Raw genomic sequence first — 72,089 nt, forward strand, 5'->3', positions numbered from 1 at the left:
CTCGGACCAGATGGTACGCTCCTCGAAGGTCTAATTTGGTATAAATCTGGGCATCTTTAACTTGGTCTAGCATCTCAGGGATAAGTGGCAAGGGGTAGAAGTTCTTCACGGTGATCTGGTTCAATGCGCAGTAGTCAATACAGGTTCTCAAGTCTCCTTCCTTTTTCGGTACGAAGAACAAAGGACTGGCTGCGGGGCACTTCGAAGGATGGAAAAATCTGTTTGCAAGGGACTGGTCTAAATAGGACTTCAAATGAAGGTTTTCTGGTTCTGTGAGAGCGTAGATCCTGCCGCAAGGGATTTGTGCACCAGGAACAAGGTCGATCTGACAGTCATAGGGACTGTGCGGCAGCAATGTATTGGCTTGGCCCTTTCGGAACACATCCTGGAAATCATGGTATTCACTTAGCAAGGTATTAGTTGCTCCCAGGGTTGATACTGTCACTCCGGGAGTCATGGGGATACAGACGTCGGGTTTCTCCTCTAGTAAATAGCAGGCAGGGGAGCAGTCACCGGGGAAGGTTCATTTTCGTACCCGCCAGTCTATCAAAGGGTTGTGAGCAACCAACCATGGCATCCCTAGTATTAGCCTGAAATGAGGTGCCTTGATGAGATCGAATGAAATAGACTCCCGATGTCCGTCCTGGTACAGCAAGGTTACCCTGTGCATTGGGTTACTGGTCCGGAAGCGATTTCTGTCCCATCCACGGTGGTTACCTTGTCCATAGTTGGCTTAGAACACAAAGGAAGCCCCATCTCTGCTGCCAGTTCTTGATCAATATAATTTCCAACTGCTCCGCTATCAATGTATGCTTCAACGGCATGCATTCTTGCCGACTGTTAGTGGTTAATTAAGATCACTGGTATTGCAAAGTGCGAGGTCAGCAACTCTTTATTCTCAGTTGACAAACTGACCTCTACGTTTGTCGAGCTTGGTAGTTTCCCGATTCCTTAGCTTCATCCTTCTCTGTGGCCCTGACTGTTCTTCTTGGGGGTTTTACTGGACAGTCCTTCAGGAAATGTCCTGGTTTCCCACAATACAAACAAAGCTGTTGTCTTCTTTTGTCCCGCTCTTGTTTTGTTAATGGAGGCCGTATCCCTCCAATCTGCATGGGTTCTACTGCATTTTCAGGTACATGGGGTGTGTTTTCCCTTGGTCGAACATACACGGTCCAAGGGTCCGTCTTAGACCGGTCTGCCTTTCGGCCTGCAACCGGTGGTCTAGCTGCACTACCAGATTTATGAATTCTGCACAGTGTCTGGGTGGATCAACCACCTGGGCTAAGACGTCCTTTAATTCACCTCGTAAGCATCGATGGAACAACGTGGTTCTTTTGTTTTCTGGCCACCTAGCTTCGGCAACCAGTCTGTTGAAGGTAGCAATGTACGTTAACAAGTCCTGATTCCCCTGTCGGAGGGACAAGAGTTCATTGTCTACTGCTTGTTCCTGGGTATGGCGAGCAAAAGGTTTTTCCATTTCTCTCTGGAACCCCCAAAGTCATGTAATGGAGGATCGTCATGGGTTACCAACAGCACCGACCAATCTGCTACACTACCACTCAGGTATGATAAAACAAAAGCTACCCGAGCTTGGTTGCTTGGAAATGCTCCAGGCCTACAAAGAAAATGAAGGCGGCACTGACTGATGAATGCTGCATACTTCCGTGGGTCGCCTGAGAACCTTTCTGGTGGTGCCAGGGACACTGTTCCAGGTAACGTGATCTGTACCGGAGTGGGTGGTATGGCGGGGTTTTGCATCGTTGGATTGCTTCCAGATAGAGGCGTCTGTCCTGCCTGTGATTGCAAGTATTGCCTGCTAATTTCTTTTGTGCGTTCTTTGGTCACTATTAAGTCTCTCCGGAGGGCATTAGTCTCTTATCAGGCAGAATGAACCTCAGCACAAAACTCGCCTAGTGATTGGGCCAATTGGTCCATTTCTAATCTCTCCATGGCTCCCAGGTGGATTTGGTATGGTAGGCTTTGTGTTCTGTTACGCTCACCTGGTATTCACAGGGACGCCACCCAGCCGGGTTACTCGCTGGTATGCTTCTCAGCTTTGCCCTGATGTGGTCTGCGGCTAAGGTTCTGCCTGAAAATACCAGAGGACTGTGTTCAAGACTGACCGACTGGGGTAAGTATCCTCCCTCCACCCCCGTATGCTTTCAGTCCCTCTGGAGCCCTCTCCTCACCTTGTGGTAGAATTAGGCGTGCTCTCCGTCCTGCCTTCTTTGCAGGGGCGCGTTGTCTTTCATGGGCGAGTGCGGTCCAGTTACTTCACTGACGCCGGCCCGTTTGATATTGTTCAGGTAGGTCTTATTGCTGTTCTTTAGTTTGTTGCTATCCTGCATGACTTTCTTTGTTTAAAATGTCTCCTTTTTCTCCCTTAGGTATGCAGAGCTTCAGCGCGGCGAACTGGCTTGGTTGAGCCCCGCTGGTAAATGATGGCGCAGTAAGAGCGCTATGATGCAGTAAGTAAGCGCTATGCGCAGCGCTGCGAAGTCTTGCCTTTACTAACCTGTGTTTTCCTTCCTTGTAGGTCGCGGTGTTCTTCAGCGCAAGTGGAATGTCCGGAGTGGTGCCAGCTGAGAGGCGACCAGCCAGGTAAGCCTTTTGAGCAGTTCTTAATTTGTAAATGTCTCTACAGCTTTCTTTAATGTTGCCTCTATCTTCCTCTTTCAGGTCGTTCTGTCCGGGAGGTGTGCAGATTCGAGGAAGCTGTTCTCAGTAGCTGCAAGTGTTTAAAGATGAAGACTGCAGGTAAGATGCTGCTGCTAATGATGTTCTTTTTGTCTCCTTGCAGGTTCTGCTTCTCCGAGGTTCGAGGGAATAGCTGGACACGGTGAGCGTCACGTTGCAAGTTGCAAAGGAACGCGAAGCATGTTCTGCAGTCAGGGTGTGGTTTATATAGCCCAGGTAAAGTACTACCAGGGAAAGTAGTTCCAGGCCTGCCACACCCAAAACACTAGACTGCATAGCTTGGTTCTTAGGGAACCAAGCTATGTGGATGCCTCCATGTTGGCTGACAATACAATAAAGTAGTTCCCAAGCAGATTGTTGTTCATAGTGTGTGAGCCTGGCACCATAGGCACCAGGACTAGCCCCAAGAGGGCTTTTGAAGAGGATGCCAGGCTCTAGAGGCCCGAGTCCTGACTCGACCTGGCCAATGGGTTTTCCAGAGGGGGTTTTGGGCGAGGGTCATGACAGTTAACCTCATACCCCGAAACTGTTTGGATCGTCAAAGTCGACTGGGATTGTTCCAAGATCGCAAAGACTGCATGCTCCACGTACAATGTCACTGGCCAACCCATAGTAATGTGTGAAGATTTTTGAATTGCAAAAGTCGCTCACAAGGGAACTGTCCCTGCATCACTGGGTCTAAGAGTCCACTATAGTATGCTAATGGGTTATGGACTAGTGATGTTTTCTGGGCCAGGACCACTGTCATTACCTGCCCATTTCAGTGAGAAAACAGATAGAATGCTTTCTTGTAGTTCAGAGTCGCCATGACCGGAGCATTGCTGATCGCAGACTTGAGCTCCCAAAAGCAAGTCACTATTTCTTCAGACCATTCTATTGGACTCTTTACCTTCTGTGCTTCCTTAAGTCTCTTCAGTAAGGGGCTCTTCATGAATAGGGTAGTGAAAGATCCAAGATCTACAATACTTACAGGGTTCCAGAAACTGCTGCATTTGTCTCACTGTGACTGGTTGAGGCATATTTTGAACTGCGGCGGCTATTTCTGGCAATACCTTCATTCCTGTCGGCATTATCGCTTGCCCCAAATATTCTCCCCCTGTCTGGTAGTACTGCAATCTTTCTTTGTCCACTTTGTACTCCTCCACAAACAAGGTGAGGAGCATTATAGAATCTCCTTGAGACTGTTCGCCTGAAATCATCCACATACTATACTGGACACATGTAAATTCCCCAAATCCATTTGAACCACCCGGTTGAAAACACTCAGAGATTAACAGCACTTCTGCGTCAACCTTGTGTGCTTGAATCTCTGACCACGATACGTAAACACTGTTAGGAACAGAGAATCGGGGTGTAAGGGGACCGATAAAATGCATTTTTTAAATCAATCACTTTGAAGTGGGTGTACCCAGTAGGGATACTACAGCGAATAGGAGCAGGATTTGGTACCACCAGAAACTCTGCCTCAACAATGTTAATCAGAGGCTGCAAATCCTGAATCATCCTCCAACTGGACCCCTTCTCTTTCTTCACAGAGTAGATGGCCGTGTTACATGTGGACACAGAGGGTTGTATTATGCCTTGCTTCAACAACACAATAATAGTCTCACAAATCCATTTGTCCGCCTCTCTAGACATGGGGTACTGCTTTACCCTTGGTAATATCACACCAGGTTTCAGTTTCATCTGCACTGCTCCAACACTCTTCAACAGCCCCAGATCACAAGGATTGCTGGTCCTTAAATGGTCTGCCACTTTTTGAAATCCTCCTTCCAATGTAGCAATGTATTTCTAGTGATATTTCCCTTTGCTCTATCGCTCTCTACTGTCTGCGTCTTCAGTGTCTTCAAACAATTGCTCATCTGACATGTCCTTTACCGATAACATTGGATGGATGCACACAGCTGTGTGCCACTCCCAGCCTTCCTCATTGGTGCCTGAGAGAACCAACCTCCTCTCTGTCGAACTGGGGCTTCTCATAAAGCCCTTGATAATAGGATGGGGCTGCACTGTAGCATGCAGTTGCTACGGGTGGCAGCGGGGTGGTTCAGCTCAAATATGCAATAGTTGGGGTAAATACACCACCCATCCAGTGCGATTACTCCTGTTGAAAAAGTAAAGGTATGCACTGCAGCAGGCGGTTGCTCTGGGTGGCAGTGGGGTGGATCAGGTTGCTTATTTGCTTGAATTTACCGATTTAATTGGTTCAGAATTTAGGCAATAGATGTAGAAGTGCTGCCAGAATGCCAGTGGCACCATTGCCTCCTAGAATATATGGCACCTTTGCCACCACACAATAAGGAACAAAGCACCATAGACATTCCAGACTCCACAATGGCACCCAGCATGTAAAGCCTTAATAGCCATCGTGCTCCCCACAATTCCCTCCAAGCATGGGAAGTGTGCGAGGCAGTCAAGTAACCAGAATGGCACCCAGCATGCAATCCACACCAGTCATCCTGCTCACCACACCTGCCTCCAAGCATGGGAAGCATGCAAGGCAGTCAAGTAACCAGAATGGCACCCAGCATGCAATGCACCCCAGTCATCCTGCTTACCACACCTGCCTCCAAGCATGGGAACCATGCAAGGCAGTCAAGTAACCAGAATGGTACCCAGCATGTAATGCACATATCATCCTGATCTCTACAACTCCCTCCAAGCATAGGAAGCACGAGAGGCGGTCAAGTAACCACAATTGCACCCAGCATGCAATGTACCAAAGTCATCCTGCTCACCACACTTGCCTCCAAGCATGGGAAGCATGCGAGGCAGTCAAGTAACCACAATGGCACCCAGAAGGTAAGGCACCCTAGCCACCCCCCTCACCACAACTGCCTCCAAGCATGTGACGCTAGGTAGTCGGTTGAGTAAGCACAAAGGATCCCATTAGGTAAGCAACCCTATCACTCAAATTCGCCACAAGTGCCTACAAGCATGGGAAGCATGGTAAGCAGTCAAGCTACCAGAATGGCACCCAGCATGTAATGCACCCCAGTCATCCGGCTCACCACACCTGCATCCATGCATGGGAAGCATGTGAGGCAGTCAAATAACCAGAATGGCACCCAGCATGCAATGCACCCCAGTCATCCGGCTCACCACAACTCCCTCCAAGCGTGGGAAGCATGTGAGGCAGTCAAGTAACCACAATGGCACCCAGCATGTAATGCACCCATCATCCTGCTCACCACTCCTGCCTCCAAGCATGGGAAGCATGCGAGGCAGTCAAGTAACCACAATGGCACCCAGCATGTAATTCACCCATCATCCTGCTCACCACTCCTGCCTCCAAGCGTGGGAAGCATGTGAGGCAGTCAAGTAACCACAATGGCACCCAGCATGTAATGCACCCATCATCCTGCTCACCACTCCTGCCTCCAAGCATGGGAAGCATGCGAGGCAGTCAAGTAACCACAAGTAACCACAAGTAACCACAATTAGCACCCAGCATGTAATGCAGACCAGTCATTCTGTGCACCACACCTGCCTCCAAGCATGGGAAGTGTTAGGGAGAATTCTCTGCTTAGGCTGAATTTCCTAACCTAGTGAGTCCCCCAGCAGCTTTACTGGATTTCTGGAGTTTGTCTTTTCCTCCCACTCTTGGACATGATTTATGGTGTTCCTTTGAATGTTAATGTGTTTCATGGGCTATGGGGTCTTTTACTCCATAGGGTCTCATGTGTTTTTTTATATGTGTTACACAGCACCCTCCGTGTAGTAACACAGGGGTGTCATAGTGACCCCCCACCATAGACTCCATACCCTGGGACTGACTACTGTCTCCCAGGGCATGTAAAGTCACCATTGGCTTTACTAGTCCCAAATTACTAACAGAACCAGTACAAACCATCATATTGTGGACGTACTGGTAGGGGCAATTCGATTGCCCCTGTGTCTGTTATTCGAGGCGGCACTGCCCCATCCCCCCTTGTCGAGTTTTGGCTGGTGGCAGTGGATACTACTTTTTATATTCAACCGCGAATATATCTCTATGGGATTTTCCCATTGTTCGAGGCTAATATTTTTTAACATAGCCAGTAACATACCGCCGGTTTATTTATTTAATATTAATTCACCGGTTGGTATTTTCTGCCAGAACTCGGTTTTAAAATGGCGTTTGTGTTCGCCTCTGTAACTCCAAACCAAAGGTCGAGCCCTTTGTTCCACTTTTTGGCGAGCTTCTCCACAGAAGCCTCCAAAAGTGGTGCCACTCTGTCTGGGTACCACAGGGGGTGTAGGAGGGGGTTTAGGCACCCTGGACTGAGTTACCTTGGTAACTCAAGTCGCACTCTTGTGTGATTGGCCCAAATGGTGAGCCGCCCGGCTCACCACTTAGCATGTTTGATTGACAGCTAGGCTGAGTGAATAGGCATGTGCTGCATTAAAGCAGGGCTTTTGGGACTGGAACTTCAGAAGTCGCCACAGGACCTGAAAATCCAACGAGGGAGAAGGTGAGCCGACCTGCTACGACGACACCACCGTTGGAGCCCTGCTGAACCGACTTACCACTTCCCAACGACAGAGGAGATCTCCCTGCTGGAGAGTCTTCTTCCCCTGACTGGTGGGCACAACCAGTTTACCTTCTTTTCTCGAATCCCAGGACGTCTTGTGGTCGAATTGCCCGTGCCGAGCACCCCGGCAACCGGATAGCCACTTACCACTGGACCGCAAATGAAAGGACCGCTCCTTTTAATTGAGAACTCCGTGGCTGGTTTCTTCCCTGGCAGTACAACGGACTCCTGCTTTCCTCCCCGACGAGATCCTCTCTTCCCCCGGACGAAGCACCGACTTGCACCCGCTGCCAGGAACAACTGCCCCCGCTGGAACGTTCTCACCATTTTAAGGTACCGTGTCCGCCAGGCCTCCCTTTCTAAAGATTGCTTCAAGGTAACAATAACCCCTTAACCTTCTGGACTGGGCTGGCCGCCTTGTCCATCTAACTGGTCCCTTTCTGTTGATCCAACTCCTTTTGAAACTATTGCAAGACTTTTGAGCACTTTGAACCGTGTGACCTTGGACACATTTCGACCGGAGCCTCTTAAAGTGGGTCCGGCCTTGCTAACTTTGACTTTATGGTTTTAACCTGCCTTCTTCTCCTACTGTGTTCTTCCGAAAGTGTTGGGATCTGTGTCTATCTTTGCTCTGCCTTTCTCTCCCTTTTAAACCGATTGATTAGAGTGCCATCTTCGTTAAGCGCTCACCGCTGTCTGAAAATAAGTGTTGCTTTACTTAAGACTTGTATAACTAATCGTTGAAGGGAGTGTATATCTTTTAGTGACCGTGTTTTTGAACTGCTTGATATTAGTGCCAGTGTGTTTACCTAGATGTGTTTTTAAATAAATAATTATATCTCTTTTACACCAAGCTCTGGTCAGCGTTTGCTTGTTCTACTGTGTTCTTTTGACCTATTGTGAATACTCTGTATACTGCCTAACTCTTCTTGAGAGAAGTCTGACTGCTCAGCCACAGCTACCAGGTAAATCTGGGTGGTACAGACTGCTACCAATTGGGTTTACTGCCAACCACCTGTAGTCTTAAATCTTTTGCAGTGGTCCCAGAGGGAACTGCACAGGTTTCTGCCTAACACTGGTGTACAGCGGTGGGATTTGTATTGAGTATACACTTTAGTGTGCTTTTTGAATACTTTAGGACAACTAACCACAAAGCTTAGCACTAAAAAGCTGATTTTCTAACTATGTCTACTATGGAGAGTTATACCCTAGAATCATTGTCTGCCAAACCTTCTGATTGCTTAAAAGTATTGTGTAGACATAAGCAGTGCTTAAAGTGGGCCGGGGCCTGCCGGGGCCGGGCAGTCTCCAAAAAGTGGGACTCAGCCGGGGCCCTGCCGGGGCCCCCGTCCTACCGCAACATTGGCGGGAATCGCGGGATGCATTATCCCATCGCAGCCGCGACGGAGATGCGCCTGCAATGAAGTCAGGCATGCTGACAGAAGTGATAGTAACTGCATCTGGTGACCCCTCGCGCGAGAGTTCACCAGAGGGATTTACTGTCCCTTTGTTTCCCCAGGTCACCTTTAACCCTCAGCGAACCTGGGGATTCCTCGACATTTTTCGAGGTTTATGAAAGATGGCTTTGAAAGTACACATTTCAAGCCATCTTTTATAAAGCTTTGCCGACGGACAATTTTGTCCGTAGTCAGAGCTTTATAAAAGATGGCTTGAATTGTGTACTTTCAAAGCCATCTCTTATAAACCCGAAATGTTTAAAAAAGATGGCCTGAAACCTAGTCAAACCGTAGGGGATGCACACAAATATATATAAATGTTATATATTTGTGTGCGTATCTTACTATGGTTTGTGTACTTTGCAAGCCATCTTTTATAAACGTAGAAATATGTTTTAGGCCACGCCCTCCCACAAGCCATGCCCCCAAATGAGGGCCCCCCCTCGATTTCTTACCCCACTTAAAGCCCTGGACATAAGAATCTCTCTGAGAAGGGCAAGAAAATGGAAATTGTAGAAAGATTGTTAGAAAACCAAAGTCTGGGTGGAGGAATCTAGCCCCCCAGCAAATGTAGAAAACAGTGATGGTATTGATCTGAATCAAAGTCTTGATAATGAGTCAGAAGAGGAAAGTGAACCTAATGAAGTTAGCCACTCTGAGCCTCTGTCTGCCTTACCTACTGTACCTACTGGGCCTATACCAGGTACTACATGTAACCCTGCTTATTTTGAACTTAAAAAAATGAAGCTTGAATTAGAGTACAAACGTTTTATTACTCAATCTGAACGAAACCAAGAGCTAGAGTTCAGAAGAATGAATGCCCAGTGTAAAGACCGGAAGGGGGTGTCTGTACTTCTGCTCTCTATATGGTAGAGGAGAGGCACAGAGGACCCCAGCCAAGATTCTCTATTATTGGTAACATAGTCAAGCAATCAAGGCCTAGCTTCTCAGGAGGTGGTGCAGGCTGGTTCTTAAGTACAGTGTAGTCCCCGAACCCCCACAAAGGAATGTCCACACACTGTATTACTAAAAACACAGTCTTTATATAATTAATATTCAAAGGTATGTACACGATCACAATAACGCACTTTGTACTTGGAAGTCAATAATGATAAATATATACACGTCTAGAGTGGTACCACTAATGTTATCGAATCTCATTAAAGTGCATCAACTGTGCGGTAAAAATGTCACACAGATTAATAACGAGGAAACCAGCAATAGAGATAGGCAGGAACGTAAGATGGTTGAAACAATAGGCAGAATGCTGACCCCTACCACTAGGCACAGTTCTGTGTGGAGATCCCCCCACCTGGGCAACCTGTAAATAAAGATATATAGCACAGCCCAGTACATATAATGTTCGATAGTCTTACGTCTTCCTATTAAGGTGTGACCCCCCCAATGTACCTGGTGGAGTAGAGTTCTCCGACGATGCACCGACCGAACCTTCTTGAGTGCCTCCCTTTCAGGCGGGAGCCACGGATCGTCGAGAGGTGTCGGGGAACTTGGCGTTCGGTGTCGGGGAATCGACAGCCCTTCTTGAGTCCCCTCCCTTTAAGGCAGGAGTCACGGGTCGTCGAACATCCGACGGTGAACAGGGTGAACTATGGCGGAAGTGGCAGCTTCGTTCCTAGCGGTGCTCGTCGACGGCAGAGCGTTGGCGTCCTGCAAGGAAGAGGCATGCGGGGCACCTCGGTGACAATAGTTCTGGACAGCAAAGATATGATGAAGAACTGCGGCCCAGCAAGGGCGTCGAGTCGTCGGTGTCTCTGCGGTCTGTAGGTGGCGGGAAACCCACCGGTGGATGCTCCTCGGCGTGTCGACGGTCGAGCCTTCTCCAGCGGGAGACAAGCGGATGACGATGCAGACGAGAGCGTCCGATGATCAATGAAGTTCTTAGGCAAACGGGAGAATGGCGGCTCCGGTCGGCGACGGCGGCCGTCGACAGTGGCGGACAACAGTCCGAGTGCTTCTCCTTGGAGTTCCGCAGCAGTCCCCGTATCGGGTCGGCAGCTTGTCGTGGGTAGGTCTACCAGGGAGCGTTGGCAAAGATCAGCTGTGCACGATGGTCCCTCGTAGCTCGGGAAGAGGGCGCCTTACCAGGTCCTCTCTGGGTCAGTCCTTGGAGGCACAGCAGCTTTCAGATTGTGAAGGAGAGCAACAGCAATTCTTCTCGTCCAGCAGGGCTTCAAGGTCAAGCGTCAGTTAATCCAGTTATCCGTCGTAGTGGACTTCAGCTTCTGAACACGATTCCTAGCAGTGAGAGGTCCCCAGATATACTGTTGATCTCCCATTCATTCCGTTGGGTCACACTCAAGCATCCAATCACGACTACGGGCAATCATGCAGGCAGGCAGCCAATTAGGCACACGAGGTATTCAGGCCATTCACTTCTCTCCAGACACTCACAACAAGTTATGTGTATTGGGACAAGTACCGAGCCATTCAACACTCCAAGCTGCATTCATACCGGTTTCGGGCAGGGTTGTCTCAGTCATTGTGTCAACCATCAGATACTATACACCCACAACACAGAATGCATATTCGTCACACACTCTATTCACCCAGGTCCCACCCACAGGAGGTACCCACAGCATACATCACCGGGAAGGCTCCAGCTAGTCTGGCCAGGCCTTCACAACAACACCATATATGGCACTTCCAGCCAACAGCCAGTCAGGGGGAAGGGACAGAGTCAGGGCTTCCCAGGACTTTGGGAAAACAAGGTAATGGGTAATAGAAAGCAAGAGGCCACCGGGGCCATCTTGTTTTCCATCAGGAATCAACTGATCCCAATGGCAGGGCTGGGGTATCCCAAAATGGAGGATACTCTGCGCACCTGTCAAATTCAGCATGGAGCTGCCACCAGCCCATACCCTGCTCTGTGGGCCACCCACAGGTGCCCAAAAACATACGCTAGGGGCACAGGATTGTACCCCCCACCCATGGGTGCCATAAGGGTATCCCACTGGTCCGTTCACCAAACCAAAAGAAAGAGAGCTGCACCGCCAGGAGTCCCACATTAACTCCTGCGCGGAAAACACGACAGAACACATGATGAAAAGCAGTAAAGGACAAGGATACGGAGGCCCTGTCCCTCCGATGCATTTCCAGCATCACAGTTGCCCCCCCCAGACTGAGGTGGAGGGTGCCTAATCTCCCACGGGATAGACACCCTCATCCAGACGGTCAACATACCTTCTGGAAAGGCCATCTGCATTATCGTGACTCTTCCCTGGTCTGTGCTCTATGGTGAAGTCTAGCCCTTGCAGGCTAATGGACCACCTGAGCAGTTTCGGGTTCTCACCCTTCATCTGCATAAGCCACTTTAGGGGCTTATGATCTGTTTGGACCTTCAAGGTAGACCCCGTAAGGTAGGGCCTAAAACGCCTAAGGCTCCAAACTATACTAAAACACTCCTTTTCAACAGTAGCCCACCTAAGTTCTATACCCTTGAGTTGTCTACTGATGAATATGATAGGATGTTCTCTCCCTTTGTCATCTAACTGGGACAAGACAGCTCCAATTCCGGTGTCACAGGCATCCGTCTGGACGATAAAGTGTCGGCTGTAGTCAGGCGCACACAACACGGGTGCCTGACACAGACTTTCTTTCAAGCCTTTAAAGGCCCTCTGACAGTCTTCAGTCCAATTGACCTTCCTAGGCTGCTTGGGTGAAGTCAGAGCTGTCAGTGGTGCAGCTATGGTTCCATAGTCCGCCATGAAATTGCGATAGTACCCAGTGAGACCCAAAAAGGCTCTCACCTGGGTTTGAGTAGTGGGAGTCTCCCAGTCCTGTACATCCTGTACCTTACTGGGGAGAGGTTGGATTTGACCCCCTCCTACCTCATGACCAAGATACGTGACTTTCCCCTGAGCTATCTGGCACTTGGTGGCCTTGATAGTGAGGTTAGCCCTTTTTAAGGCCTGCAACACTCTACCCAGATGTGTCAAGTGCTCTTCCCAAGTGGAACTGTAGACGGCAATGTCGTCTAAATAAGCCACACAAAAGGCTACCAGCCCACTGAGAGCATGATTGACCAATCTCTGGAAGGTGGCAGGGGCATTCTTTAACCCAAAAGGCATGACCCTAAACTGGTAGAGTCCCTCTGGGGTGGAGAACGCCGTCTTTTCCTTGGCATGGTCCATCAGAGCTATTTGCCAATAGCCTGAGGTGAGGTCAAAGGTGCTCACAAATTTGGCAGCACCTATGGTGTCCACGAGCTCATCAGCCCGGGGCAGTGGGTGCGCGTCAGTTTTGGTGACGGCATTGACTCCTCGGTAGTCCACACAGAACCTCCAATCCTTGGTACCGGCCTGGGAACTTGCCTTGGGGACAAGGACCACTGGACTGGACCAGGGACTGGTTGAGGGTTCAATAACAGCCAGATCCAACATTTTGGCGACCTCAGCCTGAATGTGGTTCTTAACCGTATCTGACATTCGAAAGCTCCTGCTCCTGACAGGCACGCTGTCACCAGTGTCAATCTCGTGCTTACACCACGGTGTAAGGCCTGGCGTCAGTGAAAACAGAGAGGTATACTGCTGGAGCAAAGTCCTGCAGGCCCTCTGCTGCTCGGTTGTCAAATCTGGAGAGAGCTGCACTCCCTCCACGGAGCCATCCTGAGGGTTGCTATGCAGCAAATCAGGAAGGGGCTCACTCTCATCCTCTTCTTGCTCTGAAGCCAGCAAGAGACATGAGACTTCTGCTTGCCTGTGGAACGGCTTGAGCCTATTAACATGGAATACCTGAGGGGCTACCCCTGGGATTCCCATGTCAACCAGATAATTGACCTCGCCCATCTTGGAGACTAGCCGGAAGGGTCCAGTCCATTTATCTGCCAATGCCCGAGGCTTGGTAGGCTCCATCACGAGGACCTCCTGTCCCGGAGTCCACTCCACTTGCGATGCTTTAAGGTCATGCCAGTATTTGTTCAATTCCTGGCTAGCCTTGAGATTCGCCGTTGCTTGTCCCATCATCTGTGTCATCCTACATCTGAGGCCTAACACATAGTCCCCCACTTGCTTGGCGGGACCGGGAGGGGTGGCTTCCAAACCTTCTCTGATCAAGGCGAGGGGCCCCCTCACGGGATGTCCAAAGAGCAACTCAAAGGGGCTGAAACCAACACCCTCTTGAGGTACCTCTCGGTAAGCAAACAGCAGGCATGGCAGGAGGAGATCCCATTTCCTCCTTAGGGGCTCTTCCAAAGCACCTAGCATGCCCTTGAGAGTTTTATTAAATCTCTCAACCAGACCATTGGTCTGGGGGTGGTAAGAAGTGGAGAACTTGTAGGTTACCCCGCATTCTTTCCACATGGTTTTCATGTAACTAGACATGAAGTTGGATCCTCGGTCAGAGACAACCTCCTTGGGGAATCCAACGCGGGTGAAAATGCCCCGGAGGGCCCGGGCAACCACCTTGGCAGTAACAGTCCGAAGGGGTATAGCCTCAGGGTACCTGGTGGCATGATCTACCAAAACCAGGATGAACCGATGTCCACCTGACGTGGGAGGGTCAAGTGGACCGACGATGTCGATGCCCACCCTCTCAAACGGTGTGCCAACCACTGGCAATGGCTGCAGTGGGGCAATGACACTGCCTCCAGTCTTGCCAGACAACTGACAAGTTGGGCAGGTCCTGCAGTGGGACTCCACTTCTACTCCCATCCGGGGCCAGTAGAAATGGGCAGAAAGCCTCTGCTTAGTCTTCTTGGTACCAAGATGATCAGCCAAGGGCACCTCATGTGCCAACTGCAATAGGAAGGGCCTGTAAACCTGGGGTACCACCAACCTCTTGAGGGCACCCGGTTCAGGCTTAGTGGGCTCACTAACAAGGAGCTCACCCTCCCAGTAAATCCGGAAAGTCCTAGGCACTTTGCCTTGTGCCTGGGACAGGGCCTGTTTCCTCAGACCCTCGAGAGAGTGACACTCTCTCTGTCCTTTACAGACGTCTGCCCGGGAGGGTCCCCCTTCAGCCAACAAGCATTGAAGATCGGGATGATCCTCCGGGTTGAGAACCTCTCCCACAGGAGAGTCTTCTGGCTCTTCTCCCACAGGAGTTGAGACAGGGTTTACCACTGGACCCAGCCCGTCCGGAGCATGGATCCCAATGGGTGCTGTAGGAACAGCAGGAAGAGAAGGGGCTCCCTCCACAGAGATGGCCTTCTTGCTCTTCCTTCGTCGTGCCTTAGGCCGCGTCTTCGGCTCGGGTACCTGACTCACAGCCAGACCCGGTGTCACCTGTGACCTAGTGACCCCAGCAGCAGTCATGGGAAGACCATCCGTGATCAATCCCAACTCGACTAGATCGTTACCTAACAGAATGTTAGCAGGGACGTTGTCCTGAACCAGGACAGGAAGCTTTGCTGTCTTGTCTCCAATTACGAGTGTGACTCGGGCTACAGGCGATAATTTGGGAGACCCACCAGCTAACCTGGTGGTTCTCAGAGGAGCATCTACATAGTCCTCTGGCTTGAGCAGGGTCCTGTCCACCACTGTCATGCTTGCCCCAGTGTCTCTCAAACCAGTAGAAGGCTGGTCATTCAGGAGGACACTTCTCAAAAATCTACGGGTGTTCTATGGGATAGTCGCCAGTACTTCTGCGTACTGGTTCCAGGCCCCAAGGGACACTAAGGAAATCTCTACGGGAGCACCAAAGGTGATCCCTGTAGAGGAGGGGAGGACAGAGGCCTCCACCTCAGACATGGGGTAAGGGTAGGTCAGGCTGACAGCCTGTACTCCAAGTGCCTTACCTTTACACTTGGAGTCACCCCTTTTGTAATCCATGCCCCACAGTCCCAACAAGTGCCGGGAGTGCGGGGTACGGTACTGGAACCACCGGGAGCCTGCTTTGCAGCAGGTGGACCAGTACTCTTATTCCAACCCACAGATGACTTATCCCCACTAGATTTTTGGGTCTTAGGAGAGGAGGGTTTAGGTTTATTCGACTGTGACTGCTTTTGGGACTCCTCAGCTTTCTGAGAGGCCCCCTTTTCTTTGTCCTTGTCCTTCCCACTGGAGTCCTTAGGGGACACCCGGTGGGAGACCCACTTGTCAGCCAACCTAGCCAGCTTAAAGGGATCCAAAATGTTCTGGTCAGCAACATACTGACGCAGCTCCGTTGAGCAGGCTTCAGAAAAATGCTCCAAAAACAACAGGTGGGACAATTCAGCAAAAGTTTTCACCTTGTAACCGTCAATCCACCCCATCATATTCATGTGCGCAGCACTCACCCAGTCGACCCAAGACACATTCTCTCTTTTCTTAAAATCCCTGAACCTTTTAAGGTATTGGGTAGGTGTCTTGCCAAACTTGGCAATCAAAGCAGATTTCATACACTCATACTGACCCCTTTCTTCCACACTCAGCTTCAGAATACAGTCATATCCAGTTTGAGGCACTCTGCTTAGCAAACACTTAGCACAATCTCTCTTATCAACATCATGAATTGCACAAGCCATTTCAAACGCTTCAATCCATTGGAGGATATCAGAACCCTCCGAAAACACACCAACCAAATCTTTCATAAATTTAGTGGCTGGGGACCTGACACTCTCACTGGGTTTCGCTGAAGTCTCCACTCGAGCTTTCTCTAGCTCGATTCTCTGACATTCAGTGTCCTTGTCTTTGAGTTCAAGATCCCTATTCTTGAGTTCCACTTGTTGCGCCAGCTCCTCTTTCTTAAGCTCAGCATCTATTTCTTACTTGCAATATTCAAAGGCCAATTTCATCCTTATTAACTCAAGTTCCAAGGTATTGCTGGGGTTCGGAACAGGGGCAGCAGGAATGGTGGCATTCCCAGAAACAGATTAAGTAGAAACCCCAGGGGCAGAGTCCTCATTGGTTGCATTCCCCCCCCCTCATCAAGAGTTTCACCATCGGTCTGGTAGTCCACCAGGGCAGCTATCAGCTCAGCCCTAGACTTATCCACAAAGTCTAACTCCCTGGCTTCACAAGCACTCTGGAGAGCCTCTAAGCTCATCCGAGTCAATTTACCATTCGCGATAGACTCCATCGCTTGTAATGCAGTTATTTTGTACACACCCAAACCTTAATCGAATAAAGTGCTGATATTTTGTAAGTGGCACGGTTATACACTGAGTCTTAAAACTATAAGCATCCCACCGCTGCCACCAGTGTAAAGACCGGTAGGGGGTGTCTGTACTTCTGCTCTCTATATGGTAGAGGAGAGGCACAGAGGACCCCAGCCAAGATTCTCTATTATTGGTAACGTGGTCGAGCAATCAAGGCCTAGCTTCTCAGGAGGTTATCCAGGCTGGTTCTTAAGTACAGTGTAGTCCCCAAACCCCCACAAAGGAATGTCCACACACTGTATTACTGAAAACACAGTCTTTATATAATTAATATTCAAAGGTATGTACACGATCACAATAACGCACTTTGTACTTGGACGTCAATAATGATAAATATATACACGTCTAGAGTGGTAACACTAATGTTATCGAATCTCATTAAAGTGCATCAACTGTACGGTTAAAATGTCACACAGATTAATAACGAGGAAACCAGCAATAGAGATAGGCAGGAACGTAAGATGGTTGAAACAATAGGCAGAATGCTGACCCCTACCACTAGGCACAGTTCTGTGTGGAGATCCCCCCCACTAGGCCACCTGTAAATAAAGATATATAGCACAAGCCCAGTGCATATAATGTTTGATAGTCTTACGTCTATTAAGGTTTGATCCCCCCAATGTACCTGGTGGGGTAGAGTTCTCCGACGATGCACCGACCGATCCTTCTTGAGTGCCTGTCTTTCAGGCGGGAGCCACGGATCGTCGAGAGGTGTCGGGGAACTTGGCGTTCGGTGTCGGGGAATCGACGGCCCTTCTTGGGTGCCCTCCCTTTAAGGCAAGAGTCACGGGTCGTCAAACGTCCGACAGTGAACAGGGTGAACTATGGCAGGGAAGTGGCAGCTTCGTTCCTAGCGGTGCTCGTCAACGACAGAGCGTTGGCGTCCTGCAAGGAAGAGGCGTGCGGGGCACCTCGGTGACAATTGTTCTGGACCGCAAAGAGATGATGAAGAACTGTGGCCCAGCAAGGGCGTCGAGTCATCGGCGTCTCTGCGGTTTGTAGGTGGCGGGAAACCCACCGGTGGATGCTCCTCGGCGCGTCGACGGTCGAACCTTCTCCAGCGGGAGACAAGCGGATGACGATGCAGACGAGAGCGTCCGATGATCAATGAAGTTCTTAGGCAAACGGGAGCACGGCGGCTCCGGTCGGCGACGGCGGTCGTCGACAGTGGCGGGCAACAGTCTGAGTGCTTCTCCTTGGAGTTCCGCAGCAGTCCCCGTATCGGGTCGGCAGCCTGTCGTAGGTCGGTCTACCAGGGAGTGTTGGCAAAGATCAGCTGTGCATGATGGTCCCTCGTAGCTCGGGAAGAGGGCGCCTTACCAGATCCTCTCTGGGTCAGTCCTTGGAGGCACAGCAGCTTTCAGATTGTGAAGGAGAGCAACAGCAATTCTTCTCGTCCAGCAGGGCTTCAAGGTCAAGCGTCAGTTAATCCAGTTACTCGTCGTAGTGGACTTCAGCTTCTGAACACAATTCCTAGCAGTGAGAGGTACCCAGATATACTGTTGATCTCCCATTCATTCCGCTGGGTCACACTCAAGCATCCAATCACGACTACGGGCATTCATGCAGGTAGGCGGCCAATCAGGCACACGAGGTATTCAGGCCATTCACGTCCCTCCAGACAATCACAACAAGTTATGTGTATTGGGACAAGTACCGAGCCATTCAACACTCCAAGCTGCATTCATACCGGTTTTGGGCAGGGTTGTCTCAGTCATTGTGTCAACCACCAGATACTAGACACCCACAACACAGAATGCATATTCGTCACACACTCTATTCACCCAGGTCCCACCCACAGGAGGTACCCACAACATACATCACCGGGAAGGCTCCAGCTAGTCTGGCCGGGCCTTCACAACAACACCATATATGGCACTTCCATCCAACAGCCAGTTAGGGGGAAGGGACAGAGTCAGGGCTTCCCAGGACTTTGGGAAAACAAGGTAATGGGTAATAGAAAGCAAGAGGCCACCGGGGCCATCTTGTTTTCCATCAGGAATCAACTGATCCCAATGGCAGGGCCGGGGTATCCCAAAATGGAGGATACTCCGCGCACTGTCAAATTCAGCATGGAGCTGCCACCAGCCCATACCCTGCTCTGTGGGCCACCCACAGGTGCCCAAAAACATACACTAGGGGCACAGGGTTGTACCCCCCCACCCATGGGTGCCATAAGGGTATCCCACAGGTCCGTTCACCAAACCAAAAGAAAGAGAGCTGCACCGCCAGAAGTCCCACATGAACTCCTGCGCGGAAAACACGACAGAACACACGATGAAAAGCAGTAAAGGACAAGGATACGGAGGCCCTGTCCCTCCGATGCATTTCCAGCATCACAGTTGCCCCCCCCCCAGACTGAGGTGGAGGGTGCCTAATCTCCCACGGGATAGACACCCTCATCCAGACGGTCAACATACCTTCTGGAAAGGCCATCTGCATTATCGTGACTCTTCCCTGGTCTGTGCTCTATGGTGAAGTCTAGCCCTTGCAGGCTAATGGACCACCTGAGCAGTTTCGGGTTCTCACCCTTCATCTGCATAAGCCACTTTAGGGGCTTATGATCTGTTTGGACCTTGAAGGTAGACCCCGTAAGGTAGGGCCTAAAACGCCTAAGGCTCCAAACTATACTAAAACACTCCTTTTCAACAGTAGCCCACCTAAGTTCTCTACCCTTGAGTTATCTACTGATGAATATGATAGGATGTTCTCTCCCTTTGTCATCTAACTGGGACAAGACAGCTCCAATTCCGGTGTCACAGGCATCCGTCTGGACGATAAAGGGTCGGCTGTAGTCAGGCGCACACAACACGGGTGCCTGACACAGACTTTCCTTCAAGCCTTTAAAGGCCCTCTGACAGTCTTCAGTCCAATTGACCTTCCTAGGCTGTTGGGTGAAGTCAGAGCTGTCAGTGGTGCAGCTATGGTTCCATAGTCCGCCATGAAATTGCGATAGTACCCAGTGAGACCCAAAAAGGCTCTCACCTGGGTTAGAGTAGTGGGAGTCTCCCAGTCCTGTACATCCTGTACCTTACTGGGGAGAGGTTGGATTTGACCCCCTCCTACCTCATGACCAAGATATGTGACTTTCCCCTGAGCTATCTGGCACTTGGTGGCCTTGATAGTGAGGTTAGCCCTTTTTAAGGCCTGCAACACTCTACGCAGATGTGTCAAGTGCTCTTCCCAAGTGGAACTGTAGACGGCAATGTCATCTAAATAAGCCACACAAAAGGCTTCCAGCCCACTGAGAGCATGATTGACCAATCTCTGGAAGGTGGCAGGGGCATTCTTTAACCCAAAAGGCATGACCCTAAACTGGTAGAGTCCCTCTGGGGTGGAGAACGCCGTCTTTTCCTTGGCATGGTCTGTCAGAGCTATTTACCAATAGCCTGAGGTGAGGTCAAAGGTGCTCTCAAATTTGGCAGCACCTATGGTGTCCACGAGTTCATCAGCCCGGGGCAGTGGGTGCGCGTCAGTTTTGGTGACGGCATTGACTCCTCGGTAGTCCACACAGAACCTCCAATCCTTGGTACCGGCCTGGGAACTTGCCGTGGGGACAAGGACCACTGGACTGGACCAGGGACTGGTTGAGGGTTCAATAATAGCCAGATCCAACATCTTGGCGACCTCAGCCTGGATGTGGTTCTTAACCGTATCTGACATTCGGTAGCTCCTGATCCTGACAGGCACGCTGTCACCAGCATCACACCCAGGCTGAGCAGAAGCAAGCTGAGTTACGACTCAGAGAAATAGAGCTCAAGCATGAACTAGAAATGAAAAAGTTGTCTCTGGAAAATGCTTCTCTCTCCTCTGGTTCCTCTAGGAGTTCCAGTCCTAAAAGACCCCGGATGCCTAAGGAATTAGTGGGTATGTATGAACCTAAGTTGGATGTGTTAGATTGGTTAAAAATGTTTGAGTATAATGATGGGCTCAAGGGCATCACAGGGAATGAGCTACTTCCCTGGTTGTTCTCTAGGCTTCCCCCTGTTGCAACAGATGTGGTAATGGAGTTGGGGGAGGTGGATAAGAAGGATTATGAATGTGTGAAACTAGCTTTAATAGCTAGATTTGGGAAGACCCCTTCCCATTACCTTAAGAGGTTTAGGACCCTCAAAAAGCATGATGGTACCCCTTGGGCTACTTGGGTGAGTGAAAGTTTGAAAAACTTAGAGGGCTTGATTAAGGGTTACAGGGTTAACACTTATGAATGAATGAAGAATCTTGTAATGTTGGAGTCAATTTATGATGCCTGCTCTCCTGAGCTCAGACAGCACTTGGCTGATTCAAAGGAATTGGATTGCAGGAAGTTAGCTAAGGCTGCTGACTTGTGGGTTGCCAACAGGGCCACTCACAAGGATTCTGGGGCTACTCAGAAAAAGGATGAGGGAAAACAGCCAAAAAAGGACTCCAAAGAGCGGAGGGCCCCAAACGAAACCAAAAGGGTAAGCCACAAGGGAAACCAAATCAGGCTAGTGTACTTTCTGGTGCCAAACCAGAAGGAGGTCAGAACAAGCCACCATTCCAGAAAGCCTTTGGTAAATGCTTTGTTTGTGGCTCTACTGACCATGTGAAAGGAGATCCCAGATGTAAGGGTAAACCTTCAGGGGTCCAGCTTGTCTCCTTAGCCTTCGCTCCAGAGGAGGAAGTACACATGGCAAGTGGAAACTTTCTATTACTGGCTGATGAACCCATTGGCTCTCAGCCAGTGTTTCTTTAGTGTCTCTGGGTTTGTGGGAACAACAGAACTTAGATGTCTATAATTCTATCCCAGATAATACTAAAGGGTATTATAAGGACAGTGTCCAGGTGAATGGTCAGGAGACTCCTGCCATTAGGGACACTGGGGCCAGCATAACTGTGGTGGACATATTGTTTTTTTCAGGCTGAGGATGTTGCTAAGGCACCCACACGCCTCACCAAGTTAGCTGGAGGGCCTGTGCAGATGCTTCCCCAACTACCAGTTCTCATCCAGTGTAATGACATGACTGTGAAGATATCTGTCAGCATACAAAGTGAGGTGCCAGGAAGGGTTCTGTTGGGTAATGACTTGAAAACTCTTGGAGTAGTGTCACATACCCCCAGACCTCCTAGTAAAAGGTTACAGGAGCTCACCAGACCTGCAAGGGAGAGAACCATGAGAGGTGCTCCCAATGTGATGATGAAGAAAGAGATCACTCCTGCTCCACTGGAGATGTCAGCTGCTGTCTCTAAGAAACTCAAAGAAAAAGGGAAACCTAAAACTTCTAAAAAGTACCCCACAGCCAGCACTCCAGTGCAGCCAACAAGGACTTCCCCTAGGTTGTCCAAAGTTACACCAGTAACTCCCCCTCCAGCTGAGGCTGAGAGGGAGGTACAACCCTGTGTGGTTGAACTAGACTCTGAGGAAGAGCTAGTGGAAGACCAGGAACTCATTGGAGATCTGGATCCTGTTGGCCATCCTGAGCTGCGGTCTTTACTGGCAGAAGGTGGACCCAACAGGGCAGGCTTCAGTAAGGGACAGAGAGAATGTCCAACTCTGGAAGGTCTTCGTCACCAGGCAGATGCTCAGGCTGAAGGGCAAGAGCCTGGGAAATAAAGGTTAGACTGGGAAGATGGCCTCTTATACAGTGAACCAACGGAGTCTGCACCTGGGGACAACACACAACTTGTAGTACCCCAAGAGAACAGACCACAGTTCTTGCAGTTAGCCCATGAGATTCCTTTGGCTGGTCACTTGAGTTTCAAGAAGACTAAGGAAAGGCTCTCACTCTACTTTTATTGGCCAAAGATGGGGGCTGAAGTAGATAAGTACTGCAGGAGCTGCCAAACCTGCCAGACTTCTGTTAAGGTTGGCTCCAAGAATGTGGCACCTTTAGTGCCTCTCCCTGTAGTGGGAGTCCAATTTGAGAGAGTAGGGATTAACATTGTTGGTCCCCTTGATCCTCCAACCTCCTCAGGCAACAGGTTTATACTTGTTGTAGTAGACCATGCTACTAGGTACACTCAGGCAATTCCTATGAGGACTGTTACAGCTCCGGCTGTGGCTAAGGCGCTCCTTGGTATTTTTACCAGGGTTCAGATTCCTAAGGAAGTAATCTCTGACAGGGGGTCGAATTTTATGTCCCACTACATGAAAGCCATGTGGAAAACCTGTGGAGTTACTTACAAGTTCTCAACCGCATACCACCCTCAGACAAATGGATTGGTTGAAAGGTTCAACAGAACCATGAAGAGCATGATAGGTGCTTTAGAGGACCCCCTTAAAAGAAAGTGGGACCTTCTACTGCAATGCCTTCTCTTTGTTTATAGAGAAGTCCCTCAGGAGGGAGTAGGTTATTCTCCCTTTGAACTTCTTTATGGTCATCCGGTCAGAGGTCCATTGGCCCTGATCAAGGAGGGGTTGGAGAGTGCTCCTTCCCCCAAGCCAGTCAGAGTGACTGACTATGTGATAGGTCTCTGGAGGAGAATGTCGCACATGATGGCAGAAGCTAGTGATAACCTGAAAGCTGGACAAGCTCTGGTCAAGCATTGGCATGACCAGAAGGCTAACATGGTTGAGTTTACTCAAGACCAGCTAGTTCTCGTTATGATTCCAACAAGGCAGAGGGCCTTGCAAGACAAATGGATGGGACCCTTCAAGGTTGTGGGTAAATTTGTAGAGGTCAACTATCTGGTGGACCTGGGCAATCCCAAGGAGGCTCCAACCGTCTTCCACACCAACAGACTAAAAGCGTATGTCTCCAGACCTGATGTAGGAGCTTTGCTTCTAGCATCATCAGAGGAAGAAGAAGAGAGTGAAGCTCTCCCTGATCTCCTCAGAGGCTTACTTTTAGATGAAACGATTGAAGGAGTAAATCTCTCTTCAAATCTGACACCTGAGCAACAGGAAGAGTGCATATCTATGTTAAATCAGTTTGCCTCCCTGTTCTCACTTTCACCAGGCTTGACCCCTTGGGGACAGCATGACATACTCACTGGTGATTGTATGCCAGTCAAAAGTAGAGGATATCGAATGTCAGAGAATGTAAGAACCCACATCAAAGGTGAGGTCAGCAAGATGCTTGATCTCGGGGTAATAGAGCCCTCTACAAGTCCATGGTCTAGCCCAGTTGTGTTAGTACCAAAGGCAGGAACTAAAGATCTTAGATTCTGTGTGGACTACAGAGCTCTTAATGCAGTCACTAAGACTGATGCCCACCCTTTGCCAAGGACAGATGAGTTGGTGGATAGACTTGGTGCAGCCAAGTTCCTCAGCACATTTGACTTGACGTCAGGCTATTGGCAAATAGCCCTGACAGACCATGCCAAGGAGAAAACTGCATTTTCTACCCCAGTTGGCTTATACCAGTTTAAGGTTATGCCTTTTGGATTGAAACATGCACCTGCAACATTCCAAAGAATGGTAAATCAGGTTCTGGCTGGGATGGAGGATTTCTGCATGGCATACTTGGATGACATTGCAGTATTCAGCCAATCCTGGGAAGAGCATGTTAACCACCTAGGACATGTTTTGCAGGCTCTTGGACAGGCCAATCTGACCATAAAGGTAAGTAAATGCCAAATTGGTCAGAGTAAGGTGGTCTACTTTGGGCATGAGGTAGGAGGTGGAGAAATAAGGCCTTTGCTCAGTAAGATTGAAGCTATGCAAAATTGGACACCACCTACTACTCAACCCCAGTTGAGAGCATTCCTAGGCCTCACTGGGTATTACAGGAATTTCATAGAGAACTATGGGACCATAGCTTCTCCACTGAATGTAATCTCCTGTCCAAAATTCCCTAAGAAGGTCAAATGGAATGAGGAATGCAATCAGGCCTTTGAAAACCTGAAGAAAGCTCTTTGCCAAGCACCAATATTGAGAGCTCCTGACTACCACCAAACTTTCATTGTGCAGACAGATGCTTATAATGTAGGTTTAGGTGCAGTCCTTAGCCAAGTGGATCAGAAAGGTAGGGAGCACCCAATTTGCTTCACCAGCAGAAAGCTGAAGGATCCTGAGACAAGGTGGGCAACTATTGAAAGATAATGTTTTGCTATTGTGTGGGCACTGAAGAAGTTTAGGCCATACGTCTATGGTTCTACTTTTGTCATTCAGACTGACCACCAACCCTTGAGGTGGTTGATGCAAATGAAAGGGGAAAATCCAAAACTATTGAGATGGTCAATCTGCCTGCAAGGTTTTGATTTCACCATTGAGCACAGGTCAGGGTGTCACCACCAAAATGCTGATGGTCTCTCTAGGATGTATGTCATCGACTAGAGGTATGAGATTCATCCAGGAGTGGATTATTCATCCAGGAGTGGATTAAATCCTCCTGTCTCTTATTTTTGGGGGGGGGGGGGGCGAGTGTTAGGGAGAATTCCCTGTTTAGGCTGAATTTCCTAACCTAGTGAGTCCCCCAGCAGCTTTGCTGGATTTCTGGAGTTTGTTTTTTTCTCCTGCCAAGAGTGAGACTCTTTTCCTCCCACTCTTGGACATGATTTATGGTGCTCCTTTGAATGTTAATGTGTTTCATGGGCTATGGGGTCTTTTACCCCATAGGGTCTCATATGTCTTTTTATGTGTGTTACACAACACCCTCTGTGCAGTAACACAGGGGTGTCATAGTGACCCCCCACCATAGACTCCATACCCTGGGACTGACTACTGTCTCCCAGGGCATGTAGAGTCACCATTGGCTTTACCAGTCCCAAATTACTAACAGAACCAGTACAAACCATCATATTGCGGACATACTGGTATGGGCAATTCGATTGCCCCTGGGTCTGTTATTCGAGGGGGCACTGTCCCGTCCCCCCTCGTCGAGTTTTGGCTGGTGGCAGTGGATACTACTTTTTATATTCAACCGCGAATATATCTCTATGGGATTTTCCCATTGTTCGAGGCTAATACTTTTCAACATAGGCTCTAACATACCGCCTATATTTATTTAATATTAATTCACCGGTTGGTATTTTCTGCCAGAACTCGGTTTTAAAATGGCGTTTGTGTTCGCCTCTGTAACTCCAAACCAAAGGTCGAGCCCTTTGTTCCACTTTTTGGCGGGCTTCTCCACAGAAGCCTCCAAAAGTGGTGCCACTCTGTCTGGGTACCACAGGGGGTGTGGGAGGGGATTTAGGCACCCTGGACTGAGTTACCTTGGTAACTCAAGTCGCACTCTTGTGTGATTGGCCCAAGTGGTGAGCCGGCCGGCTCACCACTTAGCATGTTTGATTGACAGCTAGGCTGAGTGAATGGGGGTGTGCTGCATAAAAGCAGGGCTTTGGGGACTGGAACTTCAGAAGTCACCACAGGACCTGAAAATCCGACGAGGGCGAAGCTGAGCCCTGCTGAACCGATTCACCACTTCCCAACGACAGAGGAGATCTCCCTGCTGGAGAGTCTTCTTCCCCTGACTGGTGGGAACAACCAGTTTACCTTCTTTTCTCGCATCCCAGGACGTCTTGTGGTTGAATTGCCTGTGCCAAGTACCCCGGCAACCGGATAGCCACTTACCACTGGACCGCGAATAAAAGGACCGCTCATTTTAATTGAGATCTCCGCGGCTGGTTTCTTCCCTGGCAGTGCAACGGACTCCTGCTTTCCTCCCCGACGAGATCCTCTCTTCCCCCGGACGAAGCACTGACTTGCACCCGCTGCCAGGAACAACTGCCCCCGCTGGAACGTTCTCACCATTTTAAGGTACCGTGTCCGCCAGGCCTCCCTTTCTAAAGATTGCTACAAGGTAACAATAACCCCTTAACCTTCTGGACTGGGCTGGCCGCCTTAACCATCTAACTGGTCCCTTTCTGTTGATCCAACTCCGTTTGAAACTATTGCGAGACTTTTGGGCACTTTGAACCGTGTGACCTTGGACAAATTTCGACCGGAGCCTCTTAAAGTGGGTCCGGCCTTGTTAACTTTGACTTTACGGTTTTAACCTGCCTTCTTCTCCTACTGTGTTCTTCTGAAAGTGTTGGGATCTGTTTCTATCTTTGCTCTGCCTTTCTCTCCCTTTTAAAACGATTGATTAGAGTGCCATCTTCATTAAGCGCTCACCGCTGTCTGAAAATAAGTGTTGCTTTACTTAAGACTTGTATAACTAATCGTTGAAGGGAGTGAATATCTTTTAGTGACCGTGTTTTTGCACTGCTTGATATTAGTGCCAGTGTGTTTAACTAGATGTGTTTTTAAATAAATAATTATATCTCTTTTACACCAAGCTCTGGTAAGTTTTTGCTTGTTCTACTGTGTTCTTTTGACCTATTGTGAATACTCTGTATAATGCCTAACACTTCTTGAGAGAAGTCTGACTGCTTCGCCACAGCTACCAGGTAAATCTGGGTAGTACAGACTGCTACAAAGTGGGTTTACTGCCAACCACCTATAGTCTTAAATCTTTTGCAGTGGTTCCAGAGGGAACTGCACAGGTTTCTGCCTAACAGGAAGCATGCGAGGCAGTCAAGTAACTAGAATGGCACCCAGCATGTAATGCACCCCAGTCATCCTGCTCACCACACCTGCCTCCGAGCATGGGAAGCATGCGAGGTAGTCAAGTAACCACAATGGCACCCAGAATATAAGGCACTCCAGTCATCCCGCTCCCCACAACTGCCTCCAAGCATGTGACACATGGTAGGCAGTCAAGTAACTACAATTGCACCCAGAAGGTAAGGCACCATAGCCATCCCGCTCACCACTCCTGCCTCCAAGCACGTGACGCTAGGTAGTCGGTTGAGTAACCACAAAGGCTCCCTTTAAGTAAGCAACCCTAGCCCTCAAATTCACCATAAGTGTCTACAGGCATGTGACGCATGGTAGGCAGTCATGTAACCACAATAGCTCCAGGCTAGTAAGGCACCATAGCTATCCTGCACACCACAACTCCCTCCAAGCATGTGACGCATGGTAGGCAGGCATGCAACCACAATTGTACCTACCATGTAACACGCCCTAGCCATCCTCCTCACCACACCTGCATCCAAGCATGTGAAGAATGGTGGACAGTAAAGTTACCACAGTGACACCCATCATGCAAGGCACCTTTGTCCTCCCACTCACTACAACTGCCTCCAACCATGTAAGGCATGGCACGCAGTAAAGTTACCACAACAACTCCCAGCAGCCAGCCCGCTTGCCACACCTGCTTCCAAGCATGTGAAGCATGGTAGGCAGCCATGTGACTGCATTTACACCCAGCATGTAATGCTCCACAGTCACTCCACTTACAAAAACTGCCTTCAAGCATGTCATGCATGGTTGGCATTCAAGTAACCACACGACTTCCAGCAGCTGCTGCACCCTTGCCAACCCACTCGTCAGAAATTCCTCCATGCATGTGAGGCTTAACAGCTGGTTGAGTAACCACAATTACACGCATCAGGTAAGGCACCATAACCATCATGGCCACCACAACTGCCTGCAAGCATGTGACGCATGGCAGATGGTCAAATACCCACGAATCAAAGTCGATCTAAGGCCCTAGAACCCTGTCTGGCCCTGTCCCGCCGTGGCTGGTGTGCAGCCACGCTCCATCCTAATATGAACATATGTTTTGTCTCACCATCGAGGCCTCTGCGGACACTCCAGCCTACCACAATCGAGCGGTCAACCACTCCTTCACCTATTGCACATAGAAGGTCTGCAAAGTTGCCTGCTGAGGCCCCCACAGTATTCCACGGACAGATCTGCGAGCTCACGCACCGCCTTTAGTGCTCACTTGTATTGTACCGCCCTATACTGCACCCAAACCCCCCTCAAACCTTTCATTGTGTCCTGCCTTGACCTGCTTATATATCGCCGGTACCTAATCTGATCATGCTGCTTCCTGACGCTTCAGCCCCACGCTGTGTTGATTTCCCCCAAATACCACATTCAGCAAAGGCACATGTACTGTTCTACGTCCTCTAAGTACTTAACTCGACGATTTAATCTCTCACTGTAAATTACTCGTATCCGTATTTCACCTAGCATGAACCTTCAGCCTTGTGCCGCATGCACACTGTATTTGTTTATTTATTTGTTTATTATAGAGCGCAGTGCCCCTAGGCATCATGGCACTACATATACAGTTAAGAAGAGAGAGAGGGGACAATGTACATTTTACTTCAATGGGCACAGGCGTATCTGGTCAGTGAAGCGACTGGTGTGGACAAAGGTCATCAGCTCTGTTTTGGCTGGATTCAAGCACATGGATCTTTGTGTCATCCACTTACTGATCAAACTGTAGACACGATGGAGCTGGACAATGTCCTGCTCATGGTTTCCACTCGGCTCCATCAGGAGCTGAGCGTCATCAGCGTAAATGACCAAGAGCAGGTTTCAGGCTGTCAAGAGATCACACGGGGGCTTCATATATATGTTGAACAGTATTGGTGATAACCAGAGGTTGCTTTGCCCCAGCGCACTCTGGAGCTCCTATTCCCAAGGAAGGAGCCTATCCAATGTGTTGTTTCTTTAGAGCACTGACCAGGAGTGCATAGACACTCCAATAGACAAGTGTGTTCATTCAGATCGAACGCGGCAGATAGGTCTGAGAGGATGAATAGGCCTGGTTTACCTTCCTCTATAGGAAGGTCAGATTATGCCTGTATCTCATGCACTATACATACTTGATGTAGCCCCCCACCAGGAGGTGAGGCTTTGCCAGTCTGCACTCTCGCACCTATTTTGTCTCATTTGATTGCATGCCTGATGTAGCCCCACCCCTTACCATGAGGTGAGTCTTTGCCAGTCTGCGCTCTCGCACCTATTTTGTCTCATTTGATTGCATGCCTGATGTAGCCCCTTGTATCACGAGGTGAGGCTTTGCCAGTCTGTGCTCTCGCACCTATTTTGTCTCATTTGATTTCATGCCTGATGTAGCCCCCCGCACCATGAGGTGAGTCCTTGCCAGTCTACGCTCTGGCACCTATTTTGTCTCATTTGATTGCATGCCTGATGTAGCCCCTTGTATCACGAGGTGAGGCTTTGCCAGTCTGTGCTCTCGCACCTATTTTGTCTCATTTGATTTCATGCCTGATGTAGCCCCCCGCACCATGAGGTGAGGCTTTGCCAGTCTGAGCACCACACCTATTTTGTCTCATTTGATTATATGCCTGATGTAGCCCCTTGTATCATGAGGTGAGGCTTTGCCAGTCTGAGCACCACACCTATTTTCTCTCATTTGATTGCATGCCTGATATAGCCCCTCATACCATGAGGTGAGGCTTGGCCAGTCTAAGCTCTTGCACCTATTTTGTCTCATTTGATTGCAATCCTGATGCAGCCCCTTGTATCATGAGGTGAGACTTTGCCAGTCTGCGCACTCACACCTATTTTGTCTCATTTGATTTCATGCTTGACGTAGCTCCTTGTATCATGAGGTGAGGCTTTGCCAGTCTGCGCACTTACATCTATTTTGTCTCATTTGATAGAATGCCTGATGTAGCCCCCGCACCATGAGGTGAGGCTTTGCCAATCTGTGCACTCACACCTATTTTTTTCTCATTTATTTGCATGTCTGATGTAGCCCCCTGCACCATGAGGTGAGGCTTTGCCAGTCTGCACTCTTGCACCTATTTTGTCTCATTTGATTGCATGTCTGATGTAGCCCCCGTACCATGAGGTGAGGCTTTGACAGTCTGCGCACTCACACCTAATTTGTCTCATTTGATTACATGCCTGATGTAATCCCCCGCACCATGAGGTGAGGCTTTGCCAGTCTGCGCACTCACACCTATTTGCTCTCATTTGATTGCATGCCTGATGTAGCCCCTAGTATCACGAGGTGAGGCTTTGTCAGGCTGCGCACTTGCACCTATTTTGTCTCATTTGATTGTATGCCTGATGTAGCACCTTGTATCACGAGGTGAGGCTTTGCCAGTCTGCGCTCTCGCACCTATTTTGTCTCATTTGATTGTATGCCTGATGTAGCACCTTGTATCACGAGGTGAGGCTTTGCCAGTCTGCGCTCTCGCACCCATTTTGTCTCATTTGGTTGCATGCCTGATGTAGCCCCCCGCACCATGAGGTGAGGCTTTGCCAGTCTGCACGCTCACACCTATTTTGTCTCATTTGATTGCATGCCTGATCTAGCCCCTCATACCATGAGGTGCGGCTTGGCCAGTCTGAGCTCTTGCACCTATTTTGTCTCATTTGATTGCAATCCTGATGCAGCCCCTAATATCATGAGGTGAGACTTTGCCAGTCTGCGCACTCACACCTATTTTGTCTCATTTGATTGCATGCCTGATGTAGCTCCTTGTATCATGAGGTGAGGCTTTGCCAGTCTGTGCACTCACACCTATTTTCTCTCATTTGATTGCATGCCTGATATAGCCCCTCATACCATGAGGTGAGGCTTGGCCAGTCTAAGCTCTTGCACCTATTGTGTCTCATTTGATTGCAATCCTGATGCAGCCCCTTGTATCATGAGGTGAGGCTTTGCCAGTCTGCGCACTTACACCTATTTTGTCTCATTTGATAGAATGCCTGATGTAGCCCCCGCACCATGAGGTGAGGCTTTGCCAATCTATGCACTCACACCTATTTTTTTCTCATTTATTTGCATGTCTGATGTAGCCCCCTGCACCATGAGGTGAGGCTTTGCCAGTCTGCACTCTTGCACCTATTTTGTCTCATTTGATTGCATGCCTGATGTAGCCCCCGTACCATGAGGTGAGGCTTTGACAGTCTGCGCACTCACACCTAATTTGTCTCATTTGATTACATGCCTGATGTAATCCCCCGCACCATGAGGTGAGGCTTTGCCAGTCTGCGCACTCACACCTATTTGCTCTCATTTGATTGCATGCCTGATGTAGCCCCTAGTATCACGAGGTGAGGCTTTGTCAGTCTGCGCACTTGCACCTATTTTGTCTCATTTGATTGTATGCCTGATGTAGCACCTTGTATCACGAGGTGAGGCTTTGCCAGTCTGCGCTCTCGCACCCATTTTGTGTCATTTGATTGTATGCCTGATGTAGCACCTTGTATCACGAGGTGAGGCTTTGTCAGTCTGCGCACTCGCACCTATTTTGTCTCATTTGATTGTATGCCTGGTGTAGCACCTTGTATCACGAGGTGAGGCTTTGCCAGTCTGCGCTCTCGCACCCATTTTGTCTCATTTGGTTGCATGCCTGATGTAGCCCCCCGCACCATGAGGTGAGGCTTTGCCAGTCTGCACGCTCGCACCTATTTTGTCTCATTTGATTGCATGCCTGATCTAGCCCCTCATACCATGAGGTGCGGCTTGGCCAGTCTGAGCTCTTGCACCTATTTTGTCTCATTTGATTTCAATCCTGATGCAGCCCCTAATATCATGAGGTGAGACTTTGCCAGTCTGCGCACTCACACCTATTTTGTCTCATTTGATTACATGCCTGATGTAGCTCCTTGTACCATGAGGTGAGGCTTTGCCAGTCTGTGCACTCACACCTATTTTTTTCTCATGTAATTGCATGCCTGATATAGCCCCTTGCACCATGAGGTGAGGCTTTGCCAGTCTGCACTCTTGCACCAATTTTGTCTCATTTGATTGGAATCCTGATGCAGCCCCGTGTATCATGAGGTGAGGCTTTGCCAGTCTGCACACCTACACCTATTTTGTCTCATTTGATTGCATGCCTGATGTAGCCCCCATACCATGAGGTGAGTCTTTGCCAGTCTGTGCACTCACACCTATTTTGTCTCATTTGATTTCATGCCTGATGTAGCTCCTTGTATCATGAGGTGAGGCTTTGCCAGTCTGCGCACTTACACCTATTTTGTCTCATTTGATAGAATGCCTGATGTAGCCCCCTGCACCATGAGGTGAGGCTTTGCCAGTTTGCGCTCTTGCACCTATTTTGTCTCATTTGATTGCATGCTTGATGTAGCCCCTCGTACCATGAGGTGAGGCTTTGACAGTCTGCGCACTCACACCTAATTTGTCTCATTTGATTACATGCCTGATGTAATCCCCTGCACCATGAGGTGAGGCTTTGCCAGTCTGCGCACTCACACCTAATTTGTCTCATTTGATTACATGCCTGACGTAGCCCATTGTATCACGAGGTGAGGCTTTGCCAGTCTGCGCTCTCATACCTATTTTGTCTCATTTGATTTCATGCCTGATGTAGCCCCCTGCACCATGAGGTGAGGCTTTGCCAGTCCGAGCCCCACACCTATTTTTTCTCATTAGATTGCATGCCTGATGTAGCCCGCCGCACCATGAGGTGCGGCTTTGCCAGTCTGCACGCTCGCACCTATTTTTTCTCATTAGATTGCATGCCTGATGTAGCCCCTTGTATCACGAGGTGAGGCTTTGCCAGTCTGCGCTCTCTCACCTATTTTGTCTCATTTTATTTCATGGCTGATGTAGCCCCCTGCACCATGAGGTGAGGCTTTGCCAGTCCGAGCACCACACCTATTTTTTTCTCATTTAATTGCATGCCTGATGTAGCCCCCTGCACCATGAGGTGAGGCTTTGACAGTCTGCGCACTCACACCTAATTTGTCTCATTTGATTACATGCTTGATGTAATCCCCGCACCATGAATTGGGGCTTTGCCAGTCTGCACGCTCGCACCTATTTTTTCTCATTAGATTGCATGCCTGATGTAGCCCCTTGTATCACGAGGTGAGGCTTTGCCAGTCTGCGCTCTCGCACCTATTTTGTCTCATCTGATTGCATGCCTGATGTAGCCCCCTACCATAAGGTGAGGCTTTGCCAGTCTGAGCACCACACCTATTTTGTCTCATTTGCTTGTATGCCTGATGTAGCCCTTGTACCATGAGGTGATGCTTTGACAGTCTGCGCACTCACACCTAATTTGTCTCATTTGATTACATGCCTGATGTAATCCCCCGCACCATGAGGTGAGGCTTTGCCAGTCTGCGCACTCACACCTATTTGCTCTCATTTGATTGCATGCCTGATGTAGCCCCTAGTATCACGAGGTGAGGCTTTGTCAGTCTGCGCACTTGTACCCATTTTGTGTCATTTGATTGTATGCCTGATGTAGCACCTTGTATCACGAGGTGAGGCTTTGTCAGTCTGCGCACTCGCACCTATTTTGTCTCATTTGATTGTATGCCTGGTGTAGCACCTTGTATCACGAGGTGAGGCTTTGCCAGTCTGCGCTCTCGCACCGATTTTGTCTCATTTGGTTGCATGCCTGATGTAGCCCCCCGCACCATGAGGTGAGGCTTTGCCAGTCTGCACGCTTGCACCTATTTTGTCTCATTTGATTGCATGCCTGATCTAGCCCCTCATACCATGAGGTGAGGCTTGGCCAGTCTGAGCTCTTGCACCTATTTTGTCTCATTTGATTGCAATCCTGATGCAGCCCCTAATATCATGAGGTGAGACTTTGCCAGTCTGCGCACTCACACCTATTTTGTCTCATTTGATTGCATGCCTGATGTAGCTCCTTGTACCATGAGGTGAGGCTTTGCCAGTCTGTGCACTCACACCTATTTTTTTCTCATGTAATTGCATGCCTGATATAGCCCCCTGCACCATGAGGTGAGGCTTTGCCAGTCTGCACTCTTGCACCAATTTTGTCTCATTTGATTGCAATCCTGATGCAGCCCCTTGTATCATGAGGTGAGGCTTTGCCAGCCTGCACACCTACACCTATTTTGTCTCATTTGATTGCATGCCTGATGTAGCCCCCATACCATGAGGTGAGTCTTTGCCAGTCTGTGCACTCACACCTATTTTGTCTCATTTGATTTCATGCCTGATGTAGCTCCTTGTATCATGAGGTGAGGCTTTGCCAGTCTGCGCACTTACACCTATTTTGTCTCATTTGATAGAATGCCTGATGTAGCCCCCTGCACCATGAGGTGAGGCTTTGCCAGTCTGCGCTCTTGCACCTATTTTGTCTCATTTGATTGCATGCTTGATGTAGCCCCTGAACCATGAGGTGAGGCTTTGCCAGTCTGCGCACTCACACCTATTTGGTCTCATTTGATTGCATGCCTGATGTAGCCCCTAGTATCACGAGGTGAGGCTTTGTCAGTCTGCACGCTCGCACCTATTTTTTCTCATTAGATTGCATGCCTGATGTAGCCCCTTGTATCACGAGGTGAGGCTTTGCCAGTCTGCGCTCTCACACCTATTTTATCTCATTTTATTTCATGCCTGATGTAGCCCCCTGCACCATGAGGTGAGGCTTTGCCAGTCCGAGCACCACACCTATTTTTTTCTCATTTAATTGCATGCCTGATGTAGCCCCCTGCACCATGAGGTGAGGCTTTGACAGTCTGCGCTCTCGCACCTATTTTGTCTCATCTGATTGCATGCCTGATGTAGCCCCCTACCATAAGGTGAGGCTTTTCCAGTCCGTTCACTCACACCTATTTTGTCTCATTTGATTGCATGCCTGATGTAGCCCCCTGCACCATGAGGTAAGGCTTTGCCAGTCTGTGTTCTTGCACCTATTTTGTCTCATTTGATTGCATGCCTGATGTAGCCCCTCGTACTATGAGGTGAGGCTTTGACAGTCTGCGCACTCATACCTAATTTGTCTCATTTGATTACATGCCTGATGTAATCCCCCGCACCATGAGGTGGGGGTTTGCCAGTCTGTGCACTCACACCTATTTTGTCTCATTTGATTTCATGCCTGATGTAGCTCCTTGTATCATGAGGTGAGGCTTTGCCAGTCTGCGCACTTACACCTATTTTGTCTCATTTGATAGAATGCCTGATGTAGCCCCCTGCATTTGATTGCATGCCTGATGTAGCCCCCTACCATAAGGTGAGGCTTTGCCAGTCTGTTCACTCACACCTATTTTGTCTCATTTGATTGCATGCCTGATGTAGCCCCCTGCACCATGAGGTGAGGGTTTGCCAGTCCATATACTCACACCAATTCTGTCTGTAACCCACTATTGCACTCCACTTACATAATATGCACTTTCTGTAACTAGCACCTAGGTGCCTCTGGGTTTTGTGCACTGAAATTAAAAAAATTAAAAATGGCTCCAAGCAGGTAAGGCAACCGAGCCATCCCACTTACCACACCTGCCTCCAAGCATGTGAAGCATGCGAGGCAGTCAAGTAATGATATGATATGATCGTTTATTTATATAGCGCCTATACACTATGTGTATCAAAGCGCTTAAATAAGTAAGTAACCTTATTTTACCTATATGCACACAGTCCACAGTCATTAAGCTGCATGGGTTAGCATATGACTCTTGGTGCAGGTGGGTGCCTACGGAGCATTGCCGAGTCATTATCCATAGACACGGGTTATAGGAGTCAGACACTCTTTCCAGCCCCCTCCCCGACTGTGCTGGCCCCTGGCGCATGCCTGGAGTCTTTTGCTATCTCGCAGTTACTACCATTTGGGCTTTCGCTAAATACAAAGTATGAGAGATCTGTGATCCCGAGCAGTGCCACCCACCCACTGTGCTTCGACGCCATAACAAATGACAGGAGGCGCTATACAAATGCAACGTAACAGATCATTTCGGTGCAGCCCTGCGCCTCCACTCTACTAGTGCAAGGAGTGGACCCCAAACCATGCTGGGGAAGAGAAAGAAATCCTGACTGTGTTGAGCCTGGGGAGAGGGAACCTTCTGGCAGGTAGTGCCGACAGAGCCTCTGGAGTGAGACAGGCGCTAGAAGATACCAGAGGACAGAGAGCAACAACAGACAAAACACGCCTGGTGAATTAGAGTTTAGGGGTCCTTGCTCAAATACCTCTTTCCAGTGCTGACACCCTGCAAAGGAGGGGTTTCGCCAACCTTGCATAGCTGCATGACAATCAGTACACGTTATAGGAAGGTGGCGTGCAGGTGGGTGCTTGTGCAGTTGACGCCTACACGGTGTGAAGGCACATGCAAGATTATAAACAAAGGAATGAAATAATAGGAGATATGGTGTAAATGTACATGCTATTTCTGCTTCAGGGGGCTGTGCTGTAGACAGCATGGAGCAGGTAACAGAGAGCAGGCAGAGAAGCTCCCAGGTAAGGGACCTCTAGACTCACCCTCGAGTGTGAGTCTAATGGGGTCTACTTCCCTCTTTATACAAAGCCTGTGTATAGATGTGTGTGTGCCTGGTCCTATGCAGCTGGCAGAGGACCCGTGAGCTGCACATATCATGATATCCGAGCTGTGCTGGCAGCATGATGCCAGACGTGCCCACATGACCTGACCCCTGCTCCTGCAACCAGGCAGCGCCATTTCTCTTCAAGGCGGGGTTTAGCAATGCAGGTCCCCACGCTGCGCTTGGCAGCGGTCCCCCAGCCACTGAGCCCCTAGTGGGAGCATATTCTGCCCACCCAGGAACACTCCTACTAATGGGTGCTGCTAGAGCACAGCACTGTGGTGCTGTGTAAGACGCGAGTTTGGCGCGCAGTCCCTTGACAAGTAGTTCATATTAAGACCACAAGATGGCACTCGAGTGCTAACATGAATGCCAGTGCTGCAAAGCTCATTGTTACTGCACAGGAAACCCACGCTTTCTTCAGCTGGGCGTCACTTGACTACCAAGGTCCTGCAGGCTCAGAAACATCTATAGCAACAAAGAAACGTGTCTTTGAATGTGTCAGAGGATGTGCCCTGCACACGGAAAACCAGCAGCGCAGCTTCTGCGCCCGCTGTGCCCTAATTCAAGCAGCCAAACGCTGGAATTCCATCCCATTCCTCTCAGACAGGAACCCTCCTTCCTCTCCTTCAAAGCCAGCATAAAAAACTGGCTTTCCACTCACCTTTCAGTTGCTGCTATGTCATTACTGCTCAGGGAATATGCTTGAAATAGACGTAATGTATGTAACATTTTTCCTGTTATCCTTGAACTTCCTCGGACCCATTTGTAACCAGGGTTCTTCGTATTTATTATATTCCCGCCCGGGTGCCTTTCTATTATATTCCCGCCTGGGTGCCTTTCTATTATATTCCCGCCCGGGTGCCTTTCTATTATATTCCCGCCCGGGTGCCTTTCTATTATATTCCCGCCTGGGTGCCTTTCTATTATATTCCCGCCTGAGTGCCTTTCTATTATATTCCCGCCTGGATTCCCGCCTGGGTGCCTTTCTATTATATTCCCGCCTGGATTCCCGCCTGAGTGCCTTTCTATTATATTCCCGCCTGGGTGCCTTTCCTTTCTATTATATTCCCGCCTGGGTTCCTTTCTATTATATTCCCGCCTGGGTGCCTTTCTATTATATTCCCGCCCGGGTGCCTTTCTATTATATTCCCGCCCGGGTGCCTTTCTATTATATTCCCGCCTGAGTGCCTTTCTATTATATTCCCGCCTGAGTGCCTTTCTATTATATTCCCGCCCGGGTGCCTTTCTATTATATTCCCGCCTGGGTGCCTCTCTATTATATTCCCGCCTGGGTGCCTTTCTATTATATTCCCGCCTGGGTACCTTTCTATTATATTCCCGCCCGGGTGCCTTTCTATTATATTCCCGCCTGGGTGCCTTTCTATTATATTCCCGCCTGGGTGCCTTTCTATTATATTCCTGCCTGGATTCCCGCCTGAGTGCCTTTCTATTATATTCCTGCCTGGATTCCCGCCTGAGTGCCTTTCTATTATATTCCCGCCTGGGTGCCTTTCTATTATATTCCCGCCTGAGTGCCTTTCTATCATATTCCCGCCTGGATTCCCGCCTGAGTGCCTTTCTATTATATTCCCGCCTGGGTGCCTTTCTATTATATTCCCGCCTGAGTGCCTTTCTATTATATTCCCGCCTGGATTCCCGCCTGAGTGCCTTTCTATTATATTCCTGCCTGGGTGCCTTTCTATTATATTCCCGCCTGAGTGCCTTTCTATTATATTCCCGCCTGAGTGCCTTTCTATTATATTCCCGCCTGGATTCCCGCCTGAGTGCCTTTCTATTATATTCCCGCCTGGGTGCCTTTCTATTATATTCCCGCCTGAGTGCCTTTCTATTATATTCCCGCCTGGGTGCCTTTCTATTATATTCCCGCCTGAGTGCCTTTCTATCATATTCCCGCCCGGGTGCCTTTCTATTATATTCCCGCCTGAGTGCCTTTCTATTATATTCCCGCCTGGATTCCCGCCTGAGTGCCTTTCTATTATATTCCCGCCTGGGTGCCTTTCTATTATATTCCCGCCTGGGTGCCTTTCTATTATATTCCCGCCTGAGTGCCTTTCTATCATATTCCCACCTGGATTCCCGCCTGAGTGCCTTTCTATTATATTCCCGCCTGGGTGCCTTTCTATTATATTCCCGCCTGAGTGCCTTTCTATTATATTCCCGCCTGGATTCCCGCCTGAGTGCCTTTCTATTATATTCCCGCCTGGGTGCCTTTCTATTATATTCCCGCCTGAGTGCCTTTCTATTATATTCCTGCCTGAGTGCCTTTCTATTATATTCCCGCCTGGATTCCCGCCTGAGTGCCTTTCTATTATATTCCCGCCTGGGTGCCTTTCTATTATATTCCCGCTTGAGTGCCTTTCTATTATATTCCCGCCTGAGTGCCTTTCTATTATATTCCCGCCTGGATTCCCGCCTGAGTGCCTTTCTATTATATTCCCGTCTGGGTGCCTTTCTATTATATTCCCGCCTGAGTGCCTTTCTATTATATTCCCGCCTGGGTGCCTTTCTATTATATTCCCGCCTGGGTGCCTTTCTATCATATTCCCGCCCGGGTGCCTTTCTATTATATTCCCGCCTGAGTGCCTTTCTATTATATTCCCGCCTGGATTCGCGCCTGAGTGCCTTTCTATTATATTCCCGCCTGGGTGCCTTTCTATTATATTCCCGCCTGGGTGCCTTTCTATTATATTCCCGCCTGAGTGCCTTTCTATTATATTCCCCGCTTGGATTCCCGCCTGAGTGCCTTTCTATTATATTCCCGCCTGGGTGCCTTTCTATTATATTCCCGCCTGAGTGCCTTTCTATTATATTCCCGCCTGAGTGCCTTTCTATTATATTCCCGCCTGGGTGCCTTTCTATTATATTCCCGCCTGAGTGCCTTTCTATTATATTCCCGCCTGGATTCCCGCCTGAGTGCCTTTCTATTATATTCCCGCCTGGGTGCCTTTCTATTATATTCCCGCCTGAGTGCCTTTCTATTATATTCCCGCCTGAGTGCCTTTCTATTATATTCCCGCCTGGATTCCTGCCTGAGTGCCTTTCTATTATATTCCCGCCTGGGTGCCTTTCTATTATATTCCCGCCTGGGTGCCTTTCTATCATATTCCCGCCTGGGTGCCTTTCTATTATATTCCCGCCTGAGTGCCTTTCTATTATATTCCCGCCTGGGTGCCTTTCTATTATATTCCCGCCTGGGTGCCTTTCTATCATATTCCCGCCCGGGTGCCTTTCTATTATATTCCCGCCTGGGTGCCTTTCTATCATATTCCCGCCCGGGTGCCTTTCTATTATATTCCCGCCTGAGTGCCTTTCTATTATATTCCCGCCTGGATTCCCGCCTGGGTGCCTTTCTATTATATTCCCGCCTGAGTGCCTTTCTATTATATTCCCGCCTGGGTGCCTTTCTATTATATTCCCGCCTGGGTGCCTTTCTATCATATTCCCGCCCGGGTGCCTTTCTATTATATTCCCGCCTGGGTGCCTTTCTATTATATTCCCGCCTGAGTGCCTTTCTATCATATTTCCGCCTGGATTCCCGCCTGAGTGCCTTTCTATTATATTCCCGCCTGGGTGCCTTTCTATTATATTCCCGCCTGAGTGCCTTTCTATTATATTCCCGCCTGGATTCCCGCCTGAGTGCCTTTCTATTATATTCCCGCCTGGGTGCCTTTCTATTATATTCCCGCCTGGGTGCCTTTCTATCATATTCCCGCCTGGGTGCCTTTCTATTATATTCCCGCCTGGGTGCCTTTCTATCATATTCCCGCCCGGGTGCCTTTCTATTATATTCCCGCCTGAGTGCCTTTCTATTATATTCCCGCCTGGATTCCCGCCTGGGTGCCTTTCTATTATATTCCCGCCTGAGTGCCTTTCTATTATATTCCCGCCTGGGTGCCTTTCTATTATATTCCCGCCTGGGTGCCTTTCTATCATATTCCCGCCCGGGTGCCTTTCTATTATATTCCCGCCTGGGTGCCTTTCTATTATATTCCCGCCTGAGTGCCTTTCTATTATATTCCCGCCTGGATTCCCGCCTGAGTGCCTTTCTATTATATTCCCGCCTGGGTGCCTTTCTGCCTGTTCATGTATGTAACTCTAAGTCTCTCACGTGCCCAGCTACCTCAGGGTTTGGGGCACGATACAAATATTAAACAAATACAAAAAATACAAATACAAATTCCCTGGTCGCCTGTCTGGACAGCCCTCTACCGTTCCTCTGCCCCCCTCGGAATGGAGGCAACTTTCTTCCGGCCATTTACCCCGTCTTCAGAATCAGAGCCTATCTTTAAATATACACCGAATATGGACGAATGGAAGTGTCATTGTAGTAAAAGGATGCACTGTGGCCAGACGCGGATCTAACGGTCGCCAGGCAGACAAATGGCGACGGGGCCCCTGTCCCAGGCCCCACCCCTTCCACACAGCAAAAGGCCCTTTCTGTTGTGATGTCACTCCAGTTCGAGTTGAGTCGTGTGTGCGTTTGTTCTGCCCTTCTTTCACAGTGTCAAAAGTTTAGCCTAAAATTGTGAAAGAAGAGCAGAACGGTTTAGGGTGTGCGTTTGTTATTTTGGGAATGGGGATCAGGCCACCAGGTATGAGTTACATGTTGGCTGTGTTGGAGGCTGGGCACCAAGCATTGGCCAAGTTTCTTGTCTTATTCGCTAGCGCCGCGGTTTCCTTCCCTAGGCGCTACACTACAGTCCGAAGCCCTGAAGGGAACTCAATTTCATGGTGGGCTTTTATTGTGAAAATCACCCTGAGCTGGGCACAGTCATGAATGAGAAAGCCTCACTCCATCTCCCCCATCACGACCTGCACCAGTGAAGGGAAATGCCTGCCTTTGGCTGGATGGAGTGAACACAGGCTGCGGCCCCGTACAGTGCCGCCTGCACTGATGTGCGCCCTGAAGTTGGGGGCTGCCCCAAAGGAAGCCCCGGGACAGGGACCGTCCCTGGGCCGGTGAGTCAGAGACTCAGAGCCCGGCTCAGAGGGGAATTCATGGACTGCAGCACTGCGTATAGCAGCTGCACTGCAGCACACAGGCTGCCCTCAGGGCTCCACCTCGTTACCTCTGTGGCTCTCTGAGTGTGTTTCTCTATCTTTCTTGTCTTGCCCGCCTTCTTCTCCCTTCCCCTCCTTCGCCCTTTCTCGTTTTTCATCTGTTTCTCTACCATTCTCTCACCTGTGTTCTTCTCTAACCCCATCGCCCTTCCCCCACGACTTCCTCTTCCATCCTATGTTCCATCTTTCTTTCTCTTTACTCACTTTATATAATATTTCTTACTACCTCTCCCAGCCTCCCTGTCTTTACTTATGTTTCTTTCTGCTTCGTTCTCATCCCTTCATCTCACTTCTCCCTTGGCCCTCTCTGTCTCCCTCGCCCCTCTTTCTCATCATCCCGCTCTTGTGGTCACACTTAACTCCGCCCACCCAAAGCTCCGCCTCCATGACTCGCCCACCTAGGGCCCACACCAGGTGCTCCCCACGGGGCCCTTTGCCTTAAAACTGCCACTGACTGTGGCCCTCTGAGTTGCTGGTTGAACACCTTAAGTGTGGCTCCACATCAGCTTCTTTAATGCAGATGGTACAATCACTCCCAAACAATGGGGATGCTTGATGAATATGTGAAGATAATGTCCATTTAGTAGCTAACAGTCAGTCACAAAGAGGAGCACCGGGAGCTGAGCCTGCTCCGTGCCCTCTGCTCCGGCTTCTCCCTTCTCCTCGCTCGTGCTCGTGGGAGCTTTCACTTCCCGTTTCACGAGATCTCGCGAGACTACGGGTCCCGCGATATCTCTACAGTCGTTCTGTTGTGATGCTGAATAACGAACCACAAACATCAATAAATATCTCCCTACACAAAACAACATTAGTCAGTCACATCATTGGGCGATCACTCCAGAACATAGTCCCGAAATCTTCCCCGGAGGCCTACGCTCCATGCGCTGCAGGTACCTCCTGAGAGAGAAATCTGGCCCCACACCAGGGCACACCACCTCCGGGAACCATCCTGGCATACAACCTCCCCATCTGGCGTTGAACCCCCTGGTCGCCCTGATGATCTGACATAACTGGGTCACCGCCCTCCAGGGAACCAGAATCATCCATCTCAGTCCTGTCTACCCGGGGCGGGCTGCCCTCTCAGTCCAGCCCACCCTCTTAGTCCCATCTAACACGGGCGGGGCCACGCTCTCAGTCCCCTATACCAGGGCCGGGGCCACCCTCTCAGTCCCGCCCACCCTCTCAGTCCCATCTACCAGGACCGGGGCCACCCTCTCAGCCCTATCTACTAGGAGCCACCCTCTCAGTCCCATCTACCAGGACCGGGGCCACCCTCTCAGCCCCATCTACTAGGAGCCACCCTCACAGTCCCATCTACCAGGGGTGGGGCCACCCTCTCAGTCCCCTATACCAGGGCTGGGGCCACCCTCTCAGTCCCACCCACCCTCTCAGTCCCATCTAACAGGGGCGGGGCCACCCTTTCAGTCCCGCCCACCCTCTCAGTCCCATCTACCAGGGGCGGGGCCACCCTCTCAGTCCCCTATACCAGGGCCGGGGCCACCCTCTCAGTCCCGCCCACCCTCTCAGTCCCATCTAACAGGGGCGGGGCCACCCTCTCAGTCCCCTATACCAGGGCCGGGGCCACCTTCTCAGTCCCGCCCACCCTCTCAGTCCCATCTACCAGGGCCGGGGCCACCCTCTCAGTCCCGCCCACCCTCTCATTCCCATCTACCAGGACCGGGGCCACCCTCTCAGCCCCATCTACTAGGAGCCACCCTCTCAGTCCCAGCTACCAGGGTTAGTCCAAAAGTCCAGACTCAGAGCCTTTCACAGAGCCATGGCTCTCTTTGGTGATTCAATGGATGGCCCTTTGGCCACTGGTCTTGCCGCCTGGCACCAATTGCACCTCGCAAGGGCATTCTCCACTTTCTGTTCCATGTCAGGAAACCAAACTTTCTCTCAAAGCTGAGCCTTAGTCTTGCTTGCCCCTTGATGACCAACAGGTGCCAACACAAGAATCTTGTCCTGCAGGGCCAATGGAATCACCAACTCAGTTCCACACAACAAAACACCCTCAAGCCCCACAAACAACTCAGGACGGACCCTCCACAGCCCCGGGACAAACGCCTTCACCTCTGGCGTCTTATGCTGGGACTCTGACAAAAAGGAATTCCAATGGCCAACACGTACCTGGGCAACAAGATCCCACAGACCCGGATCATTTTTAGTGGTCTCAGCAATCTCATCAAGTGACATGGTACTAGGATCCGCTGCCCTGGCAATCATAGAGACAAACTCTTCAGTTTTAGCCCCCTCCTCATCCCCGCAAGCACCCACAACACTTGCTGTCATGGTGTGATGTGAGAGGAAATCAGCTGGATTGTCAATTTCTGCCCCAAACCTTAATGTCACCCCATACCCCTGCAACTGCAGGAGCCAGCGCTCCACCCGAATCAGCGGTCTCAGAGCCGAACCTGACATAATAGGGACAAGGCCTTGTGATCTGTATACACAGTGACAGGATGTCCAAAAATGTAAAGACGTAAATGTCGACAGCCTCACAAGACCACCAATGCCTCCCTCTCAATCTGGGAATAGCGGCATTCTGTATCAGACCGGGCCTTACTAGCATAAGCCACCTGCTTCCTTACACCCAGCCCATGGACCTGCAACAGCACTGCTCCAAGCCCGCCAGTGCTAGCATCCACCACAATCTCTGTAGCCCGGGCAGGATCAAAGGAAGCCATGACAGTGTCCGCAACCAATGCCTCCTTCACCCTGAGAAAGCATCCTCTTCCACCAACCCCACCACCATTGCTGACCCCCCTTTGTGAGCAACCCCAGGTGTTCAGTGATAGTGGCCACATTGGGGACAAATCATCCACAAAAGTTACCCATCCCCAAAAAACTTTGCACTGTAGTGGGCAATTCAGGGGAGGTACCTTTTTTATGTCATCCACCTTTTTTGGAACCGGGGACAACCCACCATCATGAAAAACAAACCCAAAAGAGTTCACCTTCGATTGCATGATCTTACATTTACCCCAATTAAACGTCAACCCATGACTGTCCAGGCGTGCCATAACCGCTGCCAGCCGCAGACGACGTTCCCTGTAGGTTTAAGAGAAAGCAAGCAACATCATCACTAACCTTCAGAACACCAGGGAGCCCTCCAACACACCCCTTATCGTGTTCTGAAAAGCCTCAGCAGCAGATGAGACACCAAAACTCAACCGTTTATACCTAAACAACCTCACATAGGATGAAAAAAAGTCATCATGGTTCTCGAGTGTCCACATGCAGAGGCACCTGATAGTAACCCGCCCTCAGATCAAGAGTAGAAAAGACAGCAGACCCGAGAAGATTGGTGTTAGGGAGAATTCTCATAAATGGCTGATTTCCCTTACCTCCCCAAAAAGGTCTCCACCTCGGCAGCTTTGCTGGATTTCTAGTGTTAGGAAGAATTCTCTTATAAGGCTAATTTCCCAAACCTAGTGAGTCCCCCAGCAGCTTTGCTGGATTTTTGGGGTTTGTTTTTTTCTCCTGCTAAGAGTGAGACTCTTTTACTCCCACTCTTAGGCATGATTTGAGGTATGTCCCTGACTATTTGTGTGCTTGTGGGCTATGGGGTCCGTTACTCCATAGGGTATCATCTATTTTTTGTGTATGTGTCACACAGCACTCTCAGTGCAGTTACACATGGGTGTCATAGTGACCCCCAAACATAGACTCCATACCCTGGGACTGACTACTGTCTCCCAGGGCATGTAAAGTCACCATTGACTTTACTAGTCCTAAATTGTGAACAGAACCAGTACAAACCATCATATTGTGGAAGTACTGGAAGGGGTTAATTAGATTGCCTCTGGGTCTGTTTCCAAGGGGGCACTGTCTAGTCCCCCCTTGTCGAGTTTCTGGCTGGTGGCAGTGGTTACCACGCAAAATATTCCACCAGAATATTTCCTATGGGATTTTCCCATTGATTTTAAACGCACCACTTTTGGTGCAATGTTAAAGATACCGCTGGTTTATTTATTTACTATTAAATCCACGGTTGGGTCTTTTTGCCAGAACTCTTTTCAAAAATGGCGTTCGTGTCCGTCTCTGTAACTCTGACCAAGGTCGAGCCCTTTGTTCCACTTTTTGGCGGGCTTCTCCACAGAAGCCCTCCAAGTGGTGCCACTCTGTCTGGGTTCCACAGGATGTGTGGGGAGGGGAATTGGCACCCTGGACTGTGTTGCCTTAGCACCCCAAGTCGCATTCTATTCTGATTGGTCCAGTGGTGAGCCGCCCGGCTCACCACTTAGCATGTTTGAGTGACAGCTAGGATGTTGAATGGAGGTTTTTCTGCATAAAAGCAGGGCTTTTGGGACTGGAACTTCAGAAGTCGCCACAGGACCTAAGAATCCGAAGAGGGAAGAAGCTGGAGCCATCTGCAATGACGACACCACCGGTGGAGCCCTTCTGCAACGACCTCACCACTTTCCTGACGACAAGAGGAGATATTCTGCTGGAAGAGTCTTCTCCCTCTGAGTTGGTGGGATCAACCAGTTCGCCACTTTGCCTTCCAAAGACGTCTCTTGGTCGACTCGCCCGTGCCAAGCACCCCGGCGTCCGGATAGCCAAGCTTCACCACTTTGACCACAAATAAAAGGAACGCACCTTTTACTGACGAACTCCGTAGCTGGACTCTTCCCTGGGCAGTGCAACGACTACAAGTTTCCTCCTCAATGAGATTGTCTCTTCCCCTGGTCGGAACCACGACTTGCATCCACTGCCAGGAACAACTGCCGCCGCTGGAGCTTCCTCTCTCTTTAAGGTACTGTGTTCCACCTGGCCTTCTTTTCTTCGGATTGCTAAAGGGGACCCTTAAATCCTTGGCTTTCCAACTGGGTTGGCTCCAGACCTTCTAACTTTACTTCTAGAATCACCCCATCCTCTTTTGAACACTCTGCAAAGACTTTTAGTGCATTTTAAACCGTGTGATCCTATGCGTATTTCGCTTTGCTCCATTTAAAGTGGGCCTGGCTTATGAACTTTGGCTCTACAGTGTATACTGCCTTCACTGACTTGCTTTGGACTTAGAAAAGTATTGGGAACTGTTTTATTTTTATGCTCTGCCTTTTTCTCTCCCTTTAACCTAATTAGCTTTGACTTATAGTGCTAGTGTATTTTCTAAAGTGTGTGATGAATAAATAATTATATACTTTTGATACAAAGCTCTGGTCAGTGTTTGTTCCACTGTGTTTTTGGCCCTATTTTTGTGTGTACTCTATATACGGCCTTACTCTTCTTGAGAGAAGTATGACTGCTCAGCCACAGCTACCAGGTAAATCTGGGTGGTGCAGACTGCTACCAATTGGGTTTACTGCTTACTCTTGTAGTCTTAATCTTTTCGCAGTGTTCCCAAGGGAACTGCACAGGATTCTGCCTAACATCTAAGATTTATTTTTTTCACCTGGAAAGAGTGTGATCCTTGTTTCCCACTCTTACATGTGTTTTGCTGTGTGTGTTTCACTTTTTGTGTGATCTTGAACACTGGAGCCTCACCTACTCCATGGCCTCATATTTGTATGTGTGTTACACAGCACCTTCAGTGCAGTGACACAGGGTTGTCTTTTAGCCTTCCCACCGACTCCATTTTCTGGGGCTGACTACTGTACCCCAGAAAAGGGTAAAGTTGCCATTAACCTTACCTTAGTCACTTTAAACCACAGACCCAGTGCACCCCATTTTACATGGAGTAATGGAAAGGGTTAACACTTATCCCTTTTTGTCTGTGCCTCTTGGAGCATTGTTTCGCTCCCTTTACATTAAGACTTGGCTGGTGGCAGTGGTATCTACCCTAACTTTTCTACCGCGATTATCTTATATAAACGTGGTATTGTTTTAGGCTATTATATTCGCCTCAAACATTAACCCGATTGACCAAATACATCTTATTTTGGCTCCGGCTGCGTTTAGTCGCCATTTCTTTTTGTTAAAGTCTTTCTCGGGTTTTTCTCTGCGCGCCAAACCGGGGATGACTCCTTTGTTCACTGTCTTTTCGCGGGCTTCTTCACAGAAGCCCTCCTTAAGGCGCCTAAAAGTCTAGGTAGGCAGGACGTGAGGGAGGGATCTTCGGACCCCTGCCATGGGTTCCCTTGGTAACCCAAGCGCACTCCTGTTTGATTGGCTGAGGGGACTGTCCTTGCCAGGACAGCCACCCTGCTGTGTGATTGACAGCCAGGCTGTATGAAGGGTGGAAAACTGCATAAAAAGCAGGTCTCTGGGACTGGAAAGGCAGAGTCGCCACTGGAACCATAGAACCAAAGAGGAACTAGCAGAAGAGGACGCCTAAAACGACTGAACCTCCCGGTGAAGCCCTGCTGCAGGTCCGAATCTCCAGAATCCAATGACAGAAGATCCTCCAGGAAACTTCTTCCCTTGAACTGGTGGGACCAACCAGTTTGCCCAAACTACAAGCCAGGACCCCTCCTCTGGTCAAATTCGCTGTACAGAGCTACAGCGGGCCGGATAGCTAGGAAGGTCTGACCCTGCTTGGGTTTTAAGGAGCTGACCTTTTATTCATTGCTTTGCTCTGCTGCTGGTTTCTTCCCTGGGTAGTGCAGGACCCTCCAGTCTTCCTACTTCATGTCAGTCCGACAGTCACTTCAGGAACCGTGAGCCTGCAGGAACTACCAGGAACGTCCGCCTCAGCTACAGCTTCTTCTCCATTGAAAGGTACTGTGCAAATCCGGTTGTTCGTTTCGTCCAGCTGCGGTGAAGGTGTGTGAAACCTTCTGCCAATCCGAGGGCTTGTCCTTCTCTTCTCTTTGAACTAACTTTTGTACCAACCAACCTCGTCCGGAACCCGTATCACAAACTTTACCGCAAACTACCCATAACTGTGTGATCTTGAGCAAGAGACTTTTGACCCAATGACTTTGGCCATAAGCCTTTTCTACCTGATTCTATCTTTGTAGTTCTCTTTTTCAATTGCCCTGAGTACTTACCTGTTGGTTTGAACTAATTTCTAATAACTTTGTTTTTCCCACCCTTTTAAATTGCTGGAGTGCCATTTTGCTCCCACTTCATTTTCTGACCTTAACTTGTCTGGAATTTAAGGGAAGTGGTGTGGTGTATTAAGAGTGTAATTTTTAGACTGCTTATAATAGTGTACTGTTATACAACTGAAGAGTGAAATAAATGTATATTCTTTCACTTGAAAACCTTGAGTGAGTGTTTGCCTGAATCATAGTAATTGCTGTCCTTTGTGTAACTATTTGATACTGCTCACTTACTCTTGAGATAAGTCTGGCTGCTCCACTACTGCTAGCACTATAACTGTGTAGTACGGGCTTGTACCAAAGGTGAAATTGTACTGTCACTTGTAGTCTTAATTGTGTGTGGTGTGTGTGGTACGCAAAGGGTACTGCATATAATTCTGCCTAACACTGGTGTACAGCGGTGAGGATCAAAGTATAGGAATTACACTTAGAGTGCTGCTATTACCTTGGATCAACTAACCACAAGGCTAACATCACTAAAAAGCAATATTCATCATGTCTGATATGGAAAGCCACAGCCAGGAGACCCTCCTGAGTTACACTGCTGATTATTTAAGAAACATCTGTAAAGAAAGGAAACTCTCTGCCAAAGGCAAAAAGATTGAATTAGTTGAAAAGTTGTTAAACAACCAAAGTCTGGGGAGTGGGTCTGAAATGCATGACTCTCTAGCAAATGTGGAAAGTATTGAGGATGATACTATGTCAATGATGAGTTGGAAGAGGGAGATGTGTCTATGAATGTACGCCTCTCTGCCTCCTTGACTGCTCAGCAACCTCAAACCTTGTCCACTGGGACCCCCAGAAGTCCTACACTCAGTCCTGAATTCATTGCTCTACAGAAAATGAGGCTTGAACTGGAATTCAAACATTTAAATGCTCAAACTGAACAAAAACATCAAGAACTTAAACTCAGAGAAATGGAGTTGAATCATGAACTAGAAATGAAAAGATTGTCTCTTGAAAATGCTTCTCTCCCAGAGTCTTCTAGGTCTTCCAGTCCTAAGAGACCTGTATGCCTAAAGAAATTGTGGGTATGCATAAGGTTAAGCTTGATATTTTAGATTGGTTGGCAATGTTTGGATATAACCATGTTATTCAAGGTCTCAGAGGGAATCAGTTGCTTTCCTGGCTCTTCTCTAGGCTACCCACTGTTGCATCTGATGTTGTGATGGAGTTGGGGGAGGTGGATAGGATGGATTATGAGTGTGTGAAGCTAGCTTTAATTGCTAGATTTGGGAAGCCCCCTTCCCAGTACCTTAAGAGGTTTAGGACCCTCAAAAAGCATGATACCCTTGGGCTGCCTGGGTATGTGAATGTTTGAAAAACTTAGATGGTTGGATTAAGGGTTACAGAGTAAACACTTATGAAGGAATGATAAATCTTGTTATGTTGGAGTTTATTTTTAATGTCTGCACTCCTGAGCTCAGACAGCACTTGGCTGATTCTAAGGAGATAGATCAAAAGAAGCTAGCTAAGGCTGCTGACTTGTGGGTTGCCAACAGGGCTACTCACAAGGATTCTGGGGCTACTCAGAAAAAGGATGAGGGGAACAGCCAAAGAAAGATAACAAAGAGAATTCTAATACCTCCAATCCAAAAGAGGGCCACAAACAGCAACATAAGGGTAAACCACAAGGGAAACCAAATCAGGCTAGTACATCATCTAGACCCAAACCAGATGGAGGTCAGCACACACCCCCATTCATCAAAACATTTAGCAAATGTTATGTTTGTGGGTCAACTGTCCATGTGAAAGGGGATCCCAGATGTAAGGGTAAACCTTCAGGGGTCCACACTGTCTCCTTAGCCTTCTCCCCAGAGGAAGAAGTACCTATGGCAAGTGGAAACTTCACCTACTGGCAGATGAAACCATGAGAGTCTCAGCTAGTGTATCTTTCGTGTTCCTGGGCTTGTGGGAACAGCACAATTTAGATGTCTATAATTCCATCCCAGATAATACTAAAGAGTATTATAAAGATAGTGTTCTTGTGAATGGTCAGGAAACCCCTGCCATCAGAGACACAGGAGCCAGCATAACTGTGGTGGATCAATCATTTTTCAAGGTGGACGATGTTGCTAAGGCACCCAAACGCCTCACCAAGTTAGCTGAAGGCCCTGTGCAAATGCTTCACCAGTTACCAGCTCTCATCTAGTGTAATGATATGACTGTCAAAATACCTGTTAGTGTGCAGAATGAAGTGCCTGGGAGAATCCTGTTGGGTAATGACCATAAAACTCTTGGAGTTGTGTCAAGCACCCCCAGGCCTTTCAGTAAAAGGAAACAGGAGCTCACTAGGTCTGCAAGGGGGAGAACCTTGAGAGGCTCTCCAGAGGAGTTGATAGAGTAGATTATCACTCCCACTCCACAGGAGTTGCTCACTGCTATTTCTAGGAAGAAGGAGGCAAAGGGGACACCCAAGACCTCCAGGAAAAAGGCAGTCAGCACCCCTGTGCTACCAACCAGGACATCCCCAAGATTGTTCAAAGTCACACCTGTGACTTCTCCACCTGCTGAGGCAGAGTGTGAGGTGCAACCTTGTGTGGTTGAGCCAGCATCTGAGGTGTCAGATCTGGAATAAGACACTGTCTTAGTTGGAGATTTTGACCCTGTTGACCATCCTGAGCTGCAGTCTTTACTGGTAGAAGGTGGACCCAACAGGGCAGACTTTAGCAAAGGACAGAGAGAGTGGCCTACTCTTGAAGGTCTTCGACAACAGGCTGCTAACCAACTTGATGGGAAAGAAGTTGGAAAGCACAGGTTAAGCTGGGAAGATGGCCTCTTCTACAGTGAACCAACTGTGTCAATCCCTGGGGACTGCAAACGAATTGTAGTGCCCCTTGCTAACAGACTCCAGTTCCTACAGTTAGCCCATGCAATACCTCTGGCTGGTCAATTGAGTTTCAAGAAAACCAAGCAAAGGCTCTCTCTCTACTTCTACTGGCCTAAGATGGGTTCAGAAGGTGACAAATTCTGTAGGAGCTGTCACACTTGCCAAACGTCTGGCAAGAGTGGAGCCAAGAATGTGGCACCCTTGGTGCCTCTCCCAGTGGTGGGAGTTCCTTTTGAGAGGGTGAGCATTGAGATTGTCGGTCCCCTTGACCCTCCCACATCTTCAGAGAACAGGTTTATTCTGGTTGTAGTAGACCGTTCTACAAGATACGCAGAACCCATACCTATGAGAACTGTTACAGCTCAGGCTGTGGCTAAGGCACTACTTGGTATTTTTACCAGAGTAGAGTTTCCTAAGGAAGTGATATCCGACAGGGGATCCAATTTTATTTCCCACTACATGCAAGCCATGTGGAAAAACTGTGGTGTCACTTACAAGTTCTCTACAGCCTACCATCCACAGACAAATGGACTAGTAGAGAGGTTTAATCGTACTATGAGGAGCATGATAGGTGCTTTAGAAGAACCCCTTAACAAAAAGTGGGACCTTCTACTGCCGTGCCTTCTCTTTGCATATAGAGTAGTCCCTCAGGAGAGAGTTGGTTAGAGACCCTTTTAACTTCTCCATGGCCATCCAGTCAGAGGTCCATTGGCCCTGATCAAGGAGGGGTTGGAGAGTGCTCCTTCTCCCAAGCCAGTCAGAGTGACTGACTATGTGATAGGTCTCCGGAGGAGAATGTCACACATGATGGCAGAAGCAAGTGATAACTTGAAAGCAGGTCAGGCTCTGGTCAAACATTGGCATAACCAGAAGGCCAGCATGGTTGAGTTTACTCAAGACCAACTTGTATTAGTTGTGGTGCCAACAAGTCAGAGGGCCTTGCAGGACAAATGGATAGGATTCTTCAAGGTTGTGGGCAAACTTGGAGAGGTGAACTATTTGGTGGACTCAGGCAGACCTAAGGAGGCTCCCAGAGACTTTCACACCAACCGTTTAAAGGCTTATGTCTCGAGACCAGAAGTGGGAGCTTTGCTTCTAGCTTCAGCTCAAGAGGAAGAGGAGAGTGAAACTCTACCTGACCTCCTCAGAGGCCAACCTTTAGATGAACAGATAGAAGGAGTTAACTTCTCTTCTCAGCTGACTTCTGACCAACAGGAGGAGTTTAAAGTTCTGTTGAATCAGTTTTCCTCCCTGTTTTCACTATCACCAGGCTTGACCCCTTGGGGCCAGCATGATATTCTCCCTTATGACTGTCTACCTGGGAAAAGCAGAGGTTACAGAATGTCAGAGCATGTGAGATCCCATATCAAAGGAGAGGTCAACAAGATGCTTGATCTTGGGGTTATAGAGATATCTACACGTCCATGGTCTAGTCCAGTTGTTCTAGTACCAAAGGCAGGATCCAAGGTTGAGATTCTGTGTGGACTATAGAGCTCTAAATGCAGTCACTAAGACTGATGCCCATCCTTTGCCAAGGGCAGATGAACTGGTGGATAGACTTGGTTCAGCCAAGTATCTCAGTACATTTGATCCAACCTCAGGCTATTGGCAAATAGCACTGACAGACCATGCCAAGGATGAAACTGCATTTTCTACCCCAGCAGGCCTCAACCAGTTTAAGGTTATGCATTTTGGACTAAAGAATGCACCTGCTACATTTAAAAGGATGGTTAATCAAGTTCTGAATGGGATGGAGGACTTCGGCATGGCATACTTGGATGACATTGCAGTGTTCAGCCTAACATGGAAAGAAAATATTGATCACCTGGGATATGTTTTGCAGGCTCTTGAGCAGGCCCTTCTGACCATAAAGGCAAGCAAATGTCAAATTGGTAAAGTGGTCTACCTTGGTCATGAGGTAGGAGGAGGTGAGTAAAGGGCATTGCCCAGCAAAGAACAAGCTGTGCAAAACTGGGCCGCCCCTACTACTCAAACCCAAGTGAGAGCTTTGCTAGGTCTCACTGGGTACTACAGGAATTTCATAGAGAACTATGAGTCCATAGCTTCTCCCTTGAATGTGATCTCCTCTCCAAAATTCCCAAAATAGTTTACATGGAATGAGGAGTGCAATCAAGCCTTTGAAAACCTGAAGAAAGCCCGTTGGCAGGCTCCAGTCCTAAGAGCTCCAGATTATCACCAACCCTTCATTGTGCAGACAGATACCTCCAATATAGTTATAGGTGCAGTCCTTAGTCAACTGGATGAGAAAGGTAGGGAGCACCCCATGTGCTTCATCAGTAGGAAAATGAAGGAACCAGAAACAAGGTGGGCAACCATTGAGCGTGAATGTTTTGCCATTGTGTGGTCTCTGAAGAGGTTTAGAACATACTTGTATGGATCTACCATTGTGATTCAGACAGAATGCCAACCCTTGAGATGGTTAATGCAAATGAAAGGGGAGAGCCCAAAACCTCTAAGATGGTCAATCTGCCTGCAAGGGTTTGATTTTACCATTGAGCACAGAGCAGGATGTCACCACCAAAATGCTGATGTTCTCTCTAGGATGTTTGTAACCGACTAGAGGTAGAGATTCATCCAGGAGTGGATTAAATCCTCCTGTCCCTTAGTCTGGGGGAGGGGGCGAGTGTTAGGGTGAATTCTCATAAATGGCTGATTTTTCTTACCTAATGAGTCCCTCGGCAGCTTTGCTGGATTTTGAGGATTTATTTATTTCACCTGGTAAGAGTGTGATCCTTGTTTCCCACTCTTACATGTGTTTAGCTGTGTGTGTTTTCACTTTTTGTGTGATCTTGAGCACTGGAGCCTCACCTACTCCATGGCCTCATATTTTTATGTGTGTTACACAGCACCTTCAGTGCAGTGACACAGGGTTGTCTTTGAGACTTCCCAACGACTCCATTTTCTGGGGTTGACTACTGTCCCAGAGAAAAGGGTAAAGTTGCCATTAACCTTACCTTAGTCACTTTAAACCACAGACCCAGCACACCCCATCTTAGATGGAGTATTGGAAAGGGTTAACTCTTATCCCTTTTTGTCTGTGCCTCTTGGAGCATTGTTTCGCTCCCTTTACATTAAGACTTGGCTGGTGGCAGTGATATCTACCCTAACTTTTCTACTGCGATTATTTTATATAAACGTGGTATTGTTTTAGGCTATTATATTAGCCTCGAACATAAACCCGCTGGACCAAATATATCTTATTTTGGCTCCAGCTGGGTTTACTCGCCATTTATTTTTGTTTTTCTCTTGTTTTTCTCTGCTCACCAAACCAGGGATGGCTCCTTTGTTCACTGTCTTTTCGCGGGCTTCTGCACAGAAGCCCTCCTTAAGGTGCCTGAAAGTCTAAGTAGGCAGGATGTGAGGGAGGGATCTATGGACCCCTGCCATGGGTTCCCTTGGTAACCCAAGTCGCACTCCTGTTTGATTGGCTGAGGGGACTGTCCTTGCCAGGACGGCCACCCTGCTTTGTGATTGACAGCCAAGCTGTATGAATGGGGGAAAACTGCATAAAAAGCAGGTCTCTGGGAACGAAAAAGGCAGAGTCGCCACTGGAACGAAAGAACCAATGAGGAACTGGTAGAAGAGGACCCCTACAACGATTGAACCGCCCGGTAAAGCCCTGCTGCAGGTCCAAATCTCCAGACTCCGACGACAGAGAAGAGACCAAAGCCAGTTCCAAATCCAGAGAAATATTCTCTATATTCAAAGAACTCACTACTCCTGAGTCTAGCACGGACGAAATCACCAAATATGAAGCTTGGTGCACTAGCATACAGATAGCCCTCCTCAACAAAGTCAAAACGCTCCAAAACAAAATAGCATCTCAACGTAAAGCTCTCAACACCCCCTGCACGCCTCTCTCACCTTCCCTTCACAACCCCCACCCTCAAATACCCCTCTTTGCCTTTAGAGAAGTCACAGAGCTTGAAGTCTCCGCCATTCTCAAAAACATCAAACCCTCCACCTGCAAAGGGGATATATGGCCACCCACTATCATCAAAGGGTGCTCAGAAGCCCTCACCCCCATCATCACAGCCTTCATCAATACCTCCTTCTCCTCCGGAACCGTACCTCAATGCCTAAAAGAAGCATGGGTTCGCCCACTCTTAAGAAAACCCTCTCTAGACCCTACCTCCCCCAACAACTATCGTCCCATTACTACCGTCCCCTTCCTCCTCAAAATCCTAGATAAAGTTGGCCATATCCAAATTCAGCAATACCTCGAAACCTACGCTATTTTAGGCAAAAGACAGTCAGGATTCCGCAAAGGACATGGGACCGAAACTGCCCTCCTAGACTTAAAGAATCAATATAATGTACTTAGGCAAACCTGCTCTCCTCCTGCTGCAAGATCTCTCCGCAGCATTTGATTTAGTGGACCATGGCATCCTCACATCGCACCTAGTCAATGCAGCCCATTTCTCTCACAAAGCAACCTCATGGATCACCTCCTTCTTAGAGGGTAGAGTCATGAAGGTGTACTCTGACAAGGCCAATGCTCCACCCACCACCATAAGTTGTGGAGTCCCTCAAGGATCATGCACTGCACCTACCCTCTACAACCTCTTCACCAAATCCCTCTACAACCTCCTGGACTCCCTCGGCATAGCATACACCAACTATGCCGACGACACGCAAATCCTCCTCCCCCTTACTGGAGATTATGACCAAGACACAGAAGCACTACTCAACATCTACTCTACTATCCAAACCTGGATGGCCATCAATGGTCTCTGCCTTAACGGCGACAAAACAGAGATCATCATCCTGGTCCCCAGCGAAATCCTATCCAAGTTTAGCCGAGACTACTCACACATGACCATCGACAACTCCCACATACCTGTCTCCACTGCCGTGAAGACCATAGGAGTCTATCTAGACGCTACACTTTCCATGACAAGACAAGTCAGCGCCATCTCCTCCTCTTCTGCACTGACCACTAAACTCATCTATGCCATAAAACCCTACCTCACCACTCCCAACTGCCTCTCCATCACCAGAGCCACCATAGGAGCCAGATTAGATTATTGCAATGCCCTCTTAGCCGGTACATCAGCCAAAAATCTAAATAAACTCCAAATAGTGCAAAACAACGCGCTCCGTGATGCTCTCCACAGCCCCAAATCTGATCACATAGCGCAGGCCCGAAGAAACGCTCACTGGCTCCCGGTCAAGGAAAGAATCAACTTCAAAATACTCACTCTCACACACACATGCATCAATCACACCGCTCCATCCTACCTATCAGAAACCATAACTAGGAAATCCTCCCTTCGTCCCAAGAGGAGCCACCACGACAATCAACTCCTAATCCCTACCATAAGAAGAGCTAAAGCTGGAGGCATCAGCTTCCCACACTTAGCACCCAAACTCTGGAATAACCTCCCAAATTCCCTCAGAGCAGAATCCTCCCTCCTCTCCTTCCGCAAGTCCCTCAAAACCACGCTCTTCACATAATCCCTTCTCCACCCTCTGATGGAACTCCACCTTACCGCCTTGACATCTATATTACCAATGTATGTAACTAAAAAATGATACTGTAATTTAATAATTACCATGTATGCTTAACAGACGTTCCTTTTGTAAACATTCAATCTGCTGTATATGTAACAGCGCCATGATGCCCACGGGTTGACTAGGCGCTTCAAAAAAATGTGAATAAATAAATAAATCCTCCAGGAAACTTCTTCCCTTGAGCTGGTGGGACCAACCAGTTCACCCAAACTACAAGCCAGGACCCCTCCTCTGGTCGAATTCTCTGTACAGAGCTACAGTGGGCCGGATAGCCAGGAAGGTCGGACCCTCCTTGGGTTTTAAGGAGCGCACCTTTTATTCGTTGCTTTGCTCTTCTGCTGGTTTCTTCCCTGGGTAGTGCAGGACCCTCCAATCTTCCTACTTCTTGTCAGTCCGACAGTCGCTGCAGGAACTACCAGGAACGTCCGCCTCAGCTACAGCTCCCTCTCCGTTTTAAGGTACTGTGCAAATCTGGTTGTCCGTTTCGTTCCACTGCAGTGAAAGTGTTTGAAATCTTTCTCCAATCTGAGGGCTTATCCTTCTCTTCTCTTTGAACTACCTTTTGTACCAACCAACCTCATCCGGAAACCATGCAACAAACTTTTCCACAAACTACCCTGATCTGTGTGATCTTGAGCAAGAGACTTTTGACCCATTGACTTTGGCCCTAAGCCTTTTCTACCTGATTCTATCTCTGTAGTTCCTCTTGTTCAATTTCCCCAAGTACTTACCTGTTGGTTTGACCTAATTTCTAATAACTTTGTTTTTCCCTCCCTTTAAAATTGCTGGAGTGCCATTTTGCTCCCACTTCATTTTGTGAGCTTAACTTGTCTGGAATTTAGGGCAAGTGGTGTGGTGTATTAAGAGTGTGATTTTTAGACTGCTTATAATAGTGTACTGTTATACAACTGAAGAGTGAAATAAATGTATATTCTTTTACATGAAAACCTTGAGTCAGTGTTTGACTGAATCATAGTAATTGCTGTCCTTTGTGTAACTATTTGATACTGCTCACTTACTCTTGAGATAAGTCTGGCTGCTCCGCTACTGCTACCACTATAACTTTGTAGTACGGGCTTGTACCAAAGGTGAAATTGTACTGTCACTTGTAGTATTAATTGTGTGTGGTGTTCCCAAAGGGTACTGCATATAATTCTGCCTAACACTTGGCAAGGATATCATCAAGAGTGGGCATGGGATGCCGTTCACGACTTATAGCCCGATTCGGTTGCTGCATATCGACACAAATCCACACCTCATCTGGGGCCTTAGGTTTGTCTGCGACCATAATCGGGGACATCCATGGTGTGGGGCCCTCCATCCGCTCAATAATGTCAGTCTTCTCAAGCTTCTCCAACTCCACTTTATGCCGCAAATGCAAAGGAAAGCGGCGATGTCGCAAAGCCACGGGCTGCACAGAGGGTTCAATATGAAGCTTCACCTCCTGGTCCTTCAAACACCCCACCCCATCAAACAAATCAGCGTATTTCACCAGAAGGCTCTCAGCGTCACCCACATACACCTAAAACGCAAACCAGACCAGGCCAAGACACTCAGCCGTACTACAACTCAACAAAGTATCTTTTTCAGCAGGAGTGACATGGAAGGTAGTGTCCACCAAGCCATTTTCATGTACCACCGAGGCACAGAAAGCCCCATCCAAGGGTAAAGGTGACACACCCCCATAAGTAAAAATGTGAATCCTGGGACAATGCAGAACAGGTCGTGGCAGCAGACTATCAAATTGTGTCAATGGCTTCACATTCACTGATGCCCTGGTGTCAAAAAGCACCGGCACTGTGACCCCCAACATTGACAACACACGAGATTTACGACCAGTATCACATCATCCAGGCATATTGCAGACACAAAGAAAACATCCTCTTCATCCATTGCACCCCCAAACCTTGAAGGCGGCAGCGCCTGGCCTTCCACCATCGCAGCCATACCCCTCCGGCGAGGTCTGGAGTAAACAAATGGGGCAGGGTCAACCAGCTGATCTGTCCACTGAGGCCGGCACATCCGTGCAAAGTGATTTGGCTTCCCACACCGGCTTCAGCTCTGGCCAGTTGCTGGACACCCCCGATCATGAGGCAGCAAACCACCACAATTGTCACATACCTTCCTGTCACCTCTGTCAGCCAACTGCCATGACCCCCGCAATCCTCTCGAAGGCCGGCCAGGCTGCCTGTGCAATACTCTAGCCGACACAACATGCGCCGACCCAACCCATCCGGCTTTGGAGGCTTCATCCTTTTGTGCGGCACAAGACGAGGACAACTCCTGTGACCTCCCCAACTACAGAATACACTGCAGCGAAATGTCCGGCTCCCGCAGAATCTGCCTCCGTAATGCAGGAGACGCACAGTGCTGGATAATCTGTGCTTCATCACCAAGACGACAAGACACAGCCAAACGCTGCAACCAAGCATAATAGGATTCCAAAGACTCTGCCGGATCCTAATGAGCCTCCCGGAGATGAAAGCGCTCATAGTCTTTATTCACCATTTGCCAAAAGTACGCCTGAAGTGTCAATTTTGCCTCTGCATAGGACCGATCACCAGAGACTTAAAGACATGATGAACATCACTACCTGCATAGAAGAGAAGCATCACCCTCATCTTCTGACCATCATCCTCACCAGACGTGCCAAAGAACACCTCACGACGCTCGACCCATAGGTCCCAGCTCGGTCCTAATGTCGCTAGCGCACCGAGGATGTCAAATTCAGGAACCGGAGCATCCAAAAACCTCCTGGGCAGCCTGCGTACCCTTCCTGGACTCCTTGCAGCATCCCGGCTTGCTCCTCCCACAGGACTAGCACCAGAGCTGGCCACATCACCCTCCCATTCATCTGCCATCAGGGATTTCCACCAGCACGCTGCACAGCCGGGCCCTCCTCACACCCACCGTGACCCCAGCAGCCACAGGAGCTCCCACCATGAGCCGCAAGCCACCAGCAGCAAAGGTGACGGCGCGAGCACCGGCCACAGGCCGCAAGCCTAACTCTGCCACTCACTGGGGAGGAGCACAACAGCCCACAGGCCGCCAGCCACACAAACCGAGTTTCCAACGAGAGGGCCAGCGTGCTGTCAGCAATTCACATTGACTGCGCTGACCACACAGGGCCGCCACCCCTTTGTCGGCAGTTGTTGTGATGCTGAATAACGACTCAGACCACCGTCAGTAGATTGGAGGACTCTCCTACCTTCCTCCAGGCGTGGCCTCCCTTTATTCATGGATACCCCTCCCACACACACGCGAGTCGTCACCTGACAAACGTGACGCCTCACGCTATAACACGTTCCATCACAGAATGAGACTTTAGCTATTTTGCCTGGACTCAGAAAGAGGCCACCAGTGTGAGTGAAGCTTGCAGTACTAAAGGCTTGCGCTGGGCCGGAAGTCCATGTCATCAGCACAGCTCCTGGTGCGTGAGAGGACGGGCGTCAGGAGTGAACTATGCTGCCATATCTGCTGTGCCTGTGCTGTCCATGTGAGCACAGCCGTGCTTCGTACCTTTACTGTGCGAGGGAAGCCTGCACTGCGGATATTTTATTTATTTATTGTGTCGTATGACCTAACTGGATAGAACTTAACACACATCAATTCAGAAAACCAAATAAAGCATATTTACATGAAATCACATACATCTTCATTTCCTTACATCAGTCATCCAGTGTGCATTCAAACAAAAGAAATTGAAATATCATGGATTAATGTAAAATAAATGAAAGTAAAATGTAGGGACTGCACCGATGAGAAACAGCGATCACAGTTTGCGTCCTTCATATCCTTAACTTTCCATGGAAACCTGGTCTCTTCAGTAGGAAGCAGATTTAGATGGAAGCAGAACCTGGTTCAGGCAAAGCCCCAAGGTTGGCCCTGACCAGGTTAGTACAGCTCTTCTACGTCTTCTGTTGGCACATGTATCTTCTTCCTTGCCAACATACTATTGGACCCAACCTCTTTCCAACTAGTTGAGGCCAAACCCAAGAACTATGTACATGATTGCACCAAAGATCTCTCAACACTGGCTTTTGCTGCGTCCATCTGCTCGAATATGGAATTTCGAGGGGGTTGATGGACTCTGAGGCACAGCTGTGTCCTCCTCCACAAACGCTTCGAATTTAGGGAGGTCAGACTCAATTCCGCCCGAATGACCACCATCGGGGCAGATTTTCAGAGGCCCAGAGTACTTTTCCACATCAACCCCTCCAAGTGATCAAAGGTGTACTCCGTTAGCTGCTAATGGCCTTCCAGCCCATAGCAGGCACTCAGAGCCACTTTGGCGTCATAGAACTTCATCAATGGTTTTAATGCAATGGTTTTAATGAGTCCTTGCTCTAGCGGCCATGCAACAGTTGCATTTGGTCCATCAGCGCCTTTGTCTTGGAAATCACCTTCTCTAGGAGCAGGGCTTTCCCCTTTATCTCATAGATATTGAGCAGAACTCTTCTAATTTTTGAGAGGATAGCCTCTAGCCCGTTCAAAGACTCCTTCGGCCTGCATGAAAGACCAGCATTTTTGTTTTTGACAAATTGATCATCAATGCATTTTTGATAGCATAGCTGCCAAAAACCATCAACAGGCGCTGGAAGATGACCTTAGAGTGGTCCAGCAGCAAGATGTCATCTACATACGTGACCCAGAATAACTTGCACCCGAGCACCGAGGGGGCAATAAAGCTGCATCGCCAATTCTTACTCAATAACCGATAAATTGATGTCAAATAGAAAAGGATACAGCCTTGTCGGGGTCCATTAGAGGTTTGTAGAATTGCAGTTGTGTTGCCCCTCTGACATAATCTTACACGTAAAGCCTAACTTTCAACTCTCCCGCTTTTGCGGGTGTCCCCCACCACTTAGGCAGCGCTCTCACCCGCTAAGCTCCCTACACACCCATAGGAATCAATGGGCTCTCACCCGCCAAATACAAAATTGGGTGTTTTCACCCGCCATGGGGCCACCGAAGGTTGTGAGCTATGCGTAAAATGGTGCCAGAGTGCAAGTTAACGAGGATGACTAACAGGTTATTGGGGACACCCCATTTCCTTAGTTTGTTCCAGAGCAGGTTTCTGTCGCTTGATGGAAACAGCATAGATATCGGCACTGGCCTTTCCCACTCCCTTTGCTGCAGATGGCTAAAGGTGAATCCCACAGTCGTGGTCCCAACTGCTTTTCGAAAGCCAATCTGGAGTGTCTTTAACATATCTGCTTATTGCTCTGCCAAAACAAGGGGTGCAAAGACTTTGGAGTCTGAGCCTTGGAGGGCAATTGGCCTGTAATTGAGAGGACTAAGTTTGTCACTGTTTTTAAAAATGGGAACGATGGTAGCTGTATGACAAGATTTGGGAAAGGTTTGAAAAGCTAGGGCTGAATTAAACACTCTGTGTAATTAAGAAGCCCAGTGTGATGCTGGAAATGCATTATGGAGGCACGTGGGCCTCCTAATCTTTGTCCTACCACTTATCTGTGTGTGTTTTCCTTATTTTGCTGCCACTGAGGTCCAGTCTGGAACTCCAGCAGTGAAGCTCTTTATTCTATCTTTTGCTGAACCACACCCATGGGATACCAAGAAACTCTGCCATGTCGCCTGCCAAGGCACCAAAGGTACTGTGACGAGGAAGAGCATCTTCTAGCCTCACGAGTCATCCAGGTGTCCCAGAGTTGTCTTGAATTCTGTTCTCATGCGGCCTCCCACATACTTTGGGGTGGTAGAATCTTTTAAAGAAAGCAGAAGGTTATGGAACATTTTTGGACTGGGCAGTAAAAGACAGAATAAGTTACTCCCTAACTTTTCCATTACCGGTTGCCCAGATGAGGGGGATCCTCACACAGAATTGTATGTCTAGTCTAAGGAAAGCATTCGGCCACTCTCCCCAATAAGCTGCCTTTCTTCCCTATTCTATGCTGTTGCACCTCACTTAAGAATCCACCTTCCTCTTTAAAACTTTCTGCAGTTAGTGCATCTATTACTGAATTTAAATTGTGTGTGGTACCACATAAAGTGTATATATTTGCCATTCTTTGAATAAGGATTCCAAGTACAAAGTGTTATTATTTTATGTATATATTTATGTGTGAAGGTAGTGATCTTATTTTATATAAAGTAGATGTGTTATCACCTGACATAGTGTGTGGACATTCCTTTGTGGGGGGTGGGGAAACAATGTACTTAAAAACCTGCCTGCATCACCTCCTGAAAGCTTAAGCCTTGCTGCTCGTCCACTGTTACCAAATTGGAGCCTTGCTGGGGTGTTCGGTGCCTTTACCCTACAATAAAGGGGGAAGAAGTACAGATACCCCTTCCAAACTTTATACTTGTGCCCCCCCCGACTGTGGTTAGGGCAACTGTTCTCCCACAAGATTATTACCCTCATCCAGACGGTCAACATACCTTCTGGAAAGGCCATCTGCATTATTGTGACTCTTTCCTGGCCTGCGCTCAATGGTGAAGTCTAGCCTTGCAGGCTAATGGACCACCTGAGCAGTTTGGGGTTTTCCCCCTTCATCTGCATAAGCCACTTTAAGGGTTTATGGTCAGTTTGGACATTAAAGACAGACCCTGTAAGGTAAGGTCTAAAATGCCCACAAGCCCAAATTATGCTAAAACACTCCTTTTCAACAGTGGCCCACCTAAGTTCCCTACCCTTGAGTTGCCACTGATGAAAATGATGGGGTGTTCTCTCCCTTTGTCCTATAACTGAGACAAGACAACTCCATTTCCAGTGTCACAGGCATCAGTTTGCACAATAAAGAGTTTGCTGTAGTCAGGGGCACACAAGACAGGTGCCATGCACAGACTTTCCTGCAAGACATCAAAGGTCCTTTGACAGTCTTCACTCCAATTAACTTTCCTAGGCTGTTTGGGAGATGTCAGAGCCTGAGAGTGGAGAACGGTGGAGTGAAATAGAATAGCCTGAGAGTAGAGAAAGATTGAGTCGAAAGGAATAGCCTAAGAGTGGAGAAAGGTGGAGTGAAAGTGAATAGCCTGAGAGTGGAGAAAGGTGCAGTTGAAGAGAATAGCCTGAGAGTGGAGAAAGGCGGAGTGAAAGGCAATAGCCTGAGAGTGGAGAAAGGTGGAGTGAAAGGGAATAGCCTGTGAGTGGAGAAACACAGAGTGAAAGGTAATAGCCTGAGAGTGGAGAAAGGTGGAGTGAAAGTGAATAGCCTGAGAGTAGAGAAAGGTGGAGTGAAAGAGAATAGCCTGTGAGTAGGGAAAGGTGGGGTCGAAGGGAATAGCCTGAGAGTGGAGAAAAGTGGAGTGAAAGTGAATAGCCTGAGAGTGTAGAAAGGTGGAGTGAAAGTGAATAGCCTGCTAGTAGAGAAAGGTGGAGTCGCAGGGAATTGTCTGAGAGTAGAGAAAGGTGGAGTGAAAGGGAATAGCCTGAGAGTGGAGAAAGGTAGAGTGAAAGTGAATAGCTTGCTAGTGGAGAAAGGTGGAGTCGCAGGGAATAGTCTGAGAGTAGAGAAAGGTAGAGTGAAAGGGAATAGCCTGAGAGTGGAGAAAGGTGGAGTGAAAGTGAATAGCCTGCTAGTGGAGAAAGGTTGTGTCACAGGGAATAATCTGAGAGTAGGGAAAGGTGGAGTGAAAGTGAATAGCTTGCTAGTGGAGAAAGGTGTAGTCGCAGGGACTAGTCTGAGAGTAGAGAAAGGTAGAATGAAAGGGAATAGCCTGAGAGTGGAGAAAGGTGGAGTGAAAGTGAATAGCTTGCTAGTGGAGAAAGGTTGAGTCGCAGGGAATAATCTGAGAGTAGGGAAAGGTGGAGTGTAAGGGAATACCTTGCTAGTGGAGAAAGGTGTAGTCACAGGGACTAGTCTGAGAGTAGAGAAAGGTAGAGTGAAAGGAATAGCCTGAGAGTGGTGAAAGGTGGAGTGAAAGTGAATAGCTTGCTAGTGGAGAAAGGTTGAGTAGCAGGGAATAATCTGAGAGTAGGGAAAGGTGGAGTGAAAGGGAATAGCCTGAGAGTGGAGAAAGGGCGAGTGAAAGTGAATAGCTTGGTAGTGGAGAAAGGTGGAGTCGCAGGGAATAGTCTGAGAGTAGAGAAAGGTGGAGTGAAAGGGAATAGCCTGAGAGTGGAGAAAGGTGGAGTGAAAGTGAATAGCTTGCTAGTGGAGAAAGGTGGAGTCACATGGAATAGTCTGAGAGTGGAGAAAGGTGGAGTGAAAGGGAATAGCCTGAGAGTGGAGAAAGGTGGAGTGAAAGGGAATAGCCTGAAAGTAGAAAAGGTGGAATGGAAGGGAACCCGCAGAGAGGGGGAGGTGGAAGAGGAGAGCACCAAAGAGGAGTAAAGAAAGGTGAGCAACACAGCGTACTTTCTGAGCAGAAAAGGATGACTGGGTCACCTAGTCCAGAGAGAAGAAAAGCAGAAGCTAAGGCCAAAGTGAATGCAGAGACAGAACAGGCTGAATCCAAAGCCGAACGAGAGAGAGTCAAGAGAAAAGACAGAATCCCTCACCAAAGAGAAAACACAGAAAGAAGAAAAAGTCACAGCCCTAGCCAAGGAAAGCACACAGAAAGGAAAGGTCAAAGCCCTGGCCAAGGGAAGCACAGAGAAAGGAAAGGTCAAAGCCCCGGCCAAGGGAAGCACAGAGAAAGGAAAAGTCAAAGCCCCGGCCAAGGGAAGCAAGAGAAAGGAAAAGTCAAAGCCATGGCCATGGAAAGCACACAGAAAGGAAAAGTCAAAGGCCTGGTCCAGTAAAGTACACAGGAAGGAAAAGTCAAAGCCACGCCAAATGAAAGCACACAGAAAGGAAAGGTTGAAGGCTGGCCAAGGAAAGGACACAGAATGAAAAATGAAAGCCAAGGAAAACACAAACAAAGTAAAAGTAAAAGCACCGGCCAACGAAAGGACACAGAAAGGAAATGTCGAAGGCCAGCTAAGGAAAGCACACATGAAGGAAAAGTCAAAGTCCCAGCAAAGGAAAGCACACAGAAAGGAAAAGTCAAGGAAAGCACACAGAAAGGAAAAGTAAAAGCACCGGCCAAGGAAAAGACACAGAAAGGAAAAGTCGAAGGCTGGTTCTAGGCTATTCGACTGCGTCAAACCTGGTTTAAAAGAACTTGTGCAAGTGGTTCAAACCAGGATGGGGCGTGGCGAGTCATGCTGCTCCAAGCGATGAGCTGGCATTAAGTCGGTTAAAATACGTTGGCTCAGAGCAATTTAAATTCAAAGGCAACATTTAAGCGATGCAGGTCAGAGCGCTCACCAGGATCAGTTCAGAGTTGAGCCGGTTCATGACATGTGCTACCTGCTGGGTAGGGAGTGGTGCTTGTACGGTTTGTGTTGAAGGTAGGTGGTGGTTGGAAGCAGTGACCCTGATGTTCTGTTGTGTGATTCGACAAAGTGGCGGTTTTAGGTCAAGCCGGGTTGAGGTGTTTGGTAAGCACTGGTGCAATTCAGCGAGTGACACTCCAGCCGTTTGAGGCAGGGTCCACTGATGAGCAGTTGATTCGCTGAGCAGGTGACAGGCTCTGCGAGGTACAATGCAGTATCGAGCTGGTTTGAAGATGCAAGCACGCTGGTTTGATGATTTCAGTCAAGCGCCGAAGGCAGCGCCAGCGGGTCCTGTGGCTTGAATGCAGTGAACCCAGTTTGAAGGCAGTTTGATCTGTTCGGGGCATTGAAAACAGAGTTCCTGGCTTTCTTGGCTCTCAGGATGCTGTGATTCCCAATCCAGGCAGTCATGATCAAGATACGTCCTTGTTCTCCATCTTGAAAACACGTATCCTGCATTAGGTTCACCATGTGCTTGAAAAAAATACCACGCCAACCTAACATGAAGTTCAAGATCGTACCCTTGGTTCTATCTTTTTCTCTTCTCAACACACGCTCGCTATACAAGCATGGTGTGGAAATCTCCGACCTAACTAATGAACTTAAGCCTGACTTTTTCAGCATAGCCGAAATCTGGCTCAACCCTGACCTTCCCACCCAAGCCACACTCTCCACGCCCGATGACTACACTCTCTTTAGAGCAGATTGTCTGCTGGGTAAAGGTGGCGGAGTGGCCTTGTTGTGTAAATCAAATCTTGAATGCTACAAAATTCCTCATACCTCTCCAGAAGGCTGTGAGAGTTTATGGGTAAAAATAAAAACCTCTCCACATACCACTTTAAACACACTTACGATCTATCGTCCACCCAAAGTCATGCCTCTATTTGAAGAACAGCTCAGTGATCTACTGGCTCAGATCTGTATCACTAAAGGCCCAGTTATCATCATGGATGATTTTAACTATTGGGCCAATGACCAACAGGATAAAGCAGGCACCAATCTGATGGATACCATCACCTCCTTTGGCCTTACCCAGTGGATGAAATCCCCCACGCAATATAAGAGTCATACCTTAGACTGGCTCCTGTCCCAAAATGCCAATATCTCTGACATCTCGGCCACACCATGTATTTGGTCTGACCACTTTCTTATTCAAGCCAAGATTTCACTACCCTCTTCTCCTCCTAAACTTAATGCCAACCCACGCATTCAGAAAATGTCTCACAACCTTAAAAATCTAACAGCTCCAAATTTTGCCACACTGCTGTCTTCTAAACTTCAGCCCCTTGACAACTTTGTTGACTCCTCGAAACTTATCAATCATCTGTCTACCAACATCAAAGAAGCAGTCAGCGACCTTTCCCCACTGAAAATGAAGACAATAAAGACCGAAACCACAAAGAACACCTGGTTCACTAATGAAATTCTTGTGGCCAGACAAGAAAAAAGAGCCCTCGAAAGAGTTTGGAGGAAAGATCCCAAGACAACACTCTAAACAATTACAAAAAATCCATCCTCAATTACAAAAAACTCATCACAGAAGCTAAAGCCACACACTATAACGCAAGGATAGTGAATGCTCAATCCAACACTGGGGAGCTTTTCAAAATCTTAGCGGAGTTCCAAAATCAGCCCCCAACCACTAATAATATAATTAAGGACAATAAATGGTGCCAGGGCATACACGATGCCTTTCTACTCAAGATTGATTCTCACTAAGAAAAAATAAATAAAGCCCTATGCAATGTAACATCCCCGCAAACCCCCACAGACACTGTTCTGCCCAATACCTGCGGAAACAATATCCCTCAATTCTCTTTCACACACTACACCGAAGATGAAGTACTGAAAATCATAAAGGACCTTAAAGACACGTGCTGTCCTGCTGACGACTGCCCCACAAGCACTCTTAAGGAGTCCTTAGAACCTTTGGTTCCATGGATTACCAAACTGGTCAATCTCTCTTTTGATGAGGGCCTGGTACCGGAACTGTTAAAATCAGTGTGGATTACACCCTTATTGAAAAAGGAAAATCCTGACCCAGCGAACGACGACAATTACAGGCCCATTACCAACGTGCCATATGTTCTCAAGATGATTGACAAACTTGCCTATTTACAGTTACAAGCCCATGCCGAAAAATATAACATCTTGGGTACCCGTCAGTCGGACTATAGGGCTCGTCATGGGACTGAGACAGCAATGCTAGATCTTAAATCTACCTTAGCTAGCATAGCTGATAATAATCAAGCTGCTTTGCTCATGTTATTAGACCTCTCCGCAGCCTTTGACCTAGTTGATCACAGCTTACTGGTGTCAAGGCTCGGAGAGGTCGCCAACTGCTCCGTAATTGCATCCAGATGGATTGCTTCCTTTCTGGGTCCCAGAATGGTGAGGGTCTGTGTTGGCGATAATCAATCTTCTCCAATATCTCAGACATGCAGAGTTCCTCAGGGCTCCTGTCTATCGCCTCTCAATATTTATATCCGTCCCCTCCTTGACCTCTTAAACAAATTAGGAGTGCAATCCAGGAACTACGCTGATGATACTCAGGTGGTCATACAGCTGAGTGGCTCCTATAGCAGCGATACAGTAACCATCAATAAAATATACAAAGCCATACAAGACTGGATGGCCTGCAATTCTCTTGCCCTGAACGACAAAAAAACTGAACTCCTCATCGTGGCATCAAAAAACACTCGGGCGAAACTCGACTCCAACTATGCTAGTTTCCATATTGCCGACAATACCATTGTCGTCCAGAAGAAAGTCAAGACCCTGGGCGTCTGTCATGCCACTTACCCGGGGTGCGGGGCGCATCTCCAGGTCCCGGCGCTTACTGTCCTGGCGACAATTGAACGACATCACGCAAAAAGACAGATACCCACTGCCCTTGATCCGGAATATCATGGAATCACTTCGAACAGCCCAAGTTTTCACCAGGTTAGATCTCCGTGGAGCCTTTCATCTGATCCGGATAAAGGAAGGCGATGAATGGAAGACTGCCTTCAAAACTCCATTCGGACATTACGAATATCGGGTAATGCCATTCGGTTTGTGTAATGCCCCGGCCGTCTTCCAGCGCTTTATGGACTACATTTTTAGTGACTTGATTGGCATCTCCGTTTGGGTGTATCTGGATGATATCCTCATTTTTTCTGTTACCCAGGAACAACATGTGGAACACGTCCGAGAGGTACTTCGACGGTTATCCCAGAATCAACTGTACGCAAAAGCAGAGAAGTGCTCTTTTCACAAGGAAAGCATGGGGTTTTTGGGCTATGCGATCAGCGGATCAGGCATTTTCATGGATCCCGCAAAGGTACAAGCCATTCAGGACTGGAAACAACCTCTCGATCTGAAGTCCCTGCAACGGTTTTTAGGGTTCGCCAATTTCTATCGGCACTTCATACCCCATTTTTCACAGCTAACGGCTCCTTTAACTAGACTAACCAGCAGCAAGATACCTTTTTTTTTGGGATTCGCAGGCCACCTTGGCCTTTGACACCTTGAAAAAGGCCTTCAGCACAGCACCCATTCTGTGTCACCCCAATGACGAAATACCATACATTGTAGAAGCAGACGCTTCCGACTTCGCTATTGGTGCTGTTCTCCTGCAAAAGCAATCCGAAACCGGCATGGAACATCCTGTGGCGTATTTCTCCCGTAAACTCACTCCTAGTGAAAGGAACTATGCCGTTATTGAGAAGGAGTTGGTGGCCATAAAAGCAGCATTTGAAGAATGGAGGCATCATCTCCTCGGGGGACGGCATTCGGTGGAAGTTCGTACAGATCATCGCAATTTACAGTATTTACGTTCTCTTCAGTGCCGTACCTCTCGCCAAGCCCGATGGGCCTTCTTTTTCTCTCACTACGATTTCCAAATTACTTACATTCCCTGTGCTCAGAACTTGAAGGCTGATGCCTTATCCCGTTCTTTGGAAGGAGACGTTAAGGGCGACTGTAGTGACAAGCCACTGATCTCTCCGAAGCATTTTCTACTTACGCTCTCGCCTCATCTCCAGAAGATTGTACAGGATACCATAACAGATCCAGTTCGGGCAAGCCTCTTGAAACGACCACAGATCACTGAAAGCAATGGGTTGCTATTTTACCGGAACAGATTATACATACCCACTGTCTCTCTTCGGACTCTTGTACTTCGTGGGTTCCATGATTCCCGAATTGGCGGACATCGTGGCATAAGGGCTACCCAAGAACTAATATCCAGGCAATTCTGGTGGCCAGGTTGGGCCGAAGAAATTGAGCAGTATGTCAAGTGCTGTCCTGTGTGCGCCCAGACCAAGACCCCAAGGAAAAGACCATTGGGGTTGCTTCATCCCACAGAGATACCTCCCTACCCATTGCATACCATTGCTACAGATTTCATCGTTGACCTTCCTCCATCTGATGGACATACCTGCATCATGGTGGTTGTAGACTGTTTCACCAAGACTGCCCATTTTGTTCCATTTCCCGGAATGCCCACAGCATCCCAGATGGCTTTGGCGTTCTTCCAGGAAATTTACAGACTACATGGATTACAGAAAAGATCATATCCGATCGTGGATCCCAGTTTCTGTCCTCTTTTTGGCGTCAGTTGTGTAGTCATCTAGGCATCCACAGAGCCCTGAGCTCGGGTTATCATCCACACACTAACGGTCAGACTGAGAGAACCAACCAGACTTTGGAGCACTACCTTCGATGTTTTGCTAATGCCACTCAGACCAATTGGAAGACACATCTGGTTCTTGCTGAAGCCTCTTATAACAATGCAAAACATTCTGCTACCGGACTCAGTCCTTTTTACTGTTCTTTTGGTCAACATACTAAATTGGTGCCTTTTCATCCAGTACCACCCAGCACAGTTCCATCTGCTGATCGTCTAGTCGTCACCATCCAAAAGCAACACTCATTGGCACGCAGAACTCTTGTTGAGGCACAGGGGCGCATGAAGCAACAGGCTGATAAAGGGCGCACTCCCGAACCACTTTTCCATGTGGGAGATTTAGTCTGGTTGTCCTCTAAGAATCTGCCAGTACGTAATCTACCTACCAAACTAGCTCCCCGTTATTTTGGCCCAATCAAGGTTACTAAGCGTTTGTCCTCTGTAGCATATCGCCTACAGTTGCCACAGTCCTGGCGGGTTCATATGTCTTCCATGTCTCCCTTTTGAAACCTTATGTGGTTGACACCTTCCAGCGATCTTTCTCCCGACCTGCCTCTGTTGATGTCCATGGTGTGCCCGAATTTGAAGTGCAGGAGCTTTGTGATTCGCGCATACGACGGGGAGTGCTTCAGTATTTGGTGGACTGGAAGGGTTACCCGGCCTGTGATCGCACTTGGGAACCTTGCAGTTATGTGCACGCTCCCCGTCTGGTTCGCGACTTCTACCTCCGATTCCCTTGGAAACCTGGGGCCCCTGGCCTTTCTGGGAGGGGACATAGTGTCAGGCTACTTACCCGGGGTGCGGGGCGCATCTGCAGGTCCCGGCGCTTACTGTCCTGGCGCATCTATCCCCGATACAGGTTGGGGGAACCTTGGTCATCTGCGGCTCAAGCCGCTTCCGGATTTTCCCGTACGCGTGGTTTGCGCAGGCGCGGAGGGCCGTGTTTCGCCCTT

The sequence above is a fragment of the Ambystoma mexicanum genome, chromosome 5q (genome assembly GCF_040938575.1).
Source record: "Ambystoma mexicanum isolate Mex_15411 chromosome 5q, UKY_AmexF1_1, whole genome shotgun sequence".
Classification (NCBI taxonomy): Eukaryota; Metazoa; Chordata; class Amphibia; order Caudata; family Ambystomatidae; genus Ambystoma; species Ambystoma mexicanum.